The sequence below is a fragment of the Melozone crissalis genome, unplaced genomic scaffold (genome assembly GCF_028551555.1).
Source record: "Melozone crissalis strain CALT ecotype California unplaced genomic scaffold, PUWL_Pcris_2 ptg000014l_1, whole genome shotgun sequence".
In the NCBI taxonomy this organism is placed as follows: domain Eukaryota; kingdom Metazoa; phylum Chordata; class Aves; order Passeriformes; family Passerellidae; genus Melozone; species Melozone crissalis.
Window position 1 is genome coordinate 15,218,825 of NW_026535792.1, and position 60,948 is coordinate 15,279,772.

A 60,948-nucleotide genomic window follows, 5' to 3' on the forward strand; every position below is an offset into this window, starting at 1 on the left:
AATGCAAGTTATTTTGATACTTCTGCAATAAATGAGGATACCAGGAAGGAGGACTTTATAACTATTCTTATTGCTATGTTTTCAAGTGTTTCAGGAAGGAATGAAAAACGGTGGGGCTGACTCACTGGTATTGTATATTGTGTCATTATAGGAGACCTTTATGAGACAGCATCATCTCTGCCTTTACCTGCTGTACTGACATGGATTTGGTGCTACTGTGGGGAGGACCTGTTTGTACACTAATTATTTTTCTGTCTTCTCACCTATCACTATGTATCACTGTCTGTCTTACCTTACACTAAAGAGGTTTCTATCTCTACTCAAAAGAACAGAATGGAGCTCCTACATTTTTTTCCTCTTCCCCATGCCCTCCCATAATTGGTGATGAATTGAAGAGACCCATTGCTCATATGTTATCAGTCAACCTCTTTTTAGAAAAATCACAGTCTGTTTCTGTTTCAGTGCAACTCAACCAAAGTAATAAGAAAACCTTGGGCATTAATTCTGACATGCCTAGAGTTTATTTTAAATTTCTTTATTTAAAATTTTACTTACTGGGAATCCATTTGTACTTAGTTCTTTCCCAGATTTCTCTAGCCTGTTCTTTAGATGTAGGTATGCTGATGTGAAGATTTTCTCATCTGATTAGCAGCTTAATTTAATCTAATAATCAAAGGATTACCCATGAAGTAAAAAAACAAAACAGTGAGTTCCTGCAGCTCTTTCTTTTACCATTCCTTGCAGTCTGTGAGCTCCCTTACCTGAATGGCCATTATTGATCAATGTAAACTGGTCAGTGGAGGGCACGTCATAGCCTATGAATTCTAAAGGCAAGAGATTAGAATCATACTGGAGAATAGCTTTGTGGAAATCAATTGGCGACTGGAATACTCCTCCACAAAATGGGTACTTCTTTGGCCAGGCCTTCTCTCCATCAGGACCTGTGTGAATTAACAGAGACGCATTTGTCAAACCTTCACTTGCAGTTAACACAGAAATTCTCCTGTGTCAGCCTTCACAAAAAATTTGGAAAAGAAGCCTTTTCTGAGTTTTTAAGACTTTGTTTTTTAAAAAAGGACCTCATTAAAATGGAGGCAATGAAGGGTATGATCATTTTTCTGAGGGTGTTGTGACCTAGAGACAGGTCTGATTATGTCAGACCCTCAGATATTTCCTTACTGTACAAATTGTCTGGCCCTATCTAACAGGATTGCATAACCCACAGTGAAAAGCTAACTTGCAAAAATTGAAAGTGTTATGGTAATTTGACCAGCAATAACTTGCTCAAACTCTGGTGAAACTTTTCATCGCAGCCTTTTGCCCGAGGTAAGATCTACAAAGAATGGATAATATCAAGAGAATTTTAATTGTGCCTTTGCTTTAATTGCACATTAACCAGCTAGCAGCTGTTTACAGACTGTGAGATGAGATGATTTGGATTTAAATATACTTGCAACTTTTGTTTCTCCTTGTCTCTGAACACTCATGATTCTTTCCAAGGCAGGAAGGTCCTTAGGGATCACCAGTCTGATCTGTGTAACACAGGACACTGGGCCTCCCTGGATAGATTTCTACTCCATGAGGCCATTGTTTTCAGAAGGGAATAAACCTCTACTCTTCCTTTCAGCATTGCAGATAAAAGATACTTCATTAGTGCCCAATGGATAATTACTCTCCTTGCTTTTCACTGTGAGCCTGCTGTTCCCATACTTTTGTTCCTCATTGAAGTACTTATAACATAGAGGATATAATTTCTCACTTCTCTTCAACTATGTAGATTGAGTCCCTTGAGTCTTTGATTAGAAGCCTTCTTTTCCAAAACTATAATATTCCCAGGGGCTTCTTTGAACAGGCAAAGCCAGTTCAGATATTTTCTGAAGGAAATTAACAGGCAGGAGGATACCATTAGCAGTTCACCTTATTTACATGAAAGACAATTGCCAAGTAAATGGATAGTGGGGGTGAATCTTTCCTAAACATAGTTCATGTGACAGAATCAACAAGATCAGTTCTGGTGCTTAAAGACAGACTTACTTTCTTGCTAAAGCTGTTTAAGAGTGTTCAAGACTCTTAGGGCTTAGCAGGTGACATTGTTTGCAGTGTGCAGAGTTTGACAGACTCAATCAGTGCTTTTCAGTGTAAATAGGCTTTACTGTTGCTGTAACTTAAGTTTTTGACTCCAGTTCACTGACAATCACATCAATTTCTTTCTTCTTACATCCTTGTGATACTATCTTAAAGTTGCTGAAATGATTTTAAAAAGCTAAAAAGTATTATGCTGACATTATAGAAGCCTCTCCTCTACCTATTTTTGGTAAATAACAAATACATCCAGAAGAGCATAAATTCCAGACTGTGGAATACATACTGAAGAATATTTCCCAGGAAAATATGCATTAGAATATTCCAAGAAATGACAGTTTATTAGGTTCAAGCTTACTGTGCATGACAATGACGCTGAAATTTAACACTTTTTAAAGGAACTAAGATTACAGCAATGTCAGAAAATTGGTGAGAAGCCTTTATTGTAAAAAGACTTCAATAATTTTAAAAGGCTTGATAAGGTAATGAGTTTGCAAGAAGATTTTAATATATTACATATCACAGCTTTGGAGACTTGATAATTAAATAGGTGATTGATGTATAAAATAGAAGTCTAGTCCCAGCCAGGAAGACATGAAGTACCAATCAGTTTTTGGTATTGTGATTGGGTGACTTAAATGTCTGGAAGAGCTGGCAAGCGAACATGGGAACTTCACACCTACGTTGTCAGTTCAGAAGGAAAACTTTTGTCTTTTCTATAAAATGATGCAACTATCACAGTCTTTATGTATCTTGACCCTTTTCTTGACATAATCTGGAACACCACTCACAGGCCTTTAAGCTATAGAACATTTTGCTTGTTTCTCATTCCTGCTCAATTAAAAAAAAAAAAAACTACAAAACCAAACAAGACCTCTTTTTTGGTACAAACCCAGATTTTATAGAAGTTCTGTCTTTTATCACATAGTCTTTCTAATTTCAATGCCTCAAAACTCCTGTCTCAAAGAGCTGAGCTCACTGCAGCTTAGTTTTGCGTATGTGAAATTGAGATTTCCAAGGTAGATAAACCACACAGCTGGAAGGCATTTCTCAGTTAGGTCTGCTGAAAATGGATTGATTGTGAACCAGATTTTCCTTTTCCTGTGCCAGTACACTCAGATAAATTCAGTGGAAATCACATTGTGTTTACAAAGGCTTTGTCCGATCACTACTAAAGAACAGCTTGTGCATGTAAGATTGGCCTGTGATACAAGTCCCCAAAGATATTAACAGAAGTATTGCAAAATTATCTTCAAAGGTAATTTCCTTTTTGTGTGACACATTTGTGACCCGGGCATTTCAGAAGTGTTTGCTGCAATGAGGATCCCACGAGGACTGTGTCAGCAGAGCACTGGTTGTGCCATGGGCCTGTTCTGCCCCCTCAACACTCCAATTCAGCTGTTGGAGTGAGTATGTTAAGGTAGGGAGCTGCTGGTGCCAGTGGAGGTAGGATCCTTCCTGCTGCCACTGCTCCCAGTGCTGCCAAGAGCCCTCCCTGCACTCCCACACTGAGGAGGGCAAACTCAGGCTGCTCAAATCCAGCCTGTGGATTGCTTTGCTTGACACAAGTTTGCAGGAATAATTTTCCGGATTGTCTGGCTGCCCACTACCCAGTGAGCTGAGCAAAACACCCTCAGTGCCAAGACTGCATGTGTCCATTGTAACATTTCCTTTGGCAGCTTTACACTTTCCAGCCAGCCCCAACAATGCTGGTGCTGCTGGGCAATGCAGGACAGATGTTCCTTCATGAACAGGGTGTCTCCTCCCAGGGTATATACATTGGCCCATTTAAGATAAGGAGAAAACAGCCCTATGAGACACCAGTGGTACCAACAGACTATTGCTCTGATCACCAATTAATATTTGTGTTGCTCCAGCTTCTCACAGTCTATGCAAGTTCTCTTGATCTGAAGTGATGTAGTAAAGTACATTGGCTCAGTAAAACAGGGAATGCCTGTGGTATTTCTGCAGCCAGGCAGAGCACTTTGCCCTGTTTCCAGCCAGCTGGAAGCTGTAAAGTTGCTGTTTGCCCAGGGCTGAGATGGTGGTGAAGACTGAGCCCAGGCTCCCTGCCATGGTGACATGACCACGTGGGTTCCATTTTGCTCAGTGATACCATCCTGTGCACACAGAGCCAATATGTGTGTGTATCTTCCACACGTGTGTCCAGAGAGAAGCTTGTGAGATAGAGGAATTGCCAAGGGCGGTAGCTGTTGCTGTTACTGCATCCAAGTGCTGTATGAGAAACCTGGGCCATGTTCTAGTGTGTTCACTAAAGCTGGCATTTCTGAAGGGGAAGTGAAAGGGTCTTAGCACAGGTTCTCAGCACCTCACTCAACTGGAGTATTTGGCAGCAGCAGAATAAATAGTTTCCAAGTAAAATTAGCCTGATGTACCAACAGTTCTTGTGCCTGCATTACAGCATGAAGTTGTCTCTTCCCATGCTACAGTTCATTAATAATTCTGTTGGCACTATTGCCTTAAATTTGTCTGCAAAGCCAGTTTTCTCTGTTGTAGCTGCTTGTCCACTCTGAAGGGATGATTCTGGTTCTTTGATTTCATTCCAGCCCACTTACATTACAGAAAAAGAGCCAGAATCCAAAGAATTGAAGCCTAACATCTACTTCTACTGAGTTTTTTTTGTGGCAGAAGACTTCAGCCTGCACCTCACAGCCACACAGCCGGATTGCCAAAATCTGCATGCATATTAAGCTGTCCTGAGCTGTGGGGCCTTGGAACCACTCTTTCAGCTCTTTAATTGAAAATGCTTTCCTTATGATACCCTTGATCTACTTTGTCCATCTTACAGGAGATGGAGCTACATTTCAGACAAAACAAAGCAAGCCTGTGTAACCAGGAGTGGAGGCCTCAGGCCTCACTGCTCTGTGGTGTTTCCTCCAGGCACTACTTCTTGGTCTATATACAAGGGTAGTGAAAATAGGAAGAAGAAATAGCATTGCTGTAGTTTGGCTAAGGAAGAAGCAAATAGGAGAGGTTTAGCCTTTATATTTGATGTATCTAATGCAGTAGTTTCCATTATAGGCAAGGTGAACTCTCATGTCTTGGGAAAGCCTGTGCTGAATAGGTAAAGCCTGATCACATGTGGTGTCATCTTGCTTTGCCACTATGGCCTGAGGTATTAACACTGAATCAACATTCAGTTTTACATCTTGTAAAATATGTAAAATACTCAACAACTAGAAATCTCTGACAATGAGCACTCAGATTTCTCCTCCACCCTTAATCTTGTACCTTGACCCTCATCTTGACATCAGTCTGCACTGTGGTTATAATGGCTTGATTTCCTTTCCATTCCTGTTGACTTAATTTCATTTTGAGGCACTGCAAAGTGTTTCAGGGGCAAAGGTAAACAGTGGAAGATTTAGAATGGCATAAGGATCAGTAGGAGAGTATGGAGGGGCTCTTTCCTGGCTCAGCACAGTCTCTCTAATAGCTGCTTTTCTCTGTGGGAGTCAATGCTCTGCCTCTGCTTTTCTATATTGTTCTGTACAAATTCAGTTGCCACTTCAGTTTTTTGAAGTTTCTTTTATACATTTGCTTTTATATATTTTTCTAGATATGTTTCAAAATCTGTAGCTGAAGGAAAAAGATAATCTGTTTTGTGAACCTTCTCTTTATCCTCCTTACATTTAGAATGTCAAAATCAGACTGCAGTATGGAAGAGCTCAATAGGAATTGATGAAGTTGGACACTGAGAATAACATACTTTGAAAACAACACTGGTACCCAAATTCCTAGGAAGGGAGAGGTAACTAATTTAAACAAGGAAGGAGGGCAAAACTTCTGCTTTCATGGTAGCAAAAAAAGTCTTGTTTTCTTTACTGTCCAGCAGGGTTAGGTTTATCTCATGGCTGCTGTCAGAGTGGAAAACCCAGGTTTTTGTTAAAGCTGTGTGAAGCTTTTTCAGTGCTGGGAATGTGAGGTCTGTGTGTGGGCACTGGCAGATAGACATGCAGCTGGCAGCTCTCCGGCTGCTTATGTGAGGCGAGTCAGGTAAATGGAGCACAGCCAAAAGGAGGAGTTCCTAGCAGCAAGTTCACTCTCAGAGGTTCTTTGTGTTGTCCTGGAGCAGCACCAAAAGCTTAAGAACAAGCTTTTTTTTTCTGAGATTCTCTATACCACCTACTTCTGTGGGGATATTTGGCATGTAAAATGCTACTCTGAGTGAGGAAATACCTGGCTAGAGGATTTGAGCAGTTGAAAGAAAAACACTAGATAATTCTTTTCCTGAGCAACCACCAGGTGCTTCTGAGTTAGTAGATGACTTAAAGGATTAGTTACAAATTAACACTGCTTTCATAAAGCTGTTTTATTCTGCTTTGTCATTGCTGGGATCCTTGGTGACCTGAGCCTCCAGTAACAGAATACAGGTGAATTACTGAACTCTGATTCTACCTGAAAAAGAAGACTCATGTGGGTAGGGAGAGAATTCTTTGCAGGACTAGGCTGGAATGTGACAGCTGAGGAAACAGAGGGCTTTGGGGACCATCTGCAGCCGTAGGCCCAGCTTTAGTCTGCTGAAATTCTTGTCATTCCACAAGGAAATTTAGCTATTCAGTAACTGATTCTCAGTCACCTAGATATGAAACCTGGTGGATGAATAACAGATTTCAAGAAAATTGACCAGATTCAAACCTAGATAAGGATTGTGATCCCAGTAAGTACTCACCAGAATACATTTGGCCAGTTGTCTTTAAGGTACAGATGAAAGCCATAACTTTGTATGTATGAATTAGTACTTACCAATATAAGACCATTTTGACGCTGTTTAAAGAAAAAGGAAATATTACTGTGAGTATTTGAAATTGATCTTACTCTGTAAAGAAAAAAATTGCTACTCAAACCCATGAATGTTGCAATATTTTTCTCTATCATTCTAATCCCAGCTGTTGAGCAAAACCCAGAAAAGCATAGATACTTTCAAACTTTCTGATATTTTATGGACCTTCCTCACTCAAATTGTAACTATAATTATCCCTGTGATCGTGCCCATAGGGATGAGTCTCTTGTGGTCACTTAAGTCTTGGGGCAAGACTGCTCTCAGTACTTTTTTTCGAAATTGAAATATCCACAGATTGTCTGTAGGTGCACCCCTGGGATTTTTCTCTAGTTAGAGAGCTAAGGAATATAAGTGGAGTGTAACTACAAATGTTAATGTTACAACTCACTTAAAAGTTTTTTGACCAATCACACAAAGCAAAAGCATATTGACAGTAGTTCTATCCAACCACTATAAGCACATGTACCTGTGGTTAAAACAATGCTTGCTTATTTATAATACAATAGCCTTGTAAGCCTTGGCTACAATGCACAGAGCTCCATTATTAAGCTTAGAACTTCCTAATATCTCACTAGATGAACTTTTCTGCAGCTTAGAGAGTTATTCTAGCCAAGTGTTAATGCACAAACCATTATTCTATTTGTCCTTATTTCTACTTCTTATATAACTTTTCTGCTGACAAATCTTATGGCTTCTGCTTAGCTCCAATCACAGTTCTGCTGTCTCTGAGGCCTGCCTTTTGCAGATTTCCCAAAACCCTCTGATTTCAAGGATTCCCACGGTTGCTTTTATTCTGCCTGATAATGAGAGTCAGGCAGACTATCACATGGTGTCAAATTGGAGGATTCACATCTAGAAGTGAATATTCAATGGCTCTATGTCTGTGAACATTCTCTCGGCTCTTTGTTCATGTTGGGATGAGTATTGATGAGTGACACAGTTACGTGCCCATGCGTGGCAGAGGTTCCTAGAGCCAGTGTACCTGCATTTGACTGATCAACAGCCAGGGAAAAATACATTTCCAGTGTCACTTGAGAGCTAGGAAAGTGTGAATGCTTGTAGGTGTGATAATCTACTTGGAAAGATGTCTGAGATAGGCAGACACTGTAGCCCTTGCCATTTCTTGGGACTAGGTTCCAAGTAAGTCTGAGACAGGCACTCTCCAGAATTCCCTTCAGCATGTATCATAAAACATATCTTGTCAACAAATCCTTTCAATTCCAAACCTTCTGTATGGTCACAGAAAGCACCTGTAAAGCATCATGCTTTATTTATTCTGTTGTTCTTGAAAGCATCAATTTCTAAGAGCCTCTCTCCTTCAGGTGGGAGATTCTTCTATAGGCTATGGGCATTTTTTCAGAGGACGTATGCACAAAATAAGAAGATGACCTTAAAAGTTTGAACTCCATGCCTTTTGCTGCTTATGCAAAAAATCTGATAAAATGCTTGTCCTGACAGAGCTCTCCACAAACCAACAGCTCTCGATTACGTTTGAATCTCCAGCATTTTTGTCCCATGGATATACGTGCTGAGTAACAAAAACTTTAGAACAATTCCCCTCATAGCCTATAATAACACTGGGAAGATTATAATTAGTTTGAAAAAATGAAAATTGGTTAAAATCAGCTTGAATAGATGAACACTGACTCCTAAAAAGAGAGGAAACCAACCTCCTGAAACTAGTCTTGTTGCCAATATATGAGAATGACCTCTAGTGTGTAGGGTGCTTTACAGAGATTGATTTTTTTTTTCTCTCTGGTTTAAAAATAAACAGGCAGAGGGAAAGGTGTGATGCTTACACTTACTCTGAAAGGGCCACTCTCCATTTCATTTTATGAGAAATAAAAATCAACAAAACGAAGCATACTGAGCATGCAAAAAGTCTGTAATGTCAAATAAATCAGAGGACAAATTTCCCTGTATAAGTCAGAATACCTATTCTGAGAAATTAAAATAAGGATACTAACTCCAAACAACAGCAGACTGCAATAATATACAGCTTTGAGCATGATTGAATAGTAATAATGAAAGGGTGCCATTTTTCTGCATAAATGGCTGCCTTAAGGTACAAGAGACAATAAAATAGAAAGCTGAAAGACTTTACCATTCAACGGTGCTTGCATTGAGAGCTGAATCTTTTGGCAGAAAATGAGCACAGTAGCCACTGTGACTATACTGAAGCTCTTGGCTGACATCTCAAGGAAAGACTTATAATATTCCAGCAGTTCACAGGTTTCTTTGCACTCTGAGGAAATTCCCTTGTAGACATGTGGCAAATAGCAGAATGCACATATACAGAGCTTCTCTAATGAGTTATTGCCCTCCTCTCCCCTTTTCTCTCTCCTTGCCTTTAGGGCTGCTTTTTATAAAGCTCCTGAGACTCAACCCAAAACAAATGATGTAATCAGACCTGCCTCTATGTCAGAACACCCTCAGAAGACTGATCATATCCTTCATTACCTCAGTTTTAGTGAGGTACTCACAGGGAACACTCCAGCACTTAGGGAATTTAAACATGGAACTTGAGACATTATTTAGCAGAGACAAAAATGCTTTAAAAATCTGTACTCCTATGGGCCATACCACATTTATAAGAGAGTTTTTCTAGCCTGTTTCAGAGAGTCTCCCTCAGCTCCCATTTTTGGATCAGCCCAATCTAATATAATGGCCCACTGTGAGGACTGGAGGGAGGGCAGGAGAAGCGAGGCTCTGTGTGGAACTGGGACCATGGACATATCCCACAAAAACCATCCCACTTGTCAGGAACAGATTTATTTTTTTTTTTAGCTGAATGCTCTTGGAACCAGGAGGACACATGAAGTAGGGAGGACTGAAAATTCATGAAGCAACAGTTCCAGAATCTGGTATTATTCAGGACATGTATGGAGAGGGGTAAAGAGGAGCACATAACTCAATGTCTAAATTAATGTCCTCTTCTGTCAGTGACTGAGGAATAAGCTCTTAAAGGGAGCATAGTGGAGGAGCAGAAGGTGGGATTGAAGAGACCATTGGTTTTATTTGAGTACATTATTATTTATAATTGTTATTAACTGCTTGCTATATATCAGTAACAGCTTTATCATGTATTAGTATTGACTGGTCAAACTTTATTTTCAACATCTTTATTTATCAGCTACTGTGTAATCACTCAATGTTATTAAATGTGCTTATTTTTTCATGCCATTTATGAGGTTGATAAGGGAAATTGACTGTAGCATGGGTCACTTCTGCCTAGATCCCAGGCAGGGCCCTGCATGGTTCTGGTCTATTGCTGCTCTTCATCCACAGCCCAGTCCCCCCAGTCTAGGTAGAGGGAGTCTGCAAGGAGCAGCACCAATTAATTAATGTCCTGTAGTCTTTTAGAAAACAGCTGTGGCTGAGAACACTTCCTCTCATACTTCTTAGCATTTTGTAAACCTAGATTCTAATTCTGCTTGTTTGGGTTCAGGCAGATGTAATCAAGAGTTAGAGAGTGTAAGCTATAGTGAAAATGTTTTTAACGTGACTTCACAAGTGCCATTGTCCAAAGCAGGGGGACACTGTCTGCCACATTGGTACAAAAGGCATATTGGGTGTGTTCAGCATGAGGGCTATCAGCACACAGCTTGCAGGACCTTCCTTACCCAATGGAAATTTGGAAACACCATTTTGTAGGTTTCTGTAGAATAAGTGGTTTTGTCATCAGCCTTCACATAGCTGGCAGCCTGTCTGACAAGCTGCTAAGGTTGGTATCAAGAGCTGAAAATTACCTGTTCTACAAAAAGACCATGTTTTGTAGGGGTGTATGGACTGAGCTATCTGCCAAACTGTGTTTTCTTATCTCCTTCCTTCATCTTTTCTGCCAGTGTTCTTGAAACATTCACCATGGTGAAGTATGCGCTGATTCTTAGAATCCCCCTCAGACCATTTTTGCATTTTCACAATCTGTACCTCTCCTCCCTAGTTCCTGCTACAGCAGAAGCCATTTTGGCTTCACAACTATGAGAGGAATTCCAGGCAGTGCTTGTGCATTCCAGGCTGGCTGGAGAAAAAGCTCCTTGCTTCCAAAATATAAGCCATGGAAAAAGAGGAAAAAAAGCTCCCTGACACAGTTACCTGCCAGTGTTCTGCACAAACTACATAGGGATTGCATCTTATTCTGGCTTTAAGAAATTTTAGATTGCTAGCAGTCGATTTTCATTTCCCCACCAGGCCAAGGCAGAGACAGAGCAACATTTTCACAGATGGGGGTGGCTCATGAGAAATACGAGTGAAAGTCAGGCTGGAATTCTGCAGTGTGGGTTTATCAGTCTTTACCTTGCACTCTTCTGTAACCTTGGTGGTGTTTTGCCAAGGCAGTAGCAATGCAAAGACTGATGTGATCATGGAAAGTGCACAGGACAAGTTCAAAGCAAATGGGTGAGACAAGGCATTCTCATGAGAGAGTGCATTTGGAGTTTTCACTTGCAAATTCTGGGAGCATTTGAGTGACCACAATCACTTCCTCTTCCTGGTGTGTTTAACCTCAGAGGTGAAGCTGTAGTAAAGCAGAAAACAAGGTCCTCTCACCAGCCATTCAGGTGCTGGGTGGAGCTTCTTGTGGCCCTCGGCACTTTGAGTCAAAGAAGGCTCTAGGGAGTGTGGTGACCCAGGGCATGGCACATCTTTGAGGGAGTAGCATGTCTTTGAGGGCATGGCACATCTGAGGGCGTGACACGTCTTTGAGGGCATGGCACATGTGAGGGCAGCTTGGGCTGCAGTTCACACAGGCAGGTATTAGGTCATAGGTTGGACTTGATGATCTCAAAGGTCTTTTCCAGCCTACTTCATTCTGTGATTCTGTTCTGATGTGAGCAGTGTTGGAGAAGATGCTGATACTGCATTTCTTTAAAAAACCTTTTAGTAAGAATACGGATAAATGGCCATAACAAACAGAATATGGAGCATACTTGCATACTGTAAACAGAAAGCAAAGAAGGTCAGCTGCATCCAAAAGAAGCAATTACCTCACTATCTGCAGTAACTAAAATCAGTCTGGGTCATAAGGCCATCTCATGGGGTCTCACCAACTCCCCAGTTTGGGAGGATGGTGGGTGTTGGTGGGTGTTCGTTTTGCCTTGTTTTCATTACATCTGCATGTCTTCAAGGTAAGGACTGCTTTTTAAAAAAATCATATTGCAGATGATGCACAAAACCAAGACACTGATCCCTGGTCATTGCAAGCTGTGGAGTTAGAGCAGGAATTCATAAATCCAGTCCTCTGCCCTCTAAATTATTCGACCTCTTGAAATTCCCTATATGTTAGCAATTTCCCATCTGCCCTCCCCAAAATATTATGCCCTTATGAAAGAAGTTTCTGCTGTGGCAGAGTAGCCCAGTGAAGCTGTATTTAAGAGTTCTTGCATGTTCTGAAGTAGATGCTAAATGGGCTGGGAACTGGCAGACTGAGCAGAGCAGCACTCCAGGATTTCCTGTAAGAGAAGATCTAGCACTGTTGTGTGTGACCACTTGCACAAATTCAAATCAATTTCCCCAACATTTTTTTTTCTGTTCAAGCTGATATTCAGATTTAGTGCTTGTCTTCCCTGAAGTCTGCTCTCAAACAGATTTACAGGAGCATGTAAGATCCCATCAGGCACAGACCTAAAGTTCCCTCTGAGTGCATATATTGATTTTGTTCTGTGTAAGTCTTTATTTCTGGCAGAAGGATTAATTTCTCTTGCATTTCTGGATTGAAGTTAATGTATTACAGTAAAACATGACCATAAAGCAACTTGACTTCAGGTCCCAGCTGTTGGGAAAACCCAACTTGTATTTAAACAGCAGACTAAACTACGATGCTTAGAATAGGTTAAACAGATCAAAGAAGCAGACTGAATGCTGTATTTACAGTGTCTGTGACTGTAGCCAGTTAGAAATACTGCTAATCTTGGCATGCAGGGCAGTCCAAAACACAAATATATTGCCAGTTAATTTCAAGGCACTGCATTCCGTTTCTGAGAAAAAGACCTGTTAAGTGTCTGCTTAGATGCACGTGGGGAATGCATGTAGTGAATAACAAACTGATTATATACAAATGTAATAAAGCTTTTTGGTGCTAATAGATAATATGACTTAACAGGGGTTCTCAGTCACAGGGATGAGGTGGATATGCTGCTTTGGCATGGTTACTGCATGGTCTACAAGGGCATGGCTCATTCTGCTGATGAGGGCAGGAGGGTCACTTCAGATGTGTGTTTCTGGGGCCCATGCAGAGTAGTGGACTGTGTTGTTCATAGTGATGGCTATGAATGATGTGCAAGAAGATCTGTTACCTAAAACAGTCTCCAACACATTTCTTTGTCACCTACCAGGATGGTGAGCCTGTCGCCACATGACAAGCACAAATGGTATTCTATGTTAGGAAAGGTTACCTAAGAAAGTTGCATGAAATAAGAATTTCAAAGTCAAAATGTTTTTTGTGGTCACTGCTGTGACTAACAGGGCTTCTATGTAGTAATTTAAAAACAAGCTGAGGATTTGCTTGGGGGTAGGGAGGGGGTGGTTAGAAAGGATCCTTGCAAGGTGGCAACAGCCCAGAACAAATTTCCAAAAGAAGTTTCCAGCAAACCTAAAATGTGAATTAATGGTGTACTCAGGTGCGCTTTATATAACAACTAAATAGCAGGTATATGCTTGTTAGTCACTATATTCTATATTTGTCCTGTCTGCACACACTGGAAAGCCCAAAAGTGTGGATTAAAAAAGGCTCAAGCAAACAAGTCACAAAACACAGTACAGCAAAGTGAGGCATTCCACTAAAGATGGAACACAGCTTTCTCCCCACTGCTTTGCACCCCTGGAACCTGCCCAAAATACTCCTCAAAATAACCAGATCATTTTTGTTGCTGGCCTCCTGTCTGCTTCATTCACCTCACATGGTCATGGTGTAGGTTTGAGCAAGGAGTAGGCAGAGTAAAGCCTTGCTGTAGAGAAGACAGAGGCATTCCACTGTCAGCTCTGGCCTTGTCTGGGTTCTAAGCTGGCAGGCTGGAAGAAAGTGAGCTGAGCAGGGTGCTGGGAGTCCCCATGCTGACTGTCACTTTCTTACTCTGGGAATGACTTGCTTCTGCCTAATTTCTGTCCCTACACCTCTCTCAGTATCTGTAGGTGCTGCATACTCCCCACACTGTGGCCAGCCAGATCCACAAGGCAATATGGATTGGGGAAGTGTGGGAAAATGGCCAGTTCCCTCCTTGCAGTTGTGCCCTGTGCTCTGAGCATTGAGGTTCACTGCAGCTGCTGCTGCACAGGAGGATGCAGAGGCCCCTGGTCACTGCTCCACCAGCTCCATCACACAGGGCGGCTGGCTAGAGTCCAGCTAGAAGTTATTCCATTTCTCTTGGAGTGTCTATCTCACTGAGGGGGATTATGTGCTCATTAACACCTATTCAACTCTCGTTTTTCTATTACAAAAAACCACCAAATGACAAAGCCAAGTCTGCTTGTGACTGGAAAAAAAAGAAAGGGAAGAAAGAAAAACAAAGCCAAAAATGTACTTTACAGCTTTTTCCAAAACATCCTTAAATTGTCTGGAGTGACTCACTGACTCTGCTACACATCGAGAGATCTAAAGGTATATTTTAAAATAAAACAAGAGAGATGAATATTAATTCTGCTTCAGCCTCAGCTCCAAATGTATTTATGGCTTAGTGTTCTGGATTGAGCCTGTTCTAAATCAGCAGTAGAACCTATGCTTAAGAAACTGCAGGATGATTAAAATAACCATCTCCTTCTGTGGAGCTTCATGCAGAAACTCAAGGCAGGCCATGCTCCAAGCACTATTTTATTATCTTTGGAGACCTAAAAAGCTTGCTTGGTTTGTCTGGCTGGTAAACACTTTGCCAATCATATGTTGGCTTTAAAAGCCAATGTGAAAAAAGTCAGTCTTGTAGTTTTCCAGAAATGTTGATTCTTCATAGTGACTGTAAAAGCCAGGGAGTTACGAGTGGGGAGAGAGCGAAATGGTGGCCATTTTTTTGCACGAAGGCCTGAAAAAGTATTAAATTTAAATGTATTCTGCTTACATTTTAATAATATGTCCCCAAAATCTTTCAATATATTAATTGTCTCCAGGAATGCAGGGAGTCCCCAGCTGCTGGCCTGGGTTCCCTTTGGGAAGGGAGTGCACTGGGGTGCAGCTGCTGCTTTGAAACCTCCCCACCAGGGGCTCTTGGAGTCAGCCTTGGAACACGGAGCTGTTGGAGCTGTCCCACCAGCTTGTGTGCTGCAGCAGTCTCGTGTTCAGAGCTGCAATGTGATATTCCATGCACACTGATAACCACGTTATCATAGCAAATAGAGTCAAAGGGACCAGCATAGCCCAGCACTGTAGAGTGGGAACATTGCTGAATAGCCTGTCTTATTACACAACCAAGAAATGCTGCAGTTGTTTGCTTACAGAGGTGAATGGGAAATACTCCTTCATGACAGGCAATGCATGAAGAGTTTTTCCACATTATCTGCATTTCCACGTTTTCCACAAATGTGTCCAGATGATGGCAAGTCAGATGGATTCTTGAATTTCACTTTTCATTTCAGCCCTTAGTGATGCATCTGCATACCCCCTGACAGCTTGTAGTCAGCTGAGTAAATATAATCTAAGATTACTGAAATGTTGGTAGGTGTCTCTGAGAACAGGATAATTTGTAAAAACTGTAAGGAGCATGTGCCAACAACAGAGACAAAACGTACACAGTGCACATTCTTGCAGGAAGAAGCTTGCAGGTAGTCCTAAGTCTTACATTTCTTGTACATAGATACCTTGTGGTTTAACATTGCCAATGCTTATACAGCACTATCAACAATATCATAATATCACCATAACCAGGCTGGTTCTGGCTATGGGTGGTCTTCAGGCCGAAAGAGGGAGGTATGGCAGGATGCGTATGGCAAAGTTTGGGGTCAGCCTGATCAGCAGCCCAGTAATTTGGAGTGTCTGGGGCTTTGCAAGACTGCTTTCAAGGGTTTAGTTCTGCTCACAGGATGTCCCAACAGCTTCTTATTTCAGAACAAGCTGAACATCTCCCTTGAGATTTTGCCATCCCAAGTTTGAAGCTCCAACTAGAGCAGGAACATTTCAGAAGGCCTTCTTCAGTCCTTGAATTCATGGTGTTAAGTGAAGGGAGTGAGGAAAGGAAATCTGGGCCGATGGTCTCCTATTTCACAATTCAGATTGCTACTCGACAATGTGAATGACTGGGCCTGAAGAGTAACATAATAACAATATTAGTAACATAATAATGTAATGCTAATGACATGGCAGGAAAATTCCTGTTTCCCTGGTAATGAGCTGATCTCCAAACAGGATAAAATGTGCCATTTTGCTAACACAAGTCCCATTCAATCTAGTTATCAATGAAGTGCATATACTATCTTTGTGTATAATGGCAAGTTTTTCCAAGTTCAGGGATACTTTGCTTTGGAGTCAAAACACTTCAGAACCAAAATGCTCTGAGATGCTGGCACATTTTGGGTTAGCATTTACAGTTATTTGTGGACAGTAAAGTAGAGCTAAGATCTAATATGTGTGCAGTACAGTACAAAATTTGTTGTACAAAACTGGAGGCAAGTACATGCAGAAGGGAGACAGGTGGGATGCCTTTGTAGCTTACTGCAAACAAAGAAGCAGAAATAGCATGTAGTCTTTGACTATCAACAATCTTGTTTAATATAGCAGAAAAGTGATATCATTTGTGTAGAACTACAGTTCACAGATACATAGGATACTTTTACTGTAGTAATATTCAACAGATATAATTAGTATATACAATTAGATATGGTAACAGAGGTCAGAGGTGAAAAAAATTCATTTTAGATCACCCAGTTCATCTTGGGACTTTCCATTTGTATTTGAGATGGGAGTTCATAAATTAAATTTAATATTTCTTTTACAATAGTTTCTTTACATGTTATTTTTTCAGTGGCAAGTAGATTTTGCATTCTGATTCCTAAATTTTATCTGAAATAGTATAATTCTATACCATTTCATTATCTTCCTAATCTTCCCAGATTATTACCAGAGTAATATTTCTTACATTTTTTTGTATCTGGATTATTGTGTGTTGTCCTTAGATTTGTTAATTAACTAATCACAGCAGTGAAATTGAAAACCTGAATATCATTTATACATGCAGGACTTGTAGCTTAGAAATAACTATGGGTTTGCTCCTTGTATTAGCAGTGAGTTTTAGGTTCTGGAGTTTCTCAAGTGCTTTTGAACAGTTTTCCCTTCCTTGATCAAATGGATGAGCTGGTCCCAATTATAATGTTTTCCAAGCAAATAGATACTACTAGGTTTTCTTTCAACAGGATGTTTGGAAGTCTTTTTTCTGTGCTGTGATACAGTATGTAAACTGAGCTGCCTATCATTTTTTTAAAATATACCTGTACTTCCCTCATTTTCCAAAAATTAATGAGTAAGCCATGTTCAGTTGTGATGAAGATAAATTAGTATTAGTTATCTTGGCTATAAAACATTCTATTCTGATGGGATGAAATAAAGTCTGCTGATCCTTAAATAAGCTTAAGCAGAAGTACAGAATCGTTATTTTCAAGACTGCCTTTAGGAATAATGTAACATAAAGTTTACATAACAAATACAGTAAAAACTGAATGCCAATGACATGAATTAATTCTGCTGGATGTCACTCCGATGCAGTTGCATTATTGAGCAGGCTCTGGAGCACAATAAACAATTGATGAAGCTGGTGTTGGTAGCGGCCAGACATATGAGAACTTTCAGGCATTTGTTTAAAGCGTGAATTTAAAATGACTCTTTGTGTGTACAAATAATACCTCATGTGAAAACCATTGAGTTTATTTGCACCATTTGTTCATCACATCTTCATTGGTTTGTTAAAAAAAATCCACCACGAGATTACCTACATTCACCTTTATTTATCCCCTTACATTGTGCCCAAGCTGGGATAGTGCAGAACAGGCAAAGTTTGGGGCAGAATTAAAGCACTGCATTTTTTTTTTAATTAGTTGCTTCTGGAATCCTTAGAAAAGTGATGTAAAATTAGAATAGGCTCTTAGAAATTAAAGAAACTAGATCTCAGATATATATTTGAATTCTACTTAAAAAAATAAACACAATATTCTGATGGAATCTGTATCAGCCCAATGCCATTTGTACTGCCAAAGTCAACCTTATTTCCCACAGGAAGCAACTCATTAAGAAATGATGGATGGTTAAAATCTTCCATTTTACTGGAGAGAACTATAATCCCGTGGCAGTAGATGTCCGGGGAAGTTTTGCAGTGCCAGTGTGAGCAGGGAGAGTTTAGAACTCGTCCTTGGGCCCTGGACCCTTTGCTCCGTGCCCTGTGTCACACTGCCCTCAAGAGGTGGGACACGCCTCAGCCTCAGGCTCTGAACTGTCACAGATTCCTGCTCTGGGCATTCGCCTCCTTTTAAATTCTTTGTCCTTCACCTCGGAGATCTCGCACTTTAGAGAAGAATCTTGAACCTTGTAAAGAGCTGCTGGTGTTCTTATGATCAAACACTGAAAAAGTGTGTGAGCTTTATTTTCAGAGGCCATACAGTAAACGGAAATATATTTGTTGTGAGACAACACGTCAGCAGAAACGTGCTTGATGTATTTAATGAGCTCTAGTGTAGTTTCATACACAGCTGCCTGCAGCTAAGCTTCTGTCCACTGCAGATGGCAGAAAAGTCACAGAACTGCTTGGCCAACTTCAGTAGAGCTTTTATTAAGCTGAGACCTTAAGTGTTACAACTTACCTATATTCTGATGCTTTCTGTTGATATTTTGCCTACCAGCATCTGCCTCAGAGTTTCACCTGCACCAAGTAAAGGACTCACTTCTTTGTTCTGGGCTTCTGTGGTCTCCATTACTATTGCCGTCATACCTGAATGTTTCAGTGTCATACCTTTGGGAAATCAGAGGTGCAATCCCAATGTATCAAGTTGCTGCTAGGTCTGGATTGGCATGTAGTGTGTTCAGAGTGGTCACTGTGAGAGGCTGTTGGGAACTTAGCTGCCACCTGGGGTTAAACCCAGTCTCGGAGCAAAAGGTTTGCTAATATTCATTTCACCTGAGTGCTCAGAGCAGTGGCCAATGTCCCTCATTCTGAATGAGAAGAAACATGCCATGGGAGATGATATTCTTTCTATCTTTATGCATCTAATCTAGAAGAAGAGGATGGATGTGTATCCATAGAGATAGGAAAAGTCCAATGTGTGTGCTCTGAATAGAGCTGGACTCTTTTCACACCTGTAGCTGAGAAGGACATGAGTCTTCAAACAAGCAAACTGGCCTGCTTTGTAAAGAAATTGGTTTAAATAGTCTGCCAGGTGATACACTAGAACTGTCTGGCAAAGACTGAACTACAATTCTTCAGGTCAGCATTCATTCCACTTCTGCAGCATCATCCCTTCTTCGTTCCACGCTCTCCAATTTCCACAGCAAATGTGGAAGTCAGCTGAGGCAACAATCTGCTTCACTTGATCACTGAGAGATGTTCATCTAGTGGCTTCTAAGGAAGCCAAGAGCACAAGGAAAAATGTTGCTACTGCATCATTAGATCATATGATAATACATACTCATGGCAGGTAATGTTTCCAATGTTTTCAAATATTTAACACCACCAGTTTTATTTCTGAGGAATACAGCAGAACAGAAGAACTCTCCATGCAAACTTCCCCTCTCCCACTGTAAATTGTTAGTATATATGCAAGATACCAATTCAGGACCAGATTCTAAGCTCAAATGCTCTCAGGTGAAGCCTATAGCATAGATGGATGACTACATATATCCCAGAACAGGATGTTGTGTGAAATATCTCTGTTGTAGTAGAGATAATGATATGCTATATTAAACAGAAATTTCTAAAATACAGTGCTAAATCATAAGCTCCTGTTCTGCACTGATGGAACCCATTATAAGCATGCCTGTAGGATTTATATTAACTACCATCTAAAGTACTCTGATCTGAGGAAGGGTGCGAGCAAGAGGAGAGGCTCTGGTTCCAAATCAAGTGATTTGTACTAAAGAAATCTTACTGAAAAAGCTAACCAAAAAGGAAAAACATACCCAGAGCTCCTACTCCACTCTTCCTCTGCACTCAACATGTACACCTCACTGCAAGCCACTGAAAACTACCCTTGTTTACTGTAAGCAAAGCTTCTGAGTGTTGAGAGTTGCATTAGTGATCAATTATTTTTCAACAGGCAAAGAGGCTGCATTACAAGCATGCTTATGCTGGTCCTTATGCATCATCACATATGTGATAACTGCTATGACTCCCTAACAGATAAAATCATCCTAACTTCAGTACTTATCTTGGCAGCTAGAGATAAAAACACTTAAAGGCTACCACATTTTTCCGTGGGCATGGCAACTAAAACAAAGAAATGAGCACATTTTTGCACAGTATTACACTGTTCAAAGATGCAGTGAATGGCTGTCAACCCACAAATGAAAAAAGAAAGAAAACTCCATTATTATCTTGCAAAGGAAGAAGGCGTAAAGTCAGTAACAGCAGTGCTAAAGTGAAAGTAGACAACCAAAAGGATATAAATGTGTTTATTTTAACATATTTCAATTTAATCTTGTTAATATATTGCTTCCTTACTTTGAAAGACAAACATAATCCACACAGAGGTAAGAACTGACTGTTTTGGTTAAATTCTGGTTTATACTGCTTGGAGAAGGCCAAGTGATGCAGGTGCAAGGGGAAAGTGAGAAGAGCAGATCTAGTTGAGGTTTCTTACTCATTGTTTGTGTGTAAGGATGGGTGGGGATTAAATGTATGCATTTGTTAGAAAAGACAGCAACTGCAGTCAAACTGCTGTTTTAATGTGTTGTCTTCATTATACATTGCAGCAGAGGGTGCACAATAAACAAAAAGACCTTTGGCTAATGTAAAGCATGCTAACAGGACCACCTTTTTAAAAGCTCCTTAAACCAGTAATTCTTAGATGTATATCAAAGGTTTGTATGTTGTATGAAGCAAATTTAAATAATGTTTTCCCAGTTGATTTTTTTTCTCTATTTGTATTTGCTTCTTCAAAAATTATACAAATTTCTAGATATAAATTTTATATAAAATTTTATATAAATATAAATATAAATTTATAAATATAATAATAAAGATATTTAAAATTTATATAAAATATTATATAAATTTTTATACAGGTTATATATAATAGAACCTGTAAAGTATATGATGGGAATGTTAATTACCTAATAGATCAAATTTTACAAGTTTGAAGGATGGGGGTATGTGAGGAAGATCTATGGTTTTGTGTCAGGGTAACATTTGAAGCCATTTAATTCACAGTTTGGTATCAATGACCTAATGCTGCTTCTAGCTACACAGCTAGAAATGCAAACTAATTTCATAGAGTGTAGTCCAAGTAGTTTCTGATGCTGTGAAGCATTGGGTATTTCATGCTCTGAATCCCCCCCCCCTCTTGTGTAAACAGGGTGAAAAAGAACAAAGGGTAAAGAACGACATTTTGTCAAGGAGATTAGTGACCACCAAGACATCTTTAATATGAATATTTAAAGTATCTCATCTGAAAATCCATACAGAACTGTCAGTTTCTAAAGTATTCCTCCATGAAATAGTGCAGAACCACATATAATAGACTGAGGTAGATGCTTTCTGTGTCTAAACAAAAGTCACACAACAGGCAAAACCAGTGGCAAAACTGCATTTCTCACATTAAGGTAAGGGTCAAAAACTCCTAATATGCAATGGTTGTTACAGTTCCTTAGACTAAAAAATCCCCACTTTTATGCTGGTGGACTTTATTTGCCCTATTTGAAAAGGAACTGTATATTAGTATTGCAAATGGCTGTGTGAGAACTGCTGAGTTATTCTGCATTGTCTGGTAAAGCTGTTACGCAACATCTGTACTTTTATTGCCACTTGAATATTAGTCATAGAGTATGAAATTCAGTAACAAGCTAAATTTGAGGCCATGTAGCTCTTGGAAAAAGTCCTGGCACAAGCCTCAGGCCACGCATCTCACAGAACAGAGCACTGGAGGACAGGCTGGACACGAGCTGGCGGTCAGTGCAGGCAGCCCAGAGAGCCAGCCTGGGCTGCAGGGAAGGGGGATCCTGCCCATCAGTGAGAGCCCAGCTGCAGGGCTGCCTCCTCCTCAGGAAGGACGGGGAGCGGCTGGAGCGAGGCCGGAGGAGGCCACCGAGCTGACCAGAGGGGTGGAGCAGCCCTGCCGTGAGGAAAGGCCGAAGAATTTCGGGGATTGCTCAGCCAGAAGACAACATTCAGGGTGACCTGACTCTGGTCTTCCAGCACCTGAAGGGAACCTACAGGAAACATGGGGCATGAGCATGAAGTGATAGAGGACAAGTGGGAACGGGTTCAGATTGAAAGAGAGCAGGTTTAGATTAGCTATTAGAATGTTCTTCACTGTGAGAGTGGTGAAGCACAGGTTGCCCAGAGAAGCTGTGGATGCCCCATCCCTGGAAGTGTTCAAGGCCAGGTTCGATGGGGCCTGGAGCAATGTGTTCCAGTGGAAGTGGTTGGAAGGGGATGCTCTTCAAGGTCCTTCCACCCCTCAGCCCTGCCCGGGCTCCGGAGGCCGCTGTGTGCCGGGCCGGGCCGGGCAATCTGTTCCAGTGGAAGGGATTGCAAGGGGATGCTCTTCAAGGTCCTTCCACCCCTCAGCCCTGCCCGGGCTCCGCAGGCCGCTGTGCGCCGGGCCGGGCCGGGCCGCGCCGCTGCCCTGGGGCGGCCGGCTGCCTGCAAAGCCCGGCGGGTGGGGAGCGGCGCGGAGCGGACGGGAGAGAGGGCGGCTGTCCGCAAAGCCCGGCCCGGCCGCGCGCGGCGCGGAGCGGGAGGCCGTCCTTAAGATGGCTGTTGTGCGCGGGACGCCGCCGCTGTAGCGCCGCGAGGAGCCGCCCGCCCGCCCCGCTCCGCCGCGCCCGCCATGGAGTGCCCGCACCTCGGCTCCAGCGTCTGCATCGCGCCCGACTCGGCCAAGTTCCCGCAGGGCTCGCCCTCCTCCTGGTGCTGCAGCGGTGAGTGCGGCCTGCGCTGCGCGGCCCTGCCGGCCCGAGGTGGCCCGGCCGTTCCTTTGTCCTCGCTGCCCGGCGGCGGGAGGGCGCCCCGCGGGCGGGGGAGGGCTCGGGGGCGCGGGGGAGGGCGGCAGCCCCGGCCCCCACCCGGCGGGGCCGCCCCGCGGGACCCTCTGAAGGGGGCTGCGCCTTCCAGCCGCCGCTGCGCCCGCGGGGGAGCCGCCTGTCGAGGCAGGAGCGGGGGCTGCTCTCCGGCCCCCGGCCCTGCCTCGGGCTACCAGCGCGGTACCGTCCGGCCCGGGTGGGCAGCGGACTTTGTCCCGCCGGACCAATGTCGGACACCGCGGAGCTCTGCGGGGCCGCGCTCCGCGCTCCTTTTGTCTGCCGGAGGAGCTGCGTGCTCGGTTCTGTCCCGGGACCGCGGCTGAGGGGAGAGGAGCCGCTGGCAACTGCAGGGTCAGTGTGTTCTTCAAATTGGTCTGAGACTACTTTCCTTTTTTTTTTTTTTTTTTTTTTTTTTTTTTTTTTTTCAAATACATGTTTTTGGAAGGACTTTAGAGAGTGTAGTTTTAATAAGACTGTTGCGGCTTTAGGCGTCGCTTGGGACCCCCCTTCAGGCCCCGGAGCATCTCAGTGAAGGTGAAGGTCTGTGGGGTTTGGGAGTCACGCTCACCTGCCTGTGAGTCGGCAGGAGTGAAGAGGTCGGGTTTTTTTTAGTATTTTGCTCATTGATTTAACAATGCAAATAATCCTGCCATCACTACTGTCCCTCATATGATCTTGTTTGTTCAGAGGCATTCCCTTTAAACGTGCCGTGCGCCAGGTGTTTTACATTTGGCTTTCTCCGCAGATGACCCCCGATGTTCGCTGTCGCTGTTTGTTCGCTGTAGTTGTGTTCAGTTGTGCTCCGTGCGAAAGCGGACGCAGCTCTGTCGGTTCCAGTGGGAAGTAGGCCCTGCCTAGAGCAGCGGCGAGACTTGTGCCTGTGGGCACTGGAGAGAAAGAGAGAAATGCTCCTTTGGGAATGACCGACCAGGGAGCACTGAAGGGCTGGGTGTATTTTAAGGTGTTCCTTTTTTTTTAAAGGAAAGATGGTTTTCCTTTGTCTCGTAGTGTCAGTGCCTTGGTGTGGGAAGGCTGCTGCTTACTTAACTTGTTCCTGATTGCAGTTTCCGGGAGCCAAGGTGTGGTAGTGTTTCTGCTTCCTTTCGCAAAACCAGTTATTTTTCTCTGTAATGCTTTTAGAGAATGTACACTTTACGGTGGAGTCATGTGGAGAAATGATTAGAAGGAAAGGAGAAGTACAGGAAAAATTGTTTGGTTTTTTATAAAACAAATGTTTTTTTTATAAAAACAAACAAATTATTGACAAGAAGTTTAACTCTGTAAGTTATCTTCAGAATATCACGGGTAAGCAGTGTTGTCAACGAGAAGCATACAGCAGTAGGGAACCACCCTTCAGAGAACTTAGATAAAAGTACCAAAACTAAAAAGATATTCAGAGGTATTAATATAACTTCATAGCTTAAAATAATAGCCAGTTTATGGAAACCCTCCTATGCATTCTGCTTCTCAGCAAAGAAGTTCAGCACTTAGAACAAATTTTTCTTTGTTGTTCGGAGGAGTTTCTCCCAAACCAGCACTTACAGGGAGAGCCAACTGCTGGGCAATCACCAGAGTTATTTTACAGCACTGAGGCAGGAGGAAGGTGTGAGGGCTTTTTGGGACCTGAATAATGATGGCACCGTATCTAAGGGAGTTTTTTGTTTGTAATGCTTTTTAAGAAAATAAAGATAAATCACACAGTAGTCGCGTAGATAGTTGTAGGAGTCTTAACAATGGCTGGAGGAAAAAGCTAGGTACATTGATTTTAAAGCAGCCCAGTGAAAAAGCAGGCTCTTGTTACTTTAAAGCAAATGAAATTGTGGGGTTTTTAAAAATACCTGTTGTATTTCCACAAGTATACTAAAGCTGTAGTGCCTCAGTTCTCAGTTCCAGCTAGCAGTATGTGATTATTGCTACATTAACTGCTTAATGGTATGTAGAGTGCTGTCTTCTTGTTTGTACTCGTTTTGGTGACTTTTATTTTTTTTAAAGATACGTAATACTGGTTTATGTCAAGTCACACTAGATACTATGTCTTATTTGCTGGAACTTTGTAATATAAAATTAAACAGTCAATGCTGCATGTTAATTAATACCTTGTCAAAATTTAATGCATTTGCTGCTACTTTTGATGCTGTATTGTGTCGTTTTAGTTCTGTTTGGTGGTGGTAGTGTCCCAGTTGTTGAAAAATATTTGGAAGGCAGTTTTCTGCAGTCTGTAATTACAGAGCATCTCTCATCAAGTATGCTGTCTTAAACTAACTCAGAACTTGTCAGTCCTGTTCGTAATTGTTGCTGACCTTCCCAGAAAAGGACAGTGATCCAGGAAACTTTCTGGCAGCCACCTGATGTGCCAGTGATAGCAAAATGTTGCAGAATAGGTTGGAGAGTGAGTTTTAGTTCAGACTGCCAGTGGCTATTTTTGTCATTATCTGAGGTTCTAGAGATTTGTGGAGCTGTAGCTGCCATGCTGAGTGATGTACACTGGTTAAATATCTTTTCCTTGTCTCTCCACAAAAACAATAACTTCACAAGGTAATATGGAGGCACTTTTAAATATTGTTGCTTGATCTTGAATATTGTGTCACTGTGTAGTGGAGGAGTGTTGCATTTGGTGCTGGTATTTGGCAGCCAGCCTTGCTGAAGGCAGCAAGTCAGAGGAGTGTGTGCAGCCTGAGCTGCTCTCCGATGGCCTAAATAAGTTTCCCTTGAAAGCTTCCTGCCAGAGCTGTTTTAGGCCTTGTGATGAAGGAAGATTCTCAAAAAAGCACTGGGAGGAAGCATTGCCAGCAAGGGTGTGATCCAAATATCAACGGGTTTGCTCTCAGTTAATAAGTAATGCATATGTTCATTTTTAAGTGTATCTGCTTTCTGTTATGTTCCTGTTAGGTAGTTTGGAAGTCAGAGAGTTTAGGCCCCCCCATTCAGAAAGTGGTGTACTTTCCCCTGGGTGTTTAATCCTGTCAGGCCTGCTGTGTACAGGAAGCAGTGCAGAAAGCAGCAAAGCAGTATTTGCTTTGAGAAGCTTCAAAATTATCAAAAGAGAGTGCAGAATGTTTTTTGTTGGGGTTAGGTTTTTTTTTTTCCTGCAGATCTATAGGCAGGTTGTTGTTGTTGTAATTGGGCATTTAGGAGGAGATATATGTGCAAAGTAGAAATGTATAGAAACTGAAAATGGCTTTGAATCAGTGCTGTCATGTGAAATAATGTGGGAGATATCTGCTAATCCCAACTGGAGTGCAGTTTTTCCAGGCACTTCAGCGTCTGAAACTTGTGCAGAAGTTGGAGGCAGAGTAGCTGGAGGCGCTGGTGGTTCTGTGTCAGACTGAAGCTGTTGCATTTGTATGATGTGCCACACCTTCAGCACTGTTGTGCAAATCATGTAATTATGAAAAGTACTCTGGAACAGCTCAGATGTGGTATTTCTCAACAGCTTTTCATGGACTCATCAAACCACAGGGAGCCCTGCCCCACCTAAGTGAGATTGCAATCTTCCAAGCACACCTGCGGAAGTCTGGAGCAGTTTTCCAACTTTTTTCGGTGTGGTTGAGGATTCATTAATTGTTCTCACTGGGCTCATTGGTTGTTCAGTGTAGAATTTGAAGTTCTATCTTTAGAAAAACAACTGTGGACTGATAGGATTGCACCTAGGAGAGATTCTGTGATTTTGGGGCTTTTATAAGGGGAATTGCACTTGTAAAGGATGTTTCTGCTTTTCAGGTCACTGTCAGTTGAATGCTTTTTTCCCCTGTTAAAGAACATAATTTTGTTAAGTATTGAAGAGCAGTTCTGGCTGTAGACTGGTGTTTCCTGCAAAAGCTGAATGTATGTGCCTGGCATCAGTTTTTTGCATTCTTTCTGTTGCATAAGAGCTGTAATTGCACCAATGGTCACAAACATATGTTGTGGGATTTAGAAATGGCACTGGGAATATGAAAGCCAGGAGAGCCAGCACCAGCAAGCTTTTTGAGGCCTCATGAACAGTGATTATGCTGAGTTAATGACTTTCTTTGTGTGTGTTTTAAGTTACTAAAATATTTGGTGAATTCAGTTTGTTCAGAATAACCCCAGATATCCCTGGGTGCTTATTTAGATTTGAGATCAAATGTTCTGGGCTGAGCAGAGCTTTCAAGAATATCACTGCACTGGATCAGGCTGCTTTTGATGGGTTATTTTGTTTGCTGCTTCCCTGCCCACCCCTATCAGATTTGATTTTCTCAGTTAAATTAGTCTCACTGTTCTGCTTTCACTGGGGTGGATAATGCCATTCTGCCACACTGTGATTTTTGGCTTTGGACCATTGCAGTCAGTGCCAGAACAAGTGTAGTATAAAAGCACAGGTACAGACTTTACCCTCTTGGCTTTCCTTTCCATCCCAGCTGCTTCTTAGTGTTGCTTCTCCATTTCCATAAGTAATTCTGTCTCTGTCTGCTTTTCCAGTTTTATTACTAGAGGTCCTGATTTCTTCTGTCTTTTCATTATTACTGTAATATAGGAGGAGGGAAGACTTGCTGAAACTGGAGAGGGCTAGGTAGGACCTTATTCCTAAGAAAACTTCAGTTCTCTGCATGCAAACTTAGGGTGAGATCATGGACAGTGTGTGGACCTAATGGTCTGTATTGTGTGTGTGAGGATTATTTGTCACCCTATATCTGGAAAATTAATTGGGCCTGGAAATTACCAGATTTATTCTGAAATTTAAATAACAAAGTAAATATATTTTTAAAATTACCCCTTTTAGTTCAGTAATTTCAATTTCAAAGTTGGGTACTCTTTCACCTTTTCGTTTCTCTGGGTTCCTGCTATGCAGGAATGCTTGTAAGTAACTCTATAGGTTGTAATATCTCCTTAGATTCATTCCCTGGTTGTTGTTTTAAGTTAGCTTGTTACATTTATGTTCTTTCAGACTCAGACTTGTTTTCTTTAAAATTGTTTTTGGTTTTTTTTGTTTTTTTCCCCTGTTTGAATTGGTTACTGATGTGTGAACTGACCATGGGGTGAGCAGCTACCCTGGCCTGTGAGGTAGAGCACACTGCTTTGGAACCAGTTCTGTTAGAAGATACTCACTTATTGAGATAGAATAAAAGTCTTCATTTTAGTCCCCTAAGTTAGATGGAAATTTTGTTTTAATTGCAAAAAGGAAGCGAGTCTTTCTGATGCTTAGTATCTTTTACAAGTCAGTAAATTTAAATTGGTGGTGATTAATATTTTCTAGATTTTCTTGTGAAAATTGTGTTTATGTTCTTCACAACAGTCATAATCTATCACAAAATTTGAGCATTAGATTGGGAAAGAGGTGCTTCAGAGTAAAGAAGTAGACATTTAATACGTTGCCTTTGAGAAATTAGATCTAATGTTCATGATGATTTTGAAGATCAACTTTGAAGGGCAAATTTTACTGACTGTTGTAAGTATCCAGTGCTTTGAAATGGCTCTTCAAAGTGTCTGACATTGTGGAAGCAGGATGAGACACTCATGTGTGCATGGCAGACTCTTGATTTTCCTCAGATTAGGGTAAATCTCATTACAGCTGGTTTCAGTGTAGGCAGGATGATTTTCACACGCCTTTCCCAGGCTCTTCAGGGTGTGCAGGTGTTTAACAATATCAGTGCATTATGCTTTGTTTGTCTGATGGTGTCAAGGTGCTGAGGCTGGCACACTTGGACTTGCTAAGTTTGGGGTTTTTTGTCACTTGTATCTGAGGTTGACAGAGTGAAAGTTTCAGACCCAGTGTTTGGAATGAAGTTAAGCCTTGAGCCATTTCTTATTCGATCAGTAACACTCACTTCATTTAGTACCCTGTTCATGCTTTGCTTCCTGTTTTAACTAACATTCCTTACCTAGGTAAAAAGTGATTAAAAGCCATTAATTAAAATACTCCATGAAGGTTAGAAAGTGCAATTTAATAAAAAATTTGGATCTGAAAACTAGTTAAGGCTGTTCTGATTTATACTTCAGTATTGTTGGAGGAAACATTTTATTGTAGAGTGAATTGGGATTGCTTTACGGTGCCCTTGTTATGGGAGTAGTGTAAGATTTTGTCCGTAAAAGTTATTTTCCTCGGTTATAAGAGGATGTGTTAAATGGTACTTGACAAGATGAGTACACTTGGCAGTGTACTCATCTCACTTAGCAGTCTTATCTGGTATGTCAAAGCAATCCTCTGGGGTTACCCCCTTCGGAATATCTTGCATCATTTTGGATCTTGTAGTTTGAGATTTCTGTGGCAGATTTAATTACCCAGGTGAATCTAATCCAGTACCCCCAGGCAGCCTGGCAGAAAAGGTGGTGGTGGTTCTGGAAGTTGGCCAGTCCCCATGATGCAAGCAGGCATCTTTCTGCCTGGGAAGCAAGGTGATACCCTCAGGTTTGGGATGGGGGTTGAAGGTCCCTATCAATATCAAACAGGGAAGTTCTGATTTTCAAGGTAATTCATAGGTGGGAATATGAGCATCTGCTTCTCTGTGCCAAAATAGTTGTATTTTCTGTGAGAAACAAAGCTCAGTCCTTAAAATTTTTAAAACTTTAGTAAGGGATGAAAGGGATAGTACCCAGTGCTGGGGTGTGTGTCCAACTGCTAGAAGCACACCATTAGCTATAACTCTTCCCATGTAATTTCTCATTGCATTGGTCAAATGTGTATTAATGAATATTATATATATTCAAACATTCCTTTGAGTTTACATGTTCCAAGAATTCTTTATCAAGTTTGACCCTTGACCTCAGCTTCTTAGAGTACGTGCCAAAATGCAGATGGGATTTTGAGAATCTTGTATTTTATTTCTTCACAAGGCCCCCTGGTCTGTGGTTTGACAGTTGCTGTTAGCTGAAGGGTCTGTGGTATATTCTTCCTTGTGCTTTGGGTGTTATTTGTCTGTTTTTTTTCCAATGTTATCGTACAGATGTTATAGCTATTTTTACAAGTACTTTCAATCAACATTAGCTATTTCACTGTTGGCAGTCAGCTACAAAAACAAAGGCATTAGTTATTATTTTACAACTACAATTACTTCTGCAAAAGTCAGTTATAATACACAGTACATAGCCTCTATTTTAATATTTTGCAAAAGCCTAAACTATAATGTATATATTTATTATGCTAAGATATACAATTTACACAGAGATTAGGGTATTAACCATAAAAGGCTGACAAATTATACTATATCAAAAGAGACGACAAACTGTACTATATTAAAATAATTTACAAAAGCTAATAATAGTGAAAGACAATAACTACATAGTTATTTATAACATTTTCACACAATAACCTTGACCTTTTTAATTTTTTGAGGGTTTTACCCTTCAGTTCATGTTTTGATTTGGAAATATTTTCATCCACCATGCATTTCTTCTTTTTTTGTTTTTGGGGGTCACAGGGATGGTTTAATGTATCTTTTTCTGGTATCGGGGAAGTAGGATTATAATAGTGGCAACTACAAAGAGATTATTACTAGACTAGATTATATAAAGAAAGCAAGAAAACTTCTTTCTGTCTTTCCCCTGTTTTCCTTCCTATTCCCAGCTTGCATCTTTTGACCTGCTATTAATTGCTGACTTACTCAAAATGACATTACACTGTTGGCTTTGCTGGCTGTGTTTTTTCTGGCTGCTGTCTGAAAATGAGCATTTGTGTCTTGCTCTAACATAAAGATAAAAGCATTCAATTTTAAAATATATGTATTTAAATTTGTATGCTAATTAATTATCAAAGTAGCTGAACAACTAAAAAATGTTTTTAGAGTGTAAAGGAGAAATAGAGGCAGTAATTTTTCAAAAAATGCTTTTGGCTATGCCTGTTCATTAAGATCAGACTGCCTCTATTGTTTTCTTTCTGTCAGCCTGTGTTTCCGTACTTTTCCAGTGCTTTCAGGTAGGATGTGATTTGGGTGGTGTATGCAGGAAGATCGCTGCTGACAGTCTGCGTTGTCCTGGACACGCAGCGAGATGAAATTCCCAGCAGAGACGGCGCTGCTGTGGGCTGGGAGCTGAATGTCTGTGTGACCGCAGCGCTGATCCCGCCTCTCTGTCCCTTACCCCGAGCAGCGAACTCGGGGTGTCTCATTCTGTGAAAGAGTTCTTCCTATCTCGTGATAAAAAATTGTGTTTCTGTAGCGCTTCTGGGAGTGACCTGACGTGGGTTTGGCACCTCCTCCCCCAGTTCAGCCGCTTCCTGGGGACCTGTTTACCCTGCTAGAAGAGTTTTCCTGACCTCCTGTCTGCTTTCCCATCGCTGCTCTGAGAGTGCAGGCGAACAAAAACGCCTGCGTTTTTGTAAATCCCCGTTTCTCAGTGTGGAATTTGGGTTGCATAATCTGAATGCCGAGCTGAAGCCAGTGTGATTGAGTGTGGGGAAGGGAATTTCAGGCCGATGAAGCTGATCACCTTGCTCTCTGATATTCTGCAGCGTTAGGAGTGTGTTGGGCACTTCAGTGACCTCCCTATTGTGTGAAAAGTTGTGCACCTACCCCTGCTTTATATTCCCACACAGGTGTTTAGTGTATCTAAATTATGTATGGTTTTCCACTGTAAAGGGGAATGGTTCACTGTAACCATGTGATATTTCTTCTATGAGACTGAGCAATGCTTTTATTTAGCACAAGGAGGAGGAACCTACATGTACAGGTATGCAGAAGCACAAATAATAGTTCACAAACTATCACTAAATGACTTATCTTCTTACTAGAAATCTGATCTTTTGGATTTTAGCTGAAAGATAAAGACAGGGAAGTAACTTTAGGTTTTTTCCCATAGCTGCAAATGAGGGTTGTTTTTTTTTTTCTTTAAATGTTCTTTGGATTTTAATTTGAATTCTCTTATATTTGAATGTGATTTGAGTCAGGCTAGGACTTGATACTGTTGAGACTTTTCTTCATTGTTAAAGAAGGTTTTAACATTTTTATATGTTTAGTAATGCTTATTAGGAGACTTGCTTCCTTGCTTTGATATAAATGTAATTGAAATTTCCTTAATATTTTCTTAATTTTTAGTTTAGTTAAGTGTGTGTTAGCTCATTTTAAAACAAAGCATTTAAAATAGTATAATTGAAAACTTTTCCCCCTTCTATCTGATTTTGTTTTGGCTAGAATGCTGTTTTTCTAAAATATGCAGTAAAGATGTCTTACAAATGAAAGTTATGCAACATATTGTTAAATAGAATCTTTTTTGTAACAATTAAGAGTTTACAGCAAATTTAGTGCATGTATGAGCTTCTTTTAATAGGGCAGAGGGAAGGAGAGAAAGAAAAACTTCTTGAAATTAGGTTTGAAAACAAATGGGAGTGTTCTTTAAAACCTGGACAGTAAAACCAGCTGGCTTCTAAGTGTAGAACATGCCACTGGTTTTCAAAGCCTGTAATGTTCCTTTTTCCTGCATTCTTTGTTTAGAATGGGACTTTTGTCTGCTCAGGGGTTAAAAAAATACTCTTGCAACATTTACTTCCTTTTTCAGTCACCTGACTCTCATTGCAGTTATTCACCTGGAGTTTACTGGCCTTCTTAAATATGGAGCAGATGCTTTTCCCAAATGCCTTTACACTTTAAACATTCCCCACCCAAACAAAAAAACCCCCACAGTAACAACCATGCACATTTAACTCTGTATTTAACTTTGAGGAACCTATTTATAGATTATAAGATAGCATTCGTATTCTTACTGCACTTCTGAATATGTTAAGGCCTACTCTGTCTTTTCAGTACTTTTGATTCCTCCTGAATGTAAACGTACAGTAAGGTCAGATAATAATAAAGCTTGTGTGTACACTTGAAGGAACTGCCTTTTTAAATACACAAATGATTGTCAGAAGCTGGGAACCTGATCAGTAGTGTTGGTATATGTGTGCTTAGTAGTAAGGAACTTACATTGCCTGTTAGGCATTTTACATGCTGCTGGTAAAAATGCTAATGTACCTTGGAGGATACCTGTATTCTCTAGGGTTCTTTGTTTCTGGCAAGAAGGTGTTTTTTTCAATGCCAGAGTGTCTGATTCTGGACATATCCACAGTCTTGACTGATGTTCTGTGATGAGGAAGACTTGTAATTTTTACCTTCATGCTGTTTATTGTATGTGCTGGTTTATAAGTGAGTTTGTGCGCCAGGAGGAAAGAGTGCACGTGGCTCTGGAATGTTGGGATTTGGTCCATTCATCTTGGTGGAAAATCCTTGGTTTCAGTCTCAGTTTTAACAACTGAGTGTTTTGTGTGGTGGATTTTGAATGTAGAGTGCATAAATATTCCTTGCTGTAGAGCCTGCAGCCTGGGTGAAAGCTGCAAATGCTGGGCTGGGTGAAAGTTTCACTCAGTCTCTTGCTTTGTCTCACTGTTCCCCAAAAGAAGTACTCACTCATGGGAAGGAATTGGCAGCCCTACCTCAGCATTTAGAAGCTGTCTGTAAAGGTCTTTCAAGGATAGGAGGTACGTGCATTAAACTTGGGATGTTCACATCTTGGATGAAAGGGCATTTTGTGGAGAAAACACCTCTGCTGATTTATTCAGTCTTTGAAGAAACTTGTGCCTGTATCCAGAGGGAGTTCCCGAGCAGTGAATTCCAGCATGGGTAGAATTGCAGCTCTATGTAAGCCCAGAGGAGGGATCACATGCAAGGCTTTTGTCTCCTTGATGTTTCTCACAGGTTAGTAACTCGAGTGATTCCTTACCTAGAACATGAGCTTTCCTGGATGACTCTCAAACACCTGCTGCCTGCTGTATATTTCATATGGGAAGTTCTGTGTGTTCCATTCAGAGCTGTTTTGGCAAATCACCTTACAAATTTTGTGTAGAGTGATGGCTTTTGGGATGTCTTCCCCTTGGCTGCAGTTAAAATAGTTTAAAGGATTAAGATGTATGGGCTAGTAGGCTCAGTTCTGATCTATGCTGGTAAAATTATTTTGGTAAATGATTCAGTCTCTTGTTCTCATCTGTAAAATGGAAATGGGTTTTCTGAAAAATGCTTTGAGTCCTGTGACTGAAAATCTTTGCATTTGAAATGCTATGACTAAAGGGGGTTTTGTAAATTTGGTTAAATACTTGTACAGAATTTTCTGTCAGATTTCTCCCACCTTTACTTGCAGATTCTTGGAAAATGTAGCTTTCAGTCTGATTCCTTAGGCCTGATGTGTCACAGCAGAAGGTTCATGTTTTAACAGGAAGGGGTTTCTCCTGTTGGTGTGTGGATTGTTGCTGCTTTTTCCTTCGCATGTTGCTGCTAGTGGAGTCTGCCCGGCTCTCTTCTGCTGCAATTGTCAGGTTCTTTAAGGAGCAAAATGGGAGTCCCATTACTAAATCATAATTAAACAGGACACTGAGAGATTTTTAAGGCAAAATTAAGGTAAAGGTATGGGAAAGGAAAAGCAGTCCATCTCTTTTAACAGTATTATTGTGGGGTTTTTGCATAGGCTCGTGTGTGTCACATGGCACAGCATGCTGTACTTATGTAGCATGGGTATGTGTTTGTCACCAAGTGCTTGTGTTTGTGGGATTATTTCCTCAGCACAGTGTCAGTGTACCACTGATACCACAAGTTTGTAAATATTGTTCCTTCTTCCTGAGTGGAGCAACAGTGGGGGTTTTTTTATTCAGTTTAGCTTGTTTTGGTATAGCTGACCCGTTGTGTGAGTATAAAGTGAACTGACCAGAGGTCAGTTAGTCCAGAGATGTTTCTGTGCAGGTCACTGTGTTACTGAGGTCTGTAATTGGGCCAGTAACATGGGAATGCTGCTACAGCTTTCTGAGAGCTGAGCCCAGGCTGGCAAAGGCTGTCTGGTAAAGGCTGTGGAGACTATTGGAAATAGTTTAGTGACCCTAATCTTGTTTCTAGTCAATGTGCTTTTAACAGAAGAGCTAAAGCATTTCTCTTAATGTGCTGATACTTGGTGACCTTTTCTTTAGTGCAGCAGTGAGGGGCTATTTTAAACCCTGGCTGTAAGCACAGCTCTGTAGCAGCCCTGGCCCGGGGTCACTCACGCTGTGTTCATCCCATGGCTGAGCTGCTGCCACATCTCTGGCAGACACTGCATCTTGCAGGTTTCTGAACTTGGCTGCTTTACAGAAACTGCTTCCTGTGTGTCTCTTCCCTTTCCTGCTGCTTTTTTCTATTACCAGTTTTACAGCTATGCAGTGTGCTGTTTAAACAAACCCATTCATTCCACAGGTCTGTTGTATATTTTTACATAGCTGTAACTTTCCTTCAGTGACAGTCTGCATCTTTGCTGTGTAAGAAATGCAGTGTTTGCCAGGAGCAGTCATGCTTCACACAAGTGTGCTTGGAGTCAGTTTTCAATAAGGAAAAAAACTCAAGCACGAAAAGTACATATTTGCATAATAATGGGGGTAGGATGGAGTCGGGACCCTGTGGTGACAGAACACCAAATTGATTAGCCTTATCCTGTTCATTCTGTTTGGCATAACTCACTGAACCTTACCTGGGTGATTTGCAAAAAGTGCAAGCTGCATGGATGTCTGAGTGTTCTCCAAGTTATGTATGAGTCTTTACTCTCCTGAGGATGGATTAGAGAGGGCTTTGCAGACTGTGTAACACATCAGTATTCAGGTTTTACTCAGAGAAATCATTCTGTAAAAGAATTCTTCCTATTACATGATAAAAAATTGTGTTTCTGAGTTTCTGAATTAAGATGATTTTGATGTAAGGTGGCAAATAGCCTCAGTTAAGATTGTGGCATTTCAGCTTTGCTTTCCCTTTTCTTTTGACGCGTTAGTGTCGTCTTTGCCTGACCACTTGAATTTATTCTAAAAATACAGCAAATTGAGGCAGTTGTTAACTGTTTCAGTAGCCAAACTTTTGTCCAAGCTGAGAAAGCAGCCTTGGTCTGTATAACCACTAAATAAGACAGATAATTTTTTTAATGGGGTTACAGTGTGTGTACATAACTTTAATCCAAAGTAAGGGATGCTAATGTAATGCTCCCCTCTCTTTTTAAAATAGTGCTTAAAGAAAAACAAATCAAACCTCCAAATCACAATTGGAAAACTGATTATGGAGCCAATATATTGGTACCTATACAAATGAAAATAGTTCCTCATGATTTAGTGTGTGTGACCTGAAAGTCCAGAACACCCAAATCTGTTTTAGGGGTCATCTTCCAGGGCTGTGTAATGTTCTTCAAATTGAAAAGGGGTTTGCTGTGGATCACTCTCTCTCACTTCTGGCCTACTTTGAAGCTTACTGTATTCATGTCAGTGCCCCATCTGAAAGGAATAATGTGCAGTGTCTTTATACATGAAGCCAAACCGTCTACCTCTAGTTTAGATTATGAGTAGTTCTGGACAGTGACTGATTTTGCTGTGCGTTCCATAGTGCCTGTCTTGATAAAGTCCTAAGTAATGCCTGAAACTTCCAGTCTAATTTAATTTATGAAGTAGGAAGATGGTAACTGCTTCAGGATCTGAACTGAGGAATGCCTGGAGAGCCAGGCTTCAATGCAGTTATCTGCTGAGCCAGCCTCAGAGAAATACAGAATGCAATCTCCAGCAATGTCTTAAAAAAAGTCAGTTGTGTAATTCTCTGAGAACAGAGCAATTGGAGGTCACAGATTTAACTCTGGATTCTGTGTTTAATCTTAGTGGGAGTCACTTCCATGTGGTGTGAGTTCATTGTGGGTGGAGATGTTTGTGCAGAAGATAAACTACACATTTCTGATGTGATGCAATTGGGACGAAGTTCTTCCTAAAAGTTAAAGTAAACAAATGAACCATCTTTTCCTATTCCCTGATAGGAAAGATGGAAAATTTTAGTGTATGCAGTTTTTGTTTGGTTTTATGCAGAAGTCAGACTTGTTTGCTGGCTTTGTTCAGAACATTCAAACCTGTAGAATGAGCACTCCTCCAGTATAATTTAACACTTGACAAACAAGCAGTACAGGTATTTAAAGTACCTGAATATGAAATGGTAATTGTCTGGTAGGGGTGGAAAGTAGGAGTAATAGTTTCCATTATAATGCTTTGACCTACTGGTTGAGAACCAGTTCCATGCATAGATGATAACATAGTGAAAGCAAACATGTTATTTCACAGTGGGAAATTTCTGCTAGGATTTTAATCCTAGGATGACCTTTTTTATGTTCCTGGCATGGAAAGTGTAAAGTAGTGCTTTCTTCAAACAGCACTTAAACACCAGTTAAGTGCATGAATGGTTTTGGCTTCTTTTTCTTTCCTTCTGTTTAATATTTTACATTGCTGTTTGTAAATTCAAGCAAATAATATTGTATCAGGGTAGACCAGTGGTTCCTTTAGCTCATTTTTAATTGGTCATAGCTGTTTTAAGATCTTCCCTTTCTCTTCTGTTTGCCAGTGTTAAATTTTGGGTTTCTTGGTAATGTTTTGGTCAAATTAGACAAACTTCTTCCATGTTCCTGAGTTGAAATGTAAACCAAAACAACTCTACCTGGCTGCCCTCTCTCTATTGCAAGATGACCATCACAGCTGTGGGAATAAGCAGCTTTAGAAATAGAAAAATTGGGTTTTGCAGAACCAATGCCAGATAACTGAGATCTGTGAGAAAATCTGTTTCTCCAGTAAAGTAGCTGAAGGAGAACTTCATGAAATATTTCTGGAGAACGTGCCTTTCCCCCCATGTAACACTGCAACATTCTCATTTTAAACGTGCCTTGTTTTTTTAGCTTTTGAATCGAAATGCAGCAGCTATTTGTAATAATAAAGTCAAAGGCAGAAAAAAGTAGTTTAAAAAGCAGTGTACTCTTTTTTTCCCCACCAGATTTAAATCAAAAAGGTAAAATCTGGTAGTGGAAAAATGTATTAGCTCTTCTAAATAGCTAAGCTTACCAGTTCTCTGTTGAATCAAAATTGACCCTTTCCATTAAAAATGAGCATTTAATTTGATAAAGAAAGCACTTTTCTTAGCTTGGTTTTCTCTGATAGTAAACTGTTGAGATCCAAGACTATGTACTGTGGTTTGTAGCTTGGTGAGCTGTATTTTGGGTTTTGCTGCAAGTCCTGCATTAGCCTGCTCAGATGATCCCATCCTGGAGCAGCCTCGGTGCTGCTTCAGTTCTTGTTTTGAGGTGTGACTCCAGAAAGGGAGGGCTGTTCTCAACCTTTCCCACAATGAATAACAATATAAGTCATTTACTGTACAGCCAGGGTCAGTCCTCTTCTCTTTGTCTTTCTACCCCCGGGCCTCACAGACCCTCAAGTTCCCAATGCCTTTTCTTTCCTCTGTGACTCTCTTCACTGGCTGTTCCAAGCAGCAGAAATTTATGATGTGTAAAATTTAAGGGTGTGGTATCATACACTTTTGTATTTTGGGGATAATCGAAGTTGTATTTTATTTTTGTTTTCTGGCCTTGTAGCAGCGCACTTAGCATTTTATTTTAATTTTCTCACAATATTAGTCAGGTATTTGGAAGTGTAATATTATTTTTGTAAATTCTGTGGTAATGGATAGTTGTTAACAATTTTATTTCATTCCAATCTAAGTGTTGTATTTCGTAGCCCTCTTTCAGTGACCTGCTGGGTTGGAATTAGAGTTGGAATATCCCATTTCTATGGCCCTACCCTGGGATGGCCATCGTTTTTTAGTGTTTGCCTTTTTTGGGGGGGGGAGGGGGGGGAAGGGGTTGTTTTTTGGTTTTTGGTGGGTTTTTTTTTGTTTAAGCCCTTTAGCTTAAAATATCCATATTTTAAATTTTCTAGATTTAAAATGTGACAGCAAAAAACTTAGATAACATCTTCTGGTGTCCTGAGTAGATTGTGAAGCACAGCACTGGCGTTACATTTTAACCTTTCAGCTGCTTGTGCAGGACTGAGGATGAAGTCATTTTGGATAAATTCTGTATCAGCACTGCAGTGTAGGAATTCACCTGGTATAAATGGTCTGTATTAGCATGCATTGCCCAGTAATTTATTCTGTGTGCTGCCTTATCAGATTGCCATGCTTCTTGCAAGATCTCCTGTAAAATGGTTTCTTGTAGAACAAGTTTTATGAAACAGAAGTGCCGTAGCTTTTTATCCTGTGTTCAAAAGAAAAAATTGGAAGGTTTGCCATGTTTTTGTCGTCCTGATATTGTGTTTTAAAATCAAGTAGACTTCATTTGTTTGACACTTTTTTTTTTTTTTTAAATCTTTTCTAGTGTGCCGGTCAAATAAAAGTCCCTGGGTCTGTCTGACGTGTTCGAGTGTCCATTGTGGAAGGTGGGTACAGTGTTAGTGTGCAAATCTAATCACACCTTTGTCTTTCTCCTTTGTTGTTTCACTCTGAGGCAGTTGGTTCAAAATTTCCTTGAAATAAACCTCTAACATTGTATGTTTATGCTTAACATGGTTCTTTGCTACTTTAGGAGAGTCCAGAGATTATATTCAAGATATGGGGGGTTTATTTAATTGGGTTTTTAAAGTAAAATGGGCAGTAAATTTGATTGCTCAGTTCCAAAAGTGTGTGGAGAACTGATAGTTTGGTAGGTTATTGTATTGTTCCATTCTGTGGAAGATGTTTCATTTGTGATAAGATGAACATAATAAGAGTTGTTGCAAAGCCACAAGTTGGCACAGCTTATTTTGAGAGAAACTGCAACTATTTAGCTGAGACTGAAAATAGCTTAAATGTACTGCAGGGTAGTTTTGGACCTAAAGTTATTGCCATAGCATGTAAGGAGCAGCTGCCATCGGAATTCCTTCTGACTTCACCTTGATGTCTGTATTAGTTGAAGTACACCAAATAAATTGTGGAGGAATTATATAGTCAATGCTGTTATTTATATGTCAGGATAATTGTAGAAAGTGTGCTGCTACATAAATGTTTGAGATGCACATATTACTGGAATGCAGTTAGTATTGACATTTAGGCAGTATCTGAGGTGTGAACATGATTTCTTCTGTTGGGTAACATCTATGCTGGTGTGCTGTTATTCTGGGAAAGCTTCATTAAACATAGTGATTTCGTCTTTTAAAGTGGTTTGAATAACACTCCAGGTTTTGGTTTTTTGATCTGGGAATCAGTAAGTGCTACAGGTTTAATAATGTGTCCTATTAAGAGTTTTTGACACTGACCCTTTTTCCCCCTCTGTTTACTTATTTAATAAATTTATACTTGGCAGGAGCTAAGAGAGGGGGAGATACTTCATGATGTGCAATAAATAATTGGAATATTTTAATTGTTACTGATCTTAAAAAAATTACTACTGTCTCCAAATAGCCTTTCTTATGTGCAGTTGGTAGATATTGAGTCAGTTATTTATGCAGGGTTTTTTTGCCTTTCCAAACAGCTCCCATCCTGAGAATGGAAAATAATTGAATGAGAAAATAAAATACACCTTAGGGCTCTTTTTTTTATTTTTAATTAAAGGTGCTTAATTTCCTGTATATCAAACTTTGAGCATGAAAATGCTCATTGTGTCAGCAAAAGAGCTGCAGGATTTTAGATTTCTTATTCCCTTATGTAACAACAAGCTGCAGAGCCCAAGTTCATGAACTTGATGTCTGTAACGTTGAATCATGCTGCGGAGTGGGAAAGCTGAAAATGGGAGCCAGCTCTCTGTTAAAGGGATCCCAAATACAAGTGCTGGGGGAGAAAAGGTAGAGCTGTAAGAGGAGTGTATGTGAAGGCAGTACAGAGAACTGAGGGCACTACAGGTGTGGGAAAAGGGGGTGCAGGATTTTCTCTGTTGTGGAAGTGCATTAATCTGTTAGGAGCACAGATCCTGGGATTTGGTCAAGGAGATGGAGGGGCCAGTTTGGACCTCAGGAGGGAGTAAAGGGGGAAAACAGTAGAAGACTTGGCCAGTGTTTTCACACAAATCAATTGTCTTTTTAATGCTGTTGTAAATATTGGATGCCTTTTTTATTCCTGTTTTTTTAATGAAAAAAAATTTATTAGCTCTTCAGAAGTATAAACGTCTTTCTTTTACATTTATTTTAGATATGTGAATGGCCATGCAAAAAAGCATTATGAAGATGCACAGATTCCTATGACCAATCATAAGAAAACAGAAAAACAGGAGAAAGTTCAGCATACTGTGTGTATGGATTGCAGTAGTTACAGTACATACTGGTAAGGGTTTAAACACTGTAATTTGACAACTTTTTATATGCTAGAAGGTGAAAACATCAGACTCTTGTGCAGTATTATATTACACGCATTTTTGAGCATTTTATCTTTTGCTTTCCAGACCTGTACACTCTGCTTTTCCATGTGTATTGCAGCCCTCTACAATTACTGGTTGTAACTAAACTCTCACATGTCAAATATCTTAAACAGAGAAGAAACCTTTTGAAATTAGCATTATGGGGCTAGGAGTTGTTTCTTTTTGCTTTGGGGTATGTGGAGACCCAAACCTCTTAATTGCAAAAGCTGTTTGGTTGGTGTTGCTCCTTCCATCAAGCTGGTGAGCCTTTCACATGTCCTTTATTTGTCAGAATTCAGAAGGTAAACTATTGCACTAGTTCCTGTCCTAGAGATCTGAACTCGAGTTGTGTTTGTGCCTGTACTTTCTGTGAGTCTGGGAAAGTGGCTGATCCTGTTGGGAAGCAGCATCAAGTCTCTAGCAAGAGTAAGGAAAGCAATCAGAAATGTTTCTTTAAACAGCACAGTGGCCTGGGCTGATTCCTTCTGTGGGATTCTTGCAGTGTGATATGCATTGTTTAGGGAAACTTAATATTGATGCTGCTAATGTTGCATTCCCCATGGTCCTTGTTCCCAGAGGGCAAAGACTGGGAGTCAGTGGAAAGCTCTGCTTTTTGCCTCAGCATCCTCCATCCTCTTTCCCCTTCAGCAGACCTGTTGACAGGTGCTTCCCCATTTGCAGCTGCCCCATGGTTTCCCATGTGTTGTTACTTGTGCAGTATGGCAGAGCAGGATTTGAGCAGTGTAAATCTCAGGGAAATCCCTGTTATGGTCTTGTAGAATTACTGGATAGGTGGCTGCTCTAATGGGTATTTTATTCAAATAGTTGGGTGTCTTTTGGGTAGTTCATTAAGGAAAAAAAGTCTGTTTTATGAAGTAGTTTTATGAGGAATGCTTCTGTAACAAATATTTTTATCCCCTGCAAGTAAAACCCCAGTTATGTGATTTCACCTGAAGAAATGTTGTTCAGAGCAACTCAAAAACTCCTTAGATGGTGGAATCAGCTGTAGGTATTTAAGCATAGACTAAAGGTTTGAGTAGCTTTGTGATGTAGGGGAATTTTGCTTTATTTGCATTTTATTTTAATCACTGGCATTTTTATCTGCTCCTGTGTGAATACTTGAGAAAACAGACAAGTTTTCCAAGGGGTAAATTTGCACAGGTTACCAGCATGGCAACAGCTATGAGAAGCTGGTTTCACTTTCCCAATCAATACTGCTAGCAGCTGAGTTCTCTGTTGTGGCTTTTTGTTTTGTTTGAATTATACCCTGTCTTCCAGTCATTCTGAAGGTAATAATCTGTGGAAGAACTTTAGCAGGGTATTTGAAGTCTTTGATTATATCTCCATTATGACAAATAGTGTTCCAAACTTGCTGAGGCTTGGTGAGTTACAGCAGCAGGCCTGAGCACCCTGCTGACCTTATCCCAAACCGTGTGTGGGCATTGCAGAATGCCAGCAGCCAGACTGGGGGCTGTGGGATGTGCTACTGACCCCAGCCCTGCACCTGGGGAGCTGAGTGTTTGTGGGAGCACAGAGGGGAAGCAGTGCAGCATGTCATGTCTCTTGTGCTGTACTCGAGGGCTGAGTCATCTGTGGATGAACTGGAACTAATTGTAGCCAGCTTTGCCTTGGGGAGTTCCTGTTGTGTAGTGTAGGTAATTCACCAGCAAATTATAACTCCCGTGCTAATGTGAAGGTGAACAAATTTTAAAAGCAGTTTATCTTTGCTTTCATTTAGGATATTTCAGGTTTTTCCCACATGATAATCAGGGAAGGATACTTGAATTTGTTACTGTGCCCAGTTGAAATGAGCACAGACGTTTAAAGATGAAACAGAAGGCATCCAGATCAACTTTTCCCCCTTTATTTTGGACAGTACTGTGGAGGCTGCTGCCAGTTAAAGCTAATAGTTGGCTAAATTTGAGACATAATTAGGTTTTGTGGGGAGTGAATGGGCTTTCAATAGCTTTGAAAAGCCTATTTGTGAACTGCAGGGTAGACATGAATCCAGTAGGCAGTCCTGAGTTTATGCCATGGTGGTTCTTTTAAGTGAACCTTTATGTAAAGATGAATATTTTATGCTACCAGGGTGGGCTGCCTCAATAATTTGAAAGTCAATAAAATACCATCCTAAGACTTAATTGAATTTTATTTCTACTATACAAATAATGCAAATATTTTGATGCAGTGCTGGCTTTTATATTTTTGTGTGCAGTTCTGTTTACTGCACAAAGTTGAGCATGATGCTCTTACTCCATTTTTATCTTATGGATCCCAGTTTACTGTGTTCCTTGGCTTGCATGATGGTATCGGTGAACAGGCCTGTATGGGCTTTCTGAGAAGGCAGCATTTGGTCCTTTGCCTTCCTTTGGCCATGCCATAACCTGTAATGCAGTCTTTGCAGAGGGTTTTGTTCTTTGCTTGCTCAGTCCTCCTATTCAACTGCAAAAACACTCAGTTTTACCATTGGAAAAGTTGAGAGAATTTGTTAATATTTTGTTACCAGATTACAGCTCTCTTCTTGATTCTTTGGTCGCTTTTGAGACAAAGGTGCAATACTAAACACTCAGACTAAATTATATTTGAGACCTTAACTGCTGAGAGAGTCCTGAATCCCACTTTTTGGAGGTACTCAGCCTTTCAGTTAGTTCTAAAGTACTACACACAAAGAGTTTGCAAGAAGTACAGATCTTTTTTGTCTTCAAACTGTCCGAGGGTGCTTTCTCATTCTGTGTTAGGGCTTTTTTTGTGCATGAGAAGTAAAATGATACATGTAAGAGCCCCACTTTCCTGAAAGAGGACTCTTGTAAATTGGTTTTCTCTGTGCTAGTGCACAGACAGTTGGCACTGAAGAAGAAAGGCTCCCCTGTTGATATATTTGCATAATATGTTTCCTGTGTTCATTTAATCCCAGACACAGTTTGCAGGTCAGATTTCTCATCCATTACCCTCCTTGTTACCCCTTAAAGGGACACAGCTGTGTCAGGGGTATGTGTGTGTGTGTTCCTGGCTGGTGTAAAAATAACCAACTGTCAAGGACTTAGAAGAGTTCTTTTTTAGTCTCTGTGAAGAGGGTTCTCTTTAAAAAACAAACCAGACTTACTGTGCTGGTGCCATGAGCATTGGAAAATGAGGTTGCTTAGTTCTATTATTTTGCATTCTACAATCAGTGAAAATAAGAAGAGTAAAAAGCCTTTTATCCAGACAGTAAAACCTGAGCTCTTTGTTGATTCACGTAAGGTGTTGGTATAACTAAGGAAATGTTTTCTTAATTTTTCTTATTCTTCAAATCTAGTCAGGGCTTTTAAACACAGCATGAAGTTCTGTCCCTCCTAAGCCCTGTAACAGCATTGAGCACTCATGTTCCCAGAGCAGTGCATACATTCACTGGCTTAATGCCATTTTAGAAGCAAAGGAGGCTAGGTCTTGGAAGTAGCAGAGGTACTAAAAATAGAGTGTATAGAGGAAAATACTGTGCCAAGCCATATAAGGGACCCTCTGCAAGGTATAGAATTTGTTCTGTGTCGTTGCTGTAGCTGCTGTATCCAAAAAAGGTATTTGTTAATTTGCAATAATCCTGAGGATCATAAATTAAGCAGCTGTTTTGAATGGCAGCTTCACATATAGGATGTAATTTCTCAGCAGTTTACCCTTAAGGTGTGTGGGCTTAGCAAATTTAAGTTACTAAAACATTAACTACTTCTAAATCTGTTTACTTGGTTTATCCAAAATAGTTTGGAGATAATGCTGTTATTTCTAATAGTAGTGCTGAATCCTCAGTGTTGCAAGAGAGGTTTTTAAAAAAATCTGTCTACTAAAAAGAGAAATAGAAGATTGTCTTGATTCTAAGTGAAACTTTAAATTACTTTTCCAGTGTTGGAAGGACCCTGACATTTACTGATGTATTTGTTTTTATTCTTCCATCTTGAGGCCTGTACTAAAGTGGTGTGTAAAAATAAGGTTAATGTAATCTTCAGGGCATGGGAGCAATGAAATTATCTTTCAGCAATAAGTTCTCATTGAAGGTTTCAGTGAGCTTGTACCTGCTTCCATGCCCTGTTTTCTCAAGAGTAGCTACTCCAGCTTTAGTGGCAGTGTGGCTGTGCTGGTGCAGCTGCCCCTGCTCAGCAGTCCCACACTGGGTATTGGCTAACTGGGCCTGAGAGCTGGCTCCTGTGGGAGTGCCAAATGCAGGAGCACCTCACCAGGTCTTTGTAGGTAGCTGAAAAAGCTGGCAAGGACTACCTAGGATGTGGCTGAAAAATAAGCACATTAACAGACTTCTTCTCCCTCCCAAACTAACTTGGTCTGTGGCCATCTTTAAAAATGTAAAAGAAGAAATACTGGTTATCTTACTAATTTCTAGATCTTGTGTAAGTACCCATAATGTTGTCACAGGCCCCCATCTGGGTAGTAATTAGCATTGACTCCATGATTCCAGAAGGCTGATCAATCACTTTATTTTACTGTACTTATTAGGAAACCCATTGCCCTTACAGACAGTCAGGATACAGATGGAGCCAATTGGTCCTTCAATCCAAACACCACCACCACTGGCCAATTAAGAAACCATCCTTTGGTAAACAAATCTCCCTAACACATTCCACATGTTCACAACAGCAGGTGCAGCAAGTGAAGATAAGATTTGTTTATAATTCTTTTCTCTGGTCTTCTCACAGCCTTGCCCAGGACAATGCCTGGGGAAGCTGTGTTTTCTGTCTGTGGCCAGAGAGCTGCTGCCACACCGTAACTGCTGCGTGCAGTGTTTGACTGTCTTGAGAGGCATCAGATTAATTTCTCTTCTTAGAGGGAAAAATCAGAGGTACTGAACACACTGATCTTAGGGGCTCCATTCAGTGGCAAGGACCTTTACTTTCTCAACTCTGTAGCCTTTTCAAGAATGTAGAGTTCGTAGTAACACTGGCAATACCTGCAGATTTATGCAACAAAGAGTGTTGTGAATTCCAGTTGTGCCTGAAGTCAGTAGCTTCATTGAATTAGGAAGCAAATGTGTATGTGCTCCAGCAGAGGAATAGCCTGAGGTGATGATGATGATGTATTTTGTGTTTGAGTAATTCTTGTGCCAAAGGGAGAGAGACATAGCTACAGTTCTGATATTAAATATATCCAAAGTTAGTTTTCTTCACTTGTTCACTTGCCTGCCAAAATTTGAAGCTGTAATTTGACACTTCCCAGTATGTACAGAAACTGATGAGTGATTGAATGATATTTGTGGTTAAGCATGAGGTGCAAGTTGCCACAGACTTCTGGACTGACTTTGGAACACTCAAGTGATCTCTTAGTCCATCATCTTCCCTGGTGTTTTTTCAGTAGCACAGACTTTTATGTTTTGTATATATCTGTTCAGCACTTCAGGTTTCAGTGATAACTTACAATGTTAAAATAGTTTAAAAATTAATAAAAGCTTTGTATTCTCTTTACTAGGGGTCAGTTGATCTTTTCTGCTGAATCTGTGGATAGACTACTAAGTCTGCTTTTCCTTACATTATTTCAGTTTTAGTTGAACTAGAATTCTGCCTTGGGCCAGGCAGTACATCATGCTTTTGATTTATAATAAAGAACTAAACTAGCAGAAAACCCATGTAATAAGGTGGTTCCTGTACCCTCTTCTGCTGGAGGGGGTTTCTTGGAGGGAACCAAGCTCAGTGTGAGGTGTTGTGCTCCCCAGTTCTCATAATCTTTCACTGGATCCCTTTGGTGCTTTCCACACATAGGCTTGTGTGGTTTGATCTGTTTCACTGAGGTGCTTTGCATATTCTGAAAAATGTTTTTCTTGCAGTTATCGTTGTGATGATTTTGTAGTCAATGATACCAAGCTGGGCCTGGTACAGAAGGTCAGAGAGCACCTACAGAACTTGGAAAAGTGAGTAGTTTGTTTGCACCCAGACTGCCTTGGGCACACCTGTAACAGTGCATCATTGAAGTGGTATTTGTTTCATATGTGTATATGTATCTAATTACATCTGTCTTAATCCTTCTGTGTATCTGACACTGTGTTTAAAAACCTTTTCATCACTGAGAAGCAGAGGTGCAGAACAAATGGATTTGATTGATCATGATCGTATCTCTTGTTCTGTTGTCAGAATTTTGTCAAAAAACCAGAATAAGTTTTTTTTATCAGAGAAATTCAATAAGTGCAGGTGGAAGTAGTCTTCATATTAATTGTACAGTTTGATTTGCTAGCAAAAAGATTAGGAAGACTTATGAACTTGGAAGTGCACAGGAGAGACATTTTTTCCTTTGTCTCTGTCTGGTGCTGTTCCACTGTAAAGCAGATAATCTGATCCTGGGTGATGTATGTGCTGTGGCCAGTCCTAGAGAGCAAAAAGTGCTTGCACAGTTGGCCTGAAAATCTTACCTAATGCCATGCAGAAATATGGGTGCATTCAGTGCTTCCATGAACATCAGAATGCCCCTGAGCTCACACAGGACTCCTGCTACGAAATTCCTGTGATCTGGGGAAATCTCTGGATCTTCCCTGAGCTAAGTATATCAATTACTTGGTAGGTTATATTAATATTTTCATTATTTTCCATCCTCTTTTGATGGTCTTGTCAGGTACATTATGAGATGTAAAGATGTTTAAGTATAATGAGAAGTGAATTGGAAACATGCAAGCCATGTAACTTCTTGGGAGGGAAAATATACAGTGCAGGCTTCCATTCTGTGTAATGGTACTTTTTGAATGCTTGGAGGGCATTTTAATAAAAAAGAAAGGAAAAGGAAAAAACCTACCAACCAAACCTTGAAACAAGCTATGATTACAGCATCAAATTAAAGAGAAGTCATCAACTGGTTTAATTGAGGGGCCATTAATTTCCATTGATGTGCAAAAGACTAAGCAATTTTTTTTGTAACTTAGTATTGCACAAATGTTAGAACTTCATGTATTTTTCTTTAAGTAAGGGAAGTCAGTTATAATACACAAGTACTAACATTCCACAAATTCTTGATTTTTTGGTAACTTAATTTTGTTGTGATTTTTTTTTAAGTTGTATTTTTAAAGGCTTAGATGATTTTCTTGACAGAAGAACTTAATTTCTTTGACCTAGAAGAAGGATGAGTATTTTAGATGACAAGTAGCTGCTACTAAGGCCACTCTAGAAGGCACACATCCCTGAGCAGAGCATCCTACATAAACTTACTGATGGGCTGTGCCCTGAGGGAGGTGCAGCCAATTTCATACTGCAGCAATGGGGAGCCTGTTTGCTGTCAGTGACAACTGGTGACAGGTGGAATCACTTTGTTAAACATGAGTTGATTTTCTCTGGTCCATTCCACACGATACTTTGTTTTTCTGGTAAATAACCACTTATAATTGTTTTCCAACAGTTCAGCCTTTACATCAGACAGACATAGGAAAAGAAAACTATTGGAAAACTCATCTCTGAACAGCAAGTTATTGAAAGTAAATGTAAGTACAATAGATCTGGTACAGTGAGTTTAAAGGGCTTTTGTAAACCTGCTGAGGTTTATGGTTGGCCTAGACCCAAATTGTTCTTGGTGCTCTTTAGCATCTTCTGGCCACACACCTGAGAAGCCCTTTCACACAGAAACGTGGCTGATGCTCTGCTGCATTTCTGCTGATGTAGACTGAGCCTGCCTGGGCTTTAGAAGGGTTTCATGTCAAGACAGAGCTTTGGTTTTCTGAGCAAATAAGGAGCTTTTGTTGTTTTCTGGTTTTTTTGGATTTTTATTGTCCCAGGTGCAGAAGGCAAAGGAGGAGGTACATTCTTGAGGGAAGCTAAGAGTAATTGTTAGGAAAAAGTAAAAAATGTTACCAGTTTTTTAAAAGAGCTCAGAAAACTTGCGTTCAAGAGGAACTCTGGACTGTTTTTAAGCTTTTCTTCTCCTCATTTCATCTTCCTGCTATTTTAACTTCAGATCTGCAGGATAGCACCCAGGAGAGGAGGATCCAGCCCTGGCTAGATGGCTGAAGGGCTGCATAATTTCTTCCAAATAAAGAATGTTGCAAGTCAGATGTCTCTTTTGTGCAGATTGGATTACAGCAGTTTTCATAATTTCTTCCAGAATTTGAGGATGGAGAGGGGAGATACTGACCCAGCTGTATTCAACTGGTTCATTTTCACCCTTGGGAAAATGGGGGAGAGATGGAGCAGAGCTTTTGGGCTGTGGGACAGCAGTGTCACCAAAAGCAGCTGGAACAGCAGCTCCTTCAGCCATAGGAACAACTGCCCAAGGGGATCCTGGGGTGGAGCACAGCAGTTGGTTGCTGTTGGCAAAGTCTGGAGGGGTTTAGTTACTTTAAAAGATGCACTACTACAGTCAGTTTAGCGTTGTCTGAATGTGCTGTCTGCACTTCCTGCACTGTCCCAGTCTTGCAGAGATTGAGGAAGCGTAGGAGAAATAGTGGGGCTTTCTTGCTATGGCATCATTTCTGTTTGGAAAACTGAAAGCCAGTAAAAACCAAAAGAAAAATTCCAGACAACGTTTAGATAAGGACAAGACAGACTTAGAAAGCTTGAACTAAATGCTTATTTTATTCTTCCTACTCTTTGCTGTTTTGTCAGTTTTATTAATACTTCAATATTGCCTCTAACAACAGGTTCTTTTTTATTGTTGGCTTCTTGAAGCTTACCTTGAACTGCAGAGGCAATGCTGCATCAGTGCTGTGCTGTAGCACTTGAGGCAAGAGAGAAAAGAATGTGCTCAGGACGCTGTGGTGTGTGCACTTTGAGACACTAAAAGATTTAAAAGCCCAGCTTTTAAATTCTGTTAGAATAATGAAGAATGCCCAGAAATTTGATGAACTTCCAGTGTGGTATTTTGTGGACAGTGGAATGTGTCCAAATGTTGCAGATTCTAGAATCAGATATGCAGTGTTGTCCACATTTTTCTTCCCTTTCCTCCCCACCCACCCTGGAGATAATTTGATGAAAAGCAGGCACATCTGTGGGTTCATTGTTCTAGGCTGTAAATGATGTGTATTTTGTTTCTCTTTTTTCCTCTTATTTGCACAGTCTAACTTGACTGTTTATTTCCCAAATAAATGCTGTTGTCTTGTCTTTCAAAAACCCTTCTGGCCACCACAGAATCCCACTGAGACTCACACTGGTGACTTAAAAACAACCTGGAGGTGGCCGTACTGTGCATATTAGACATGGGAAAACATGGATGAGGATTGGTACTTTAATTTTTCAAAGGCACTGTAGGAAATTGCTGTCCAGTTCACTGAACACTATTGGAGTGTGAATATGTAACATACCTACACACACACACAAATCCTTGGCAATAAGAGTCTGTGATTAACTGTGTTGTCCTATTCTAGATTTATTTGCACAGGAAAATATGTAGTACAGTTTCCTCTTGATAGGAATGAGTAAGAAAGTTTTCATGTCAAGATGGAGCTTCAGGGCAGTTTAAGCTGCTGCTGAGGGGTTGCTTTAGCTTTGCAGCTGCACTCAGTGTAGTTGTTGTTGTTCAGATCTGTGCTTGATCCGACAGTGCTGGCTGTGCAGGAGGGAAGTGGTGGAGCAGTGATAAATGTTTCTGTAACCTCCCTGTTCTCATTCTAGGGAAGCACCACTGCCCTTTGTGCCACAGGCCTTCGGAACCTGGGGAACACTTGTTTCATGAATGCAATCCTTCAGTCACTCAGGTACTTTCCCCAGCTCTCCCACCACTCTCAGGGGGCTTGTGTGCTGTACATTGGGCAGGTGAATTTGGCATGTTCCCACTGGACAGAAGTGAATCTGAATTTGCAGGGGTGGGTGTGCATGGGTTGATAAAGTTGTGTTTCATGGTGTGAGGCACATCCTGTGGTACAGCATTCCAGAGGAAACGTGCCATGTCCCTGGCAGACCAGGAGAGTGCCAAGGCCAGTAAAATAAGTTACCTTCCTCAGCAAATGCAAGTCTGGGTTGTTAGGAAATGATAGCTCAGTCTGACAGGGCATCTCTTGGTCAAAGCAGAGCCAAAATGTAATTATTTTAGGAAGCTGGGATGACAGTGATACTTGCAGATCTGTGCAGCTACTGACAGAAGGTGTTTGCTGTAGTGTTTCTTGTCTCTTGAACTGTTTGCGATTGCCATCCTGTATCACCGTATGAAGTGGTGTTTATGCTTTTCAAAGAACAAGCTCTAGAATACATAATATTATCCTTTTTCTCTGCCCTTTAAGGATTTCTTTCTTATTTCGTTTTTCCTAGTAACATTCAGCAGTTTTGCTGTTACTTCAAAGAGTTGCCTGCAGTGGAGCTGAGGAATGGGAAGACGGCAGGGCGGCGAACTTACCACACCAGGAGCCAGGGGGATAACAATGTGTAAGCTGTGTGTGCCTTGTGAGCTCTTAGCTGTGCAGGAAACAGCAAGTTTGGTCTGCTGGGGCCACTTTTGATCTTGCACAATTCACAGGGGACAAGGGCACAGAGGAATAGTTGTCTGCAAAGAGAGAAACTCGTATCACTTGCAGCTTGCTGTTACAGGTCTGATGCTGCAGGGAGAGGCAGTCAGATACATCAGGTAGTGCTGGAGTGTGACATGCTAAATCATGTTAAGAGTCCTCTTGATATGTGCTGCAGACGTGCTCCTGACTTCCAGCTAAAATAGGGTGTGAGGATGTGACTGCAAGTCAACCTACTGCAACTTCTACTACAGAAAGTTCAGGAGTAAGTGATTGATGATCTGTAGGTTGCTTGAGCAAGTGTTAAAAGGATGTTAGCAGTCTGCACTAAAATGCCAGACAGTGCATAGGTGTTCACATGAGTCCATCCTGAACATCTGAAATATAATTTTCCAAATCTGTGTGCCTTCAACAATTGTGGGTAGGATTTTGGACATAAAATCTTTGAAGCTACTGGAAAGGATATTTACCCAGCTGTTACAGTCTTAACCCAGCTAATGTCTGATACTTGTACCATTGAACAAGTAAACCTCTAAGGGTTGTAAACAAACGCACATTAAACACCAGCTCTTACTTTCTTTACAGTTCACTTGTGGAAGAATTCAGAAAGACACTCTGTGCTTTATGGCAAGGAAGCCAAACTGCATTTAGTCCAGAGTCTTTATTTTACGTTGTTTGGAAAATAATGCCAAATTTTAGGTAAGTTTTTTAAAAAAATAACAGTATTCTTGATTGCAACCACATATCACTGGTATCCTACTCTAAAATGGACTGCATCCACAGGATGCACTCTGTGTAGCTTTCCATATCCCTACAGATGTGCTTTGAAAAGGATCTTTGCTTTGATCAAGAGTTTTCTGTTCATCAGTAGTGCTTGCTTTTTCCTTCTGCCACATGTAGCAGTTTCAGAGAGAATAAGATCTCACAACAGAAACAGTGGTAGTTGTACCTTGGAGCCAGTGCTCCAGAGGAATCAAGCTATTGGCTGGTTGGTAAGTGCCAAGTGCAGGGTGTTGACTGAACCCAGGCTTGGCTGCAGTAAGAAAATGATGTAGTCAGATTGATAGATACAGCACCTACAGGTCTAAATGCAAACATACTGGCTGAAACTTCCTTGATTCTCTCAAAATACAGCAGTCACCAGCTGGACATGATATAAGGAGTAGAAGAGAAAAATTCTGTGCATAATAAGCATTTTGGGCCCATACTTACAGAACAGACGATAGAGAGAAAGTGGTAAAGAAGGTTACTCAAGTAAACCCAAGTATGGTTCCTCTGGAAGGTCTCCCTGTCTTGACCCCTGAACCTCTTTCAAAGGAGCACTGAAACCTGTTAGGATATATTGTGATGAAGGTAAGTTGCTGTTGTAGTTTACCATAGTTTGGTTTTTAGTTAAGGAAAAAATCCACCAACTATGGAAGTAATTCCCTATAAAAACCTTAACAGCTTCCTTTGGACCCGACAAAACCAATCAGCTAGCTAATTTTAAATATTGACACCCTGTTAAACCACTTAAAAAAGTGAAATATGCCTCTGAAATCACCATTAACAACATAATCCCAATTCAGAAGCACAGAAACAGCTGAAAGCAATGCTGTGAGCCTCTTTGGCCACTGCCTGGCAGAAACCATGCGACCAACAACAAAAAGCCATTTCCTAGTGCAAAGCCCAAATAAAATTAACTCATTCAGTGCTATAAAATTCCATTTAAAAACAAAGAAACCTGCCAGCGCCACTTCTCCCAAATATAAGAAAAGAAAATTAAAAGCACATAAAAAGAACAACATAAAGAAACCAATATTGATAAGAAAAAAGAGCCAAAGCCCAAATGAGGGAAAAAAAGCCTTAGTCTTAAGCTAAAATTCTCTTTTAAAAAGGTTTCTTTTAAAGCTGTAATGGAGATCTAATTAATACATCAGACTCTTTTTCCCTATAACTCATAAAATGCCTTGGAGAGATGTAGTGTTCTAACCACAGCCATGAGCAGGAGCACCAATACTAAAGCAAGCAGATGTTGAAGGAGCTGTAATTTGATGAAAAATTTAGAGAGTATTTAAAGAGATGAAGAACCTTGCCCCAGGGATAGAATAAGAGACCTCTGTTTCCCAAAAATAGATAAAGAAAACTTTTGTCTCTGTACTAGAACAGCTCATCCTTAAAATTGCACCCCAATGAACTGAAATGACCCATGGTAATAGTTGTGAACTCTACCAAATGTAGGAGAGACTTCACAATTGTAAATTTCCAGGTGGCTGCTATTAGTGAAAATTAAAACCATGAAAGAACTGTTTCTTGTGAAAAGATCTCCATGACATGGCAAGAAAGGCTCCTCTCCCTAAGTAAACTGGAGGAAGATTATTTTAAAAGTAATAAACTGACTGAAAATACCACATTTTGTCTCTTTATATTGTCAGAGAGGAAAGAAGAGTTGGAGGGAGGAGAAGTGTTCTGAAGGTTTATTCCGGTTTCTTAATATTTTTCTTTTAGTTGGGTTAATAAAGATTTCTTTATGCCCTTTAAAGTTTTGAGTCTGCTTTGCTCTCCTCCTAATCCTTATCTTGCAGCAAAGGAATGAATAAATAATTCTAATGAGTACATTGGCATTTGGCCAGTGCTAAACCCACCACATTAATTGGTGTATTAACCGAAAAACTCAGATTAGTGAACCAAACCACTGCAATTGCTCCATGTTCTCACATAATAAAATGTCCTCTTACCTGTTATATCTCTAGCCCTGCTAAAAAGATACTGTGAATACATCTGTTCAGTGAATTACCCAAACAACACAAATCTGTTTATTCTGTTCTTCATACAATTAGTTATCTTTCATTTAGCTTATGAGAATCAAGGAAGTTTAATGCCAGCAGTTTTAACAAACATATAATTACTTTGCAACTTTGGGACAGTAAGTCCTGCCTTGGTGTACAGACTGTGGCCTGTTGAAGCACAGCAGTGTTTCTGGGTGCTGGATTTTCTATGTAAAAGGTAGGCAGTGCTGCCCATGTGTCTGTATACAGACTCCTTGATTTATTTTAAAGCTGCTGGTTTGGAGGAAAGCATTACTGTAATCCTACAAAGTGAACATTTTTTGGTTTTGTTCTGTTATCTCTTAGCAATGCTCTCATTGGACACATCTATGTTCCTCATAAAGCAAATCAGCCTCACATTGCATATTTCTGTTGCACTGAGTCTGTTAGCTCTTCTCTCCCCTTCTGGGTACTCTGCCACGGATCTTACAGGATTTTTCCCTCCCCTGAGCACTCACATTTATATACCCATTTATATTTCTCTCCCAGACATTCCTACCTGACAGTTATTGCCAGCACTTAGGCGGGGTAGTGAGGTGGAAAAGGGGAGGCCTGATAAAGCAGCTTATGAGAACAGACAGGAGGTGGAGGGAAAGCCAGCTCTGGCTGTGTAGAGATTTCTGTAGCTTGGGCCCACAATGACTTGCACATACTTAGGTCAGTGTTGCACAAAGCTTTCAGTGTTTCACTACCTATCTTGTCACGCTTTGTCTCAGTGTGCAGCTTAATGGCAAGTGAACAGCAGCTGTTTGTTGAATTTGATGCATGATTCAGCTTAAATAACTTCAAAGGCGTGTTTTACCCTGATGTCTTCTCTGTTCTTTTTGGTAAGGTTTCTTAGTGATGAAATAATAATGGTGATTGAGCAACATTGCTGCTGAGGGCACAGCACATGTGAGACTGGAGCCAAGCACATATGGAAAGTCTGCTCAGTAGGATTAAAGAAGCAAAGGTTTTATTCCTGTGACCCTGGTGCTTGCTGTATGTTGCCTCTAAAGCAATTTTGTTATTGTTTCCTTTTCTCTTCAGGGGATACCAGCAGCAGGATGCCCACGAGTTCATGCGTTACCTTTTGGACCATCTACACCTGGAACTCCAGGGTGGCTTCAACGGTGTTTCACGTTCAGTAATCTTGCAAGAAAATTCTAACCTGTCTGGAAGCAATAAATGTTGCATGTAAGAAGTGGTTTTTAATTTCTTCAAAGCCTTCATGGCTTTGCATAGGTCTGCATGTGGTGGCTCTGGAATTTGTGTTCCTTGTTTTAAGTTTTCTTCAGTGCTTCTGACTTTAGGCAGTACAAAACTGTAGGTTATGAAGATTCTGTACAATCTGTGTCCTTTCAAAAGGAAGTGTCTTAGATCAGCAGTTTTCATAGGTGTGAGTGAGCATACAGGCTAAGTTGTAAAGACATTTTAATTCACTAGTCTTTCAGAAATAAACTGTATTTTCTATAGCCCACAGAATTCTTTCTTCTCCCCAGACAATATAATTTTCTTAGGGTGATAGATAGCCTCAATGCTGCAGGAGCAAAAACAATGGATGTTTAAATTGTGAGTAGACCTCCTGGATAAATGACTGAGTAGTACAGTTATTGCTTGCAGTCAGTTTTCCAGCAGATGATCTCATGTATCACTTGACAGTTACAGTTGGTGCTTTTTTTTGTGCATAATTTTGGTTTTCATGCTCCTGTGTCCCTTGAAACAGGTGTAATTTGGGTGTTGACTCCTCTTTCTGTATTTCTCAAAATACTGTTTTTTCTGACCTCTGTCCTAGCTGTGTTTTCTCTTAGGTCGAAACTCACACAAGACACAAAACCTTATTTTGCTTCAGGAAGGAAAGATGTCAGATTAGCCTGCACATTTGGTCCCTAAGTCCTTAATTCCCTACAGAAAACTAGAGTTTGAGTTTTTCCTTCTGTACTCATTAGGACAGAGTAAGCAGGCCTGAGATGCAGGGTTTTATAGATGCTTTATTAGGGAAAGCCTAACAAAATTCAGACTGTGCTCTTTACTGCATTTATGTCGTGTTGCTGATGCTTTAAAATCCCCCAGAAGAATCTTAAAATGTTTGTAGGATTGACATATATTTGAAATCTAAACTGATTTTGTTTTGTCAGTATTTTGGATGTCAAAATCCCAGGAGAATTTAACCTTTGTTCACCTATCTGATGTAAATTTGTCTTGAGAAAGGCTGTTCAATGGGGTAGACTGCCCTTCTTGTGAGGGCACTTTAACGCTTCCAGTGAAGTAACAAATAGGCTGTGAATGCTCTCTTCTTGTGCACCAGTCCCTGTGAGCAGCTATTTCCTCTTGCTCAGGAAGCATTGAGATGAGCTGGAAAGATGTGGGTTGAGTGCGGGCAAGGAACACAGGTTTCTGCAAGCCTTAGTAGTGTATAATAACATAACTTAAAATTTGTGTGTTTTTTAAATTGGACTGTGAGAAGCAGGCCCATTACATAATCTGCTGAAATATTCAGTAGGAGAGTAATGAAAGATTAGAGAACAATGCTGATCTTGCACATTGTTTATCATGTCTTAATGCAACTTAAGCTGCTGTTGGCAGTGAAGTGCAGAAATGTGCTCAAAGAAGTCAAAAGCACATGTAGGAAAGGGTGTAGAGTTAAAACAAAAATATGCTTGACCTACCAAAGAAAGAATTTTTGTTTCAAATGAAGTCTTAATTACAGGGTTAAAATCCTGGACCTGTGTGAGCATCCAGTACAGCTCGACTATAGAAATATGCACAACACTTTCAGTCTGAGCATGTGCTTAGAGCCCCCCAGGTCACCCTTTCTGTAGGCCCAGGATAAAGCAGTGTAGGCACTACATTCATGTGATGTGCCCCTGGGCAGCTGCAGTGCCCGTTCTGCCTGGAGCACCCAGTCCCTGTTTCATTGGCTCGGCCCAACAGCAGGAGGTGTGAGCACCAAACACGGGACAGTGCTGGGGATTCAGCTCAGACTTTCTGGGTGACTGTACTTCTCTGATGTGGTTTGTCTAGAAATGGAGCGTCTACTGTCGTCACTGCCATTTTCGGAGGCATTCTTCAAAATGAAGTCAACTGCCTAATATGTGGGACTGAATCTAGAAAGTTTGACCCATTCCTAGGTAAGATGCTGCCTCTTGTGTTCCAAATACCGTGTGACTTAGAGCAGAAAATTAAATCTGAAGCTTGATATATTTAGATGTCACATGACAGACCCAGCGTGTCAGCCTGAAAAGACCAGGCTGTTGTTCATTGCTCTGTTCAACCCTAATTCTGTTTTTAAATCATTGCTTTTCTAGACCTTTCGCTAGATATTCCAAGTCAGTTCAGAAATAAACGTACTAAAAACCAAGAGGGTGGACCAATGTGCACGCTACGAGGTAAGAGTGCCTGGCTAATGAAATCATAGCAGGCCCAAGAGGATTTTCTTTCTCAGCAGAGCATTTCCAATGTAGTTCACTCCTCCCAGACACTGATCTGTACTGTTGCCTATGGGTGTTCTCTGGGGCTCTGTCCTCGGACACATCTGCCCATGCCCACAGTGAGGGTGGCTCTTGGGGATTCTGCATTTAAACCACATCAATGCAGTCCTGCAGGTTGGGCAGCAGCACTGTTACTGACTTTGGTTTTTACAGGATGTTAGTTTTTTACAGATGTGTGAATGGACTTGCTGAAAATCATGAAATATTCAACAAAACCCTGTTGTTGTATCTGTTCATTTTGTATCTAAAGCCAAACAGGTTTTAAAAGCTGGCTATTCTATGTTAGAAAATAATTTATCTTTGTTTGAAAGCAGTTTTTTTCTGAATGTTAGATGGAATCTTGTTGGAAGATGGAGATTTTGGGAATGCATGTTTGTTTCTTTCAAACTCTAGCTGCTTTCAGGAAAAGGGAAGGTTGCATGTTACAACACTTTATTGTATTAAACATTATACAGCTTTTTTGCTGCTCAGATGGCTATAACTAGAATGGGTGCAGCAGATGAGCACACCTATATTGCTGTATTTGTTGTATTTCATGTTACAAAAACCACTTGATGTATCTGCTTTTTCTAGATTGTCTTCGCAGTTTTACAGACCTGGAAGAACTTGATGAGACAGAGCTGTACATGTGCCACAAATGCAAAAAGAAACAGAAGTCCACCAAAAAATTCTGGATTCAGAAACTACCAAAGGTTTGTATAAGCATTAGAAATAACAGTGTGACAAAATGTCAAAGGAAATAATGGTTCAACCAAGACCTCTTCCTCCCCACTGCAGTGTCCAGAATGGAGTTCAGCCCCCTCCTCTAACACACCTTTTATAACTGTCCCCCTGCAGGTGCTATGCTTACACTTGAAACGCTTTCACTGGACAGCATATCTGAGGAACAAGGTTGATACATATGTTGAGTTTCCCTTGCGAGGCCTAGACATGAAATGCTACTTGTTAGAGGTAAGCAGACCTCCTGATGCCTCCTGCAAGGAATTTGTTCCATGGCATATGTCTTTATTACAAATTCCAGGGTGCTACTGATACTTGAAGAGTTTCTGTTTTTTCCTACCACAGCCTGAAAACAGCGGCCCAGAGAGCTGCCTGTATGACCTCGTGGCTGTGGTTGTGCATCACGGCTCAGGGTGAGTACATGGAGCCAGCCTGGCCTGCTGGCACACACCTTTTCCCACTCAGGGACATGCAGACAGAATGAAGGGGTTTCTGTCCCATGGGCATGTGTTTTAATTGAGGGAAATAAGCCATAGTTTATAAGCTGGCAGGGAGCTAAGCTGAATTAATTTCAATAGATAGTCAAGCCTGTGAATGCCCCCTGGCAGACTTTGGGGTTAATGTGTGAGATTAAATGAAAATAGTCTCATGCCTCTACAAATAAAAAAGCCCTAAACCAAGAGGAGGAGTCAGGGAGCCTTCCAGGAATTAATGTCTCATTCTGAAATTCTTACTACAAAACAGGACTATTTTTTCCTGTTTTTATTCATGTTGGAAGGTACATTTGCCTTTATGTTAAAGAAGTGTATGAGCATGTGTATGGTGAAAGAGATCATCACCATTACCTTTCCTGCCACAGCAGTGAAGGCTCACAGGAACAGCCAGGGAAGGCACTGGGCATATTTTGAAGTAAAGTTACTAGAAGTCTTTTAACTTTCCCCAGCCCTGGACAGATCTGTTGAGAGTAACAGTAGAAGGGACAAGACAATGTGTTCTTGGGGCCCCGCTGCTCAAAAAGAGAAGCATGTGCTGTGCAGGGCTGTGGGTACCTTCCTGCAGGCAGTCCCTTAGCCCCAGGAGAAGGTGCCTCAGTGAGAGTGTCCCTGACTGCTGTCCCTGTGCCTGCTCCACAGCGTTGGTTCCGGCCACTACACGGCGTACGCGGCGCACGAGGGCCGCTGGTTCCACTTCAATGACAGTACTGTAACCCTGACTGACGAGGAGACCGTGGGCAAGGCCAAGGCCTACATCCTCTTCTACGTGGAGCGCCAAGCCAAGCCTGGAGCAGAGAAACTTTAATACCTCCTTTGCATTCTTACTTATCAAGTCCACCGGACAAACATTTCCATTTTTCCATAAATACTTGATCCGAGACTTATTAATTTCATTGTGCACTTTGCAATTTCCTCTTGTGGGTTTTTGTTTTGTTGTGTCAATGGTAGCATTTGACTTACTGAACTTGGACACAAACTAACTTTTTTTTTTAGTTATACCAGAAAACCTCAGCAGATTTTGATTTGCTGCTTTAGTTGTGATAACTCAATTTTTATATATATAGTTTCATGAAATAGTTATTTGACTTTTTTATATTAATGTTTTCAGTTCTCACTTTCTAAAGGCACATTTACATCAAAAATTCTCTGTCCTCTTTACAAGCAAGATAAATGTGCTTTTGATCATGAAAAGCAATACAACTTCATGCTGTTCGCAGTCCTGTTATGTAGATATGACTTAATCTCTTTAAATCAAGGAATTGTTTGCACGTACAACTGTTTCCCTCGTGCAAGAGACTTAACTGGTGACCTCTGACCAATCATCCTTTGTCTGCAGAAGAGAGGCAATATAACATCATTAAATAGACCAGGTAATTGCTGCTATATTGGTGTATTCAGGCTGGTGACTGTCAGGAATCATTGTAAATAAACAGTTGGTTCAATTGTATAAATACTGCAATTTAATTACAGTACTGCTCAGATATGCTGCCCCCTACCCCCTGCAAATTTAAAACAATTCTCTTTACCTGTCTAAATTACTTTGCCCTTTATGGTTTTATAACTGAACCTGAATTCTATTTGACATCTCTTGGGTTAGACTGTCATCCTGAAATTGGATCATGAACACTTACGTGTTTGAAAACTGGGGCGACTTCCTGGCAGTAGAATCCCAAGTAGAAGCCCGTAGTTCCTAGTGGGAATTGGCCCCAAGGGCTGGGGTTTGTGAGAACAGGAGTGGGTCTAAATGCAGCTCTGCATGCAGCTCTGCTCCATGGCTACAGTTCGCTTGCAAGCAGGAGGAGACAGATGGTGTTGCAGGTGCTTTGCATGAAATTGTTCTATCAGTTCAAGTGAAACTCAAGGAAGGATGCTCAGTCTCTCACAGCAGAGCCCTCACAGGGGAAGTGCTAAGTGTGCTTGTGACTGGAGCAGGTTCAGAGAGCTCCTGTGGCCTTTACACAC

At 40.8% G+C, this 60,948-nt stretch overlaps 2 protein-coding genes across 2 annotated transcripts in view; one reads left to right on the forward strand and one right to left on the reverse strand.

Annotated features, from left to right (window-relative positions):
* The window catches only part of CA12 (carbonic anhydrase 12), a 19,903-nt gene extending 10,825 nt beyond the window's left edge, over window positions 1-9,078 (reverse strand). The window contains exons 1-3 of the mRNA XM_054272961.1: window positions 8,988-9,078; window positions 6,847-6,867; window positions 762-941 (exon numbers count right to left, since the gene is read on the reverse strand). Coding sequence (XP_054128936.1) covers window positions 762-941; window positions 6,847-6,867; window positions 8,988-9,078 — 292 coding nt within the window. The remainder of the gene's footprint in view (window positions 1-761; window positions 942-6,846; window positions 6,868-8,987) is intronic.
* Window positions 9,079-22,753: 13,675 nt separating this feature from the next.
* On the forward strand, window positions 22,754-60,736 carry USP3 (ubiquitin specific peptidase 3). Its single transcript, XM_054272772.1, has 15 exons — window positions 22,754-22,922; window positions 39,123-39,183; window positions 40,907-41,038; window positions 46,912-46,995; window positions 48,465-48,546; window positions 50,669-50,751; window positions 51,302-51,415; window positions 52,081-52,194; window positions 55,332-55,478; window positions 57,306-57,412; window positions 57,590-57,670; window positions 58,346-58,464; window positions 58,610-58,723; window positions 58,838-58,905; window positions 59,626-60,736. Exons 1-15 carry the CDS (start codon window positions 22,832-22,834, stop codon window positions 59,789-59,791), a joined length of 1,563 nt encoding a protein of 520 aa, XP_054128747.1. The 5' UTR covers window positions 22,754-22,831; the 3' UTR covers window positions 59,792-60,736.
* The last annotated feature ends 212 nt before the right edge of the window (window positions 60,737-60,948 follow it).

Coding starts and splice junctions, on each gene's coding strand:
- USP3 (XM_054272772.1), top strand. CDS start 22,832: ATGGAGTGCCCGCACCTCGGCTCCAGCGTCTGCATCGCGCCCGACTCG. Junction 50,752..51,301: donor GCAATCCTTCAGTCACTCAG/GTACTTTCCCCA, acceptor CGTTTTTCCTAG/TAACATTCAGCAGTTTTGCT. Junction 58,724..58,837: donor TGAAATGCTACTTGTTAGAG/GTAAGCAGACCT, acceptor TTCCTACCACAG/CCTGAAAACAGCGGCCCAGA.